This window comes from Hordeum vulgare, chromosome 7H, assembly GCF_904849725.1.
Source record: "Hordeum vulgare subsp. vulgare chromosome 7H, MorexV3_pseudomolecules_assembly, whole genome shotgun sequence".
In the NCBI taxonomy this organism is placed as follows: domain Eukaryota; kingdom Viridiplantae; phylum Streptophyta; class Magnoliopsida; order Poales; family Poaceae; genus Hordeum; species Hordeum vulgare.
The window spans coordinates 573,959,470-574,031,558 of record NC_058524.1 but is presented as its reverse complement, the minus strand read 5'-3'; the positions used below and the strand labels follow the sequence as shown (position 1 = coordinate 574,031,558).

Genomic DNA, 72,089 nt, shown 5'->3' with positions numbered 1-72,089 from the left:
CAGTCCTCTTTCTATTGATTCTCAAGTATATATACATCTGAAAGAGGTGCGAAGAAGAGGTGTTTGTTCGGAGGCATCCCTCCAGAACAGGTGCCTGTTGGCAATAGACACAAAGAGGAGACACGACTGTTCGGGTTGGACATATCCCTTGAATTAATATACTAATTAATTTCTAACACTCCCCCTTGTACAACACCACTCCTTGAATGTTTCATCGCTGAAAGCTTCTTGCATATAGATCTTCCATCTTGAGAAATCTTCCAGATAATCTTGAGAGTCTCCCCCAAAAACCCTGTGGGAAAAATATGAGGAGAATAGAGTAGATATGTTGCTAAAACTCCTTCAAACCCAGTGGGAAAAATAAGGAGAAAATGATGCAACATATGATGATCATTGTCTCTTGATAACTCATATGAGAAAACCTTTGAAGAAGGAGAAAACTCATTGATAAGTTTAGAGAACAATTAATATGTCTTGAGTACTTCCTTTAAAAACCCTGGTAGGGAAAATAGAAAGTATGACATATGATCTTTGAGAAGATATTGCCTCACTAAAAACCATTATGAGAAACTTTGAGAGAATACTCATAAGGGAAAAGAGTGCAATCGTACATGCCATTGAAAACTCCTTTAAAACCCAATGGGAAAAATACAAGAAGAAAATGATATGGCGTATAAAGACACTTGTGTTTATATTATCTCGTTAAAAACCTTTTATGAGAAACCATTATGGAAAAACTCATCAAGGGAAAAAGAGTACAATATATGCAATCTGATGATTGTTAATAGGTTATAGTCTGGGAGATTACTCCCCCTGAACTTTGCAAATATGGAGGATGTCTCATACCAATGCCATTCACATGAACATAAGATTGTGTATAATCTATTAGACTATCACAATATTTTGTTTGCAAATTATTTCCTCAACTTTCTATAATCCATGAGGATAAGTAATTTCTGAGCAATGTGATTTATGATATTGCTCTTCATATTACCTGTAGTTATTGAGTAACACAAGTGGAAGTATCTTGATAAATCAAGTTATGTGATTCTGATGAATCTCAACCACACAATTTTGAGTGTGGTTAATCATTCTGCCAAGCCATACATATTTTGCAATGCTTTAGGATAAAGCAATTATGTCAGAATGATAAGTGGAAATAGCCATTAAAATTCATTTATATGACTTCCATGTGAAGGCTATTCCAGCAAATTCAGTCATTGATATGGCGTCGTTGGGATCAAATAAAGAGCCAATATCATTACATCATATCATGCTCATATCTTCTATTTCCTGATGGAAATATCCAAGATTTACTGTAATCTTCAGATATAAGATGATAGTACTTATATCAACCATATACCTTTTGTTTGAGGTTGCACTCCGAATAAAGATAGCAAATATAGTGTCAGGCCTAACGTAGTTTGCAAGTATATGAGTGCTTTGGCATTAGTGAGATATAGAACTTCAGGTCCTAGTATCACTTCATTATCACCCCTAGGTATGAAGGGATTTGTACCTTATCAAAGGTAGTATGACCATACATGTCTTTTGTTGATATGATATATCCAAATTGAACTTCTCGTATATGTTTGGATATATGTAGACTGATATGTATTCTTGAGAGAATGCTCAAGTTGTAAACTTAAGCTAAATTTGGTTGAATCCAAATTTTCCGTCTTGAGATGATTTTATGTATGTTTAGGTCTTGTAGAGACATTGATGATGAAATCATCATATACACTCAGGTGATGTAAGGAAATAAAATTTTGGTATTCCTTTATTAACACATAAACAATCATCATCCTTTGAGTAATCCTCTGAAGAAGGAACTCGTCTAGTCAGTAGTACCATATGATTCACGACTATTTCTAGTCATAAAGTGAATTTTGAAATTTTACAAAAATATGTTGCGATTTATTTTGGATTCAGAATTGTAAGCCCTTCAGGGACTTTAATATATATTTCTGAAATGAGTGACTCATATGAGTATGTAGCCACTCCATCCATCAACTGCATGGATAATATTATTTGTACTGCCAATGGTATTTATTATCGAAACATAGTTCCACTCATACCAAGAAGGTATGTTACATCATAATTTGATGTCAGGTCTCTGCGTGAACCCTTTTGCTACAAGACTCGCTTTCTCACCACCTCATTGACTTTGTCTATGAATGAGAAGTTTTTAGTATTCCATATGGAAGATACTTATGAGGAGTAGGTATTACTGTGGTAAATACCACTCGTTTGTAGAGCGAGTGCTATTCTTCATTACTTGCTTCCTTTTATGTGAACCAATATGAGTACAAGAGGCACTCTACCATGGATTTTGGTTCAGGGCCCAAAAGGTTTTAGCAATTTTCAGAAGAAATATATGTCGACAAATGTAGACTTATGTTATATGATTCTAGAGGAATCAATGAAATTTGTGGAAATGTATTTATTCCTTTTAACTCCTTGTGATTTCCTACAACAATGGAGTCAAGGTGTTTCGATGTCCCGACACGAAAACATTTGTGCACATTTATGTCGGGCTTTGGATGATGAGCATCCAGTGAGGTGTCTTTCAACTTGATGTTGAATTACATTTACTGGTTGAGGATTTGATTTCCTCTATTTCCGCGGAAGCATATGCGAGATTATATCTCGTGTCGTCAGATTCCTCCCCCTCTTGCTCTCATTTTGGGAGAAGAGTGGTTTATCAGGTACCTCCACTCTTTCTCACACTTTACTGCAGGAATATAAAATTGAGTGACACCTTTGTCATCAGTAAATGTATGTGGCAGATTTGCAATGTGTTGCAAATATGTGATTCTAAACTTCTTGTTCATATTCTTTGAGTACGTGGATATAAGGACTGAATGTGAATAACATTCCTAATTTATTTCTTGGCATTCTTTGTGGTACTTATCTCCCCCTAATGCCAGAAATGTCCTTATTGCTGAGGGCTATGAATAATTTTGATTGACGGATAAATTGTCGTTCCTCACTTAGATCCCTAATTTTCTGTGAGAGCCCATTGATGTATGCTGGAGTGGTGATATCGGTATGTAACCGAATTATCGTAGATAGGAAATACTTTGTTGATTTTCACGTAATTATTAAAAGGGGAAAGTAGTATGCTATTTAGTTGGTATGATTTATATCATACTTACGGTGTGTAATGTCGTATTTGTCTAGCATGAGGCTAGTAAATCATGATTCTATAAGTTTGGTCATATTATTAATTTCACTATCTTTGATAAGATATTGAACTAAACCATTTTGGGTATGTACATAAAGTATTATATATAATCAGATATTTCTTGTGAAATGAGTTCAACAAAGTTGTCCATTCGAATGGATTTATCCCTTGTTTAGGATAACTTGCTCTTACTTTAAGAATTTGAGCAATTGATTTAGTTATATCATTCATGGTTTGTGTGACAGGAGACACACTAGAAATCATTTTATAAATTTTTTCATGAGTACCATAAAGTATCTATAAAATACCACATAATGGTTGAGTAATCCACATATCTTCTGAATGTGTTCAAGGAAGAATGAGTGGCTCATTTAGAATTGTAAGGTGAGAGTGCCTTAAATTAATTTCCCCTATGGCACATGTGGTGCACATAAAATCTGATGATTTGGGAAATTTTGCAACTTGTTAAGTTGTGACCAATAGAATTGTTAATAATTTTCTAAACAACCCCAAACCTGGATTGTAAGGCTTAAAACCAAATATTTTGTAAGATTTAGAAAATTATTGTGTACGCAACAAAACTGAGTATGAATTGATTCATACATGCAAAAATTATCAAATATAATGTCCAAGAAATAGGATATTGGACATTTATACTACATGTAGTAGTACGACTACAGGCAAACAATATTTTGGGAATAATCGGGATATTACATGAGGTCTCCCATATTACGGAAAAAATGAGTTATGCAAACATATCATAGGCACAAACGAATTGATCATTCTTTTATTGCACTATATTTTTGCTTCTCCTTCTGATGAAGATTCGAGAACATCATTTACCAGAATAGTTTCTGGTCGTATGTTTGCAAATTTTCAAATAACACAATGAACTTAATGCCTTTTAATAAACTCATGGTGTGGTTTGACCATATGTTTGAGTGTTTGGTAATCATAGGTACGATATTCATGTAACCGCACATTTGACAAACTTGAGAGTTGTCTTTGTAATCTTTTTAAAATGATCAATTACTAATTAAAAGGTAATAATGTCATTGGTTGTCTTTATCCTCCACTTTACTTTGAATGCCTCATTGTTCTATTTTGTGACCACTCACATGCATAGTATTCTCAATGCTTGCAAATATTTGAGGAACCCGTTGGGTGAATATGATGAGTTTAAGAAATAACATGTTTCTTTACCATGAAAATGGTAATACCATCATAAGGAGATGTAAAGTGTATCAAGGGCTTTTCAACCTGATCTGCATATGAAAATGTCAGATCATGAGATCTCAACTTCAAGTTGATTTTATAATTACCAAAATTGTAAGTTGCGATAGACTTGAGGTCTTGAAAAATTATTGGGTGATCATTCCAAGTGTGCTCAGGGCAGCATGTTTCTCTTAAGGGAAATATTCAAGGTGAATAAATATTCATCCATTATGTACATAGTTTGAGAACTAAGTGATGTTGGTGAGAGATGAAATACATATGATAATACTTAGCTATTAAGAGAATAGCCATGACACATATTCCGAAGGTGAGGTTATAGTAGCAATAATGCCTCGGGTGGATAAAACGACTGATGTCGTAAATCATCTTACAATAAATAATCTCACCTAACATGTACTTACTGTATTTGGAAATGTGAGCCATGCGTTACTTGAAAATGCTAATGCATTTATTTAATTTACTTCTAGGAGTAAGGAGCATCTATAAATAAATGATTTGTTTGAGAACAATCATGGTCAAGGTGATCCTTGGTGAACCTGGGTGTATCCTTCAATACAACACATGTGATTAAATTATTGCTAATGTTTTGGACTTCATTCTTGAGGAACTGTGTGACTTTAGAGTCACTGCCAAAACGTATAGACTTGCATGCTTAACATTGGTTAGTCACTATGAAATTATAACCACGATGTCCTGTGGACCTTGCGAAAGTGTTGAGACACTTAATTATTGTCATAAATTATGTGGTCCATCATGATGGATGGACGACACTATAATTAGAAATATTGTAGTAGGCTTCATTGCCATGTATTTTACCAATGTAATAGAAGGTAATCACAAGTAAATGCAAATATTTATGTAGTTCCCTATGACATATTCAAGCAAAAAGAGGCTTTAATAATTGATATTGGTAGATAATACCATTCAACATGCAATAATCATGCATGAATTTACTATGATAGTAAATCATTTTAGTGAACAACAACAATTGCTTCAGAGGAGCAAATTTTAGTATGGCTGATGCCATATAGCCATATGTGTAGACCTCAATTTATATAGGATAACACTTTAAAGATAATCACCAATATGGTATAGATCTCGCAGTAATAGAAAACATAGTCTGACTATTGTCAGTAGATGTTTATAATTCTATTACCTTATGTTATGCTAAATGTATGAAATCACTTTGAAGGCAATCATTTGTCAAAGTGATATGATGTAGACCTTGCAGTAATAGTGGATAATCTGTAAAATTTACAGTAGATGCCAGTATTACCTTATGATATCTTGAGGTAGTCACGCCAAATATTAATATTTTGGAAGAGCACTTTGAAGGTAATCATCTTATAAAATTGACAAGATGTGGACCTCACAGTAAGGGTGAATAATCTGCAAATGATGCAGTAGATGTCACCAATACCTTGTGATTCACAAAAAATAGGCTATATGCCATTAGTATTTGGAAGAGCACATTGATGATAGTCATCTTGCCAAAATGACAAAATGAAGATCTTACAGTAGAGATGGATAATCTGCAAAAAATGCAGTAGATGACATCAAATACTTTGTGATTCACAAATAAAATTTGGGCTAGTCATATTGAGTATGACACTTTTAATTCTTAGGATTTGCAAGGAAAAAATACGTTTTATTGCAAATTTATAGTTGTTGTCCCAAAATGCATGTCATAAAGAATATTTGCGGTAAAGACAAAGATGATGACTTGATTAGCATCTATATTCCCAAGGCTGTTTTGCATACTGAAACAAGCCTAAGGGCTTGAGTAAGAAATACTGGTCCTCTCTGATAGTAGATAAAATAGTAGGACCAAAGTGCAACTATGCCAATTGGATAAGGATTTCCAATCTCATCTCCTGCGCGTGTGTGGTGGGCTGTAGGCCATTGAGAAACCATCCCCATTGTTGCCTGCTTAGAGACGCTGATGCGCCGCACGTCGTCGCCGGGCTGTGCTCCCTTTCCTGTAAGGGGATTTTTTTTTCTATGCCGCCGTAGTTGTGAGGAGGAGGTCGCCGCGCCGAAAGGCGCTGCCGTCGTTCGGGTCGTGGCATCGAGGTGTGCGTGGTGCTGTGCGCCAGGGCAACGCCGACTGCGGCCGTTTGCTCGGACTTGAGCGCGGGGCCACCTCCATCGCGTGATGCGGCTGCTCTGCGAGGAGCCGGGCCGAGGTCCGCTCGGAGGAGCGGCGTGTGGTGGATGTGGTCTCCGCGCCCGGAGGAGTGATGCTTATGCGCGCGTCCTCGACGAGGTTGCTGCCGCTGCAGTGATGGCGAGAAATACATGATACCTTCTTCTGTTTGTATGATTTGATGATTCTTCTTGATTGATTGAGGTTTTCTCTTCCTTGGTCATGGATTTCTTTCGGTTGATGCTTCAACCATCTGTTCATCTCACCATGTTCACATATTATGTGCAGAAAAGCAGTTAATCTCCAGATCACGGGAAGAACAAAAATTAAACAAAATTAGTGTTTCGTGATCGATTTCCCGATGCGCGTTATGTGAGTTCTCTATTTTCTTTCTACTTCTCTGTTCTTCTCGTCTTGGTAGATGCAAGGAATTTTAACTCCCTGTATTATGTGTTTTCTTCTCATGGTGGCCTTGTTTCTCTTTGCATCTCGTTCCATGGTTGAAGATCGCCGGAGTTGCTTGGTGCTGTTCGTCGTCGCTTGACGCTGACGGGTAGCGTGGGAGGGTGGCCTCACCGGGCGCAACAATGGCGCCGTGGGCTGTCGGGCGCTTCGTTCTCAGGACTCCGTCCTCGTGCGAGCGTCTTCGCATCCAGATGCGGGGATCCGTTGTTTCCCCATCTTTCCTCTCGCTTTCTTTTTTGTTCTAGTGGCCAAATCGCTCTTGGCAGAGCAAGTGCATGATAACGTGTTAGAGTAAAACGAGATTGAATGGAAATGAATGGACCAGCAGTCCTCTTTCTATTGATTCTCAAGTATATATACATCTGAAAGAGGTGCGAAGAAAAGGTGTCTGTTCGGAGGCATCCCTCCAGAACAGAACAGGTGCTTGTTGGCAATAGACACAAAGAGGAGACACGACTGTTCGGGTTGGACATATCCCTTGAATTAATCTACTAATTAATTTGTAACAGGGGCGTCAGAGCGGTCGGTTGGTGGGACGAGGATCCTTGGCGGCGTGGGTTGATGGGAGCGACGCGGGGGTGGCACTAGGGTTTGTGGTGTGGCCGGCTGGGCCACTTTGGCCTAGTCGGCCAACGGGGCTTTTATTTTTTATTTTTATTTTTTTTAGAAATAGCTTTCTATTTTAATTATATAGGGATTGTAATAATCTTATAAATGCCCTGTTCACCTGATAATTCATTAGGGAGTTTTTATATCTCTCCCGACATTTTTTTATTTTAACATTATAACTTTTCTTGTTTGATTTTAATTTTAAATTTAAATTCGAACTGTCTCAAACAATCGCGAGATCAACGATAGGAAACACGACGACATGGCATCCTTTGCATAGGTTTACTGTAGTTCAATTACCGAGATTACTGTATCCTAATCCGGGGATGTCACAACTCTCCCCTACTAACAAGAATTCTCGTCCCGAGAATTAAGAGGTAGAAGGAAAGAGCTCGGGGTATTCATCACGAAGATGATCCTTCGTTCACAAGTGATTTCATCTTCTGAATGATTTGTCCACTGCACTTTAAGGAACTTGGTGACTTTGCGACGAGTCTGACGTTCAGCCTGGTCAAGAATGCGGACCGGATGTTCTTCATAAGAAAGATTTTGTTGCAGCTCAAGCATATCATGATCCACTGCTTGAATAAAATCTTTGAAGCAGCGATAGAGCTGAGACACATGGAAGACACCGTGAACCTGAGGAAGGTTCGCCGACAGTTCCAATTGATAAGCTACTTTTTCACATCTTTCAAGAATGGTGAAAGGACCAATATAGCAAGGAGCTAACTTGCCCTTGATCACAAAACGGGGTGCGCCTCTTATTGGTGTGACACGAAGGCAAGCCTTTTCGCCAGGTTGATAGACCATATCTTGATGGTGACGGTCATACTGACTCTTCTGACGAGACTGAGCAGCCTTGAGATTCTCATGAATAATGCGGACTAGATCTTCGGCATGTTGTATAATATCCGAACCGAAGAATGATCGGTCCATTGAACGGTGGCTCTGGAATTCCATACGAAGCCAAGTGTAAGGATACTTTAGAGTCAAAAAATTACAGGAGAGTCAGGTTTCAATCCTGTGGAACTTTGGGTTATGGGTCCACCATGTGGGACGAGAGTAGGTAGAGGGGTGACATCTTGTATGGTATTGGTAGCAAGACATGTCAGAGGATAACCTGTCAGTTATGTTGGCAACAATGTCGGTACCAAGTGCGGGGGATGAATAGAACTATTTTCCTGCTCGTTGTAATGAGGCGGACCAATAGGCAAGGTCCTCGTCCATCGGCGGCTACCGGAATGTTATCCACAATAGTAGCAGGGTCTTACTGACAGAGTTGTATACCGATGTATTACCTAAGCAGGGAATTAACACTGTTTAGATAAGTTATGCCACAAGAAAAGTCAAACAAACCAATAGAAAGTAAAATGTGTTCACACACACAGGTATTAAAGTAAAATGTGTTCACACACACAGGTATTAAAGTATACCATTCCCGAGGAAAATATAGAGTATGGTATACATGATAGGTCATCAAGTACATAACCTTTTAGATAAAGAGGCAAGAAGAACCATGATGTTTACCCGTACCATACGGTTTGAATAATTGATCAAGAACAATTTAGCATTGCGCTTCCAATGTTCTTGTTGAAATTTGAAGTACCACATCCGTGCTTCGAGGTAGCATCGACATGGTCATCAGATAAAGGTTGGACTTTGGGTACACAAAGAATTCATCAAAACAACTTATAAGATAAGCCATATAGTTTCCGCATGGAAGATGGCGAATCTTTCATATGGAAGAATCTACAACAATAGGTCCTTCGGCCCGGTGTGTTGGAAAGACAACACCGTACTGATTTACCTAAAGACCAAAGTTATAATTATTGGAAAATGTTCCAACCATCATATTTGCTCGAGGTTCAGATCTGATTGGTGTCGGGACACCTCAGACTCAAGATGCCTGAGAAGAAAGATGAAGATGCAAGATTCTCAGGATATGAACTACAGAAGCAATTCTTGAATCATGAGTTCGATTGTAAGACACATGAACACCATGTCAAGACATTCGTGCCCACGTGGAGTTCTTATGTCAAAATGTGACTGAGTTCTCATTTGGGGACCATCATCGAGGATAACAAAGTTCCATGTGTAAGTCTGGATTAGCTCTTATGAATGAACTTCTTTTCCCTTGATCAAATCAGTCAGTGGCTTGGCGTGCGAAGAGAAATTATATGAAATGAAGAGAAAAAAATCTTCAAAACATATAACACTTTGCACATGCGTGAATTATTTGGTATTTTCCGAGAGGGAGCGAAACAAAACTTACACATATTCACGACGGAAAGAGTGCACGTGAAGTTTGGGAAAATACACTTCCTATATCAAACATATCCTTCATGAGTTAGGCACAAAGATAGTGCTTTCAAAAGCTTCATCTCGAACCATGGAGAACTTGAGGGTGTGCCGATGGGCTCAGCAACAATCCCTCAGGATTTTGACAGGGATTAATTTCCAAAATTATAATATCATGGAGATAGCATTTGTGAAAACAAACGGTATAATGTCGTATGCTCGAGGGAGCAGCAACAATTAAACATTGGTTGAAGGGTGCACTCGGAAATACGGATTGAGTAGCACAACCAATGCTAAAATGATGAGTCAACACCCAACACACCAAGGAGGAAACAACCAGTTGTTAACCTCAAGGCGATAGGGTTGACAGAAGTATTGGAATCACACATCAAAGTTCACTTGTCGGTATACCGGTTAGAAACAACACGGGACCAAGAAATGAATGATGATGGCGAGAGGTATTACTATATCAAGAATTCTTAAGATGTGTGCAATTTTCACGACATTCTTGACATACCAGATAGTAATACTCCAAGATAGAAGATAACATAAGCTGAATTAGCAAGGAACTCAAAGGACAACACAAAACATGATCAAGTCTATGTTGGAGGGGAGGCAAAAAAGGTTGTTGATGAAAACACAAATCATCGAGGGGCAAGGATGGCATTTCTCGTCATGAATTCCATTGATACCCTGTAAGAGCTCGGGATGCTGATGATGATCACGACACATTTGTCGAGAAGCTTCACGAAGATGTAATCGTTCAGCAACGACATCAAGCAAGGAAATGATGAAGCAAGAGGTTGTCGGAATCACAGATAAGGCTGCTAGCTTTAGGATTGAGATTGCCTTTCAGGACAACCAACATGATGTGCAAAGCTCGATGCAAGCTTAACGCATAGTTGGAATTGTGTTCCAGGGATGAAGGATATAGATAGCACGGTCGAGCTCCAACATGACGATGATGATGAAGCTTAACATCGTGGAATGACATGATCAAGTACAAACTCGTAAACAAGGAAGATTACTAAAGGTTGTTGAATCACAATGTTTACTCGATTCAGTTGTCGATGTACTTGCATGTCCAACGACTCAAAACACGAGGAAACTGGAATTAGTGAAAAGTCACAGTTGATGAGGAGCCCACAAGAAGTTATATAGCTCTGTGATATTCTCGGGATACGAGGGATAATACTCGAAGGTAGATCAACATTAAGGCTTGGGCCGATGTGTTGATCTGAAGAAGACAAGTACTTTAACTCGTCTGAGAATAAAATCAAGGTAGGACAACATGGTCGGAACCACGACTGCAAAGGACAAGATCACAGATACCAGATTTAAACCACAAAATGAATGATTATCGATACGAGGAGTTTCTATGATAAGATCAACATCGTCTCCATGGGCATGAACACAAAGTTCAAGGTCGACTCCCACTTCATCAATGCATCACCTCCCATTTACTCCTCGCCTTTGATCAAGTTATAGCTTGGAAAGGTTATCTGGCAAAACACCAGAAGAGCAAGACTCGTGGAAACCCTTCGGGTCATATTGATTTAGGAAGGCATAGGTTCAACCCGTCGGTGCATATTGGGAACATATACCATACAATCCAAGAGTAATTAACACATACTTGAAGGGCATGGCTGACAAAAGCGTAGGGTACAACTTATCATAGAGAGAAGACACAATTTACCAATGGTATTATGCATCAGGGGAACAATTCCACAAGAATTTTGGATGTAAGGGATGTCGTCAGATAATAGCCCAACGAGGGATCTGGCAGTGCCACAAAGGACCTGATGTGAGTATCGATACTCAATCAGAGGGAGACAGGATGCAATGCATCAGTTTATAGAACATCTGAAAAATACTGATACTTAATTACCAAAGGAATTTATGATTTTCAGATTGGTGTATCAGATTCAGATGTTCCGAGCAAATACAAGTAAGCTGAGTCTACTTAGATGGACAATCAATCAAGGTTGATTTGTCGAGAACCAACTCTGTCTGGAAGGACGTCTGAACCAAAAAGACAATTTATGAGTATTAGCAGATGATTGTGTTTATTCACACAGAGGTTGTATCAATAAGATCAGAGGAAAATCACAAAGGATTTTAATGAATGCTGCTAAACATATGGATTTAACCATAATGCAAGCACGCGAGAAAGGTCAAAAGCAATAGGCTACCGGGAATTCCGAAAGATCGAATAGCAATTCGAAGAACTTTTGAAATCCATGACAACTGATGATGGACGAATCCCCAATAAGATAATTCATTGCATCTCGTAAAAACAAGAGCAATTGGAAAAGAAAGTATGGACGACATTTGTATGTCGTCATCCATAGGGGTTGGCAGAGGAAGGGAAATCGCAGAAGCGATGAGCACAAGTTCTCGAGAGAACATCGGAGAGTAACATCGGAGCCTTCTGATGGATCAAGCCATCGTCGGGAATTGCGGGATTCTCCGAGAGAAAGTATTTACGTGAACCTAATGTTAGAGTTAGTAAAATATTTAAATCGAAAGAGAAGAGAGAATAGAGTCCAGAGTATAGAAAAGGAGTAAAAGATACTAATACCAGCATCGGGAATTGCGGGATTCTCCGAGAGAAAGTACTCATGCGTGGGAACCTCCTAAACTACTCCTGGTCTTCAGCGGCCTCCATGAAGAAGACACCATCGGGGCAGCATGCGTCGGCAGGAAACTCCATCTCCTGGACTCCATCATCTGGTTGCAGCAATGGATCAAGGGGACAAAGGGGGAGCAAAGCAACGCTGAGTACTCATCCAAAGTACTCGCAATACTTATATCGGAACTAAGCTAAGTATGCATCAGTATCAAAGAAATGGGTTTATATGTGGACTGACTGCAGCAATGCAAGAACAGAGAGAAGGCCTAGTCCTATCGAAGACTAGCATCTTCAAGGGTCTTGCAGCAATAGACGAGAGTAGAGCAAGGTAACATAATTAATTATAGTCATATTGTTGCAGCAATTAATATGAGGTCACGCCCATAGATACTCCCTCGACTCCCTACGAGGAAGCAATCCCGGGGAAACTAATCCAGTTAAGCAACAATTGTAGTTGTATAAGATCAGGCACAACTCCAAGTCGTCCTGTAACCGTGGACACGGCTATTCAAATAGATAAGTTCTTCCCTGCAGGGGTGCACAACATATTCCCCGACGCGCTCGATAACACTGGCCGGACACACTTTTCTGGGTCCTTCCCGGCCTCGGAATATCGACATGTCGCAGCCCCACCTAAGCTCAGCAGAGAGGCCAGCCCACCGGTCTAACTCCTAAGCACAGAGGGTTCGTGGGCCCACTTGCCCTCCTCGCTCCTGCACGATGCGAGGGCGGCCGATGTCAGTCCTAGCACCCCTTCATCACAAGCGTGATGCATCTCGGGACCACTCGGGCGCGCGCCACTACATCGCTGACGTCTGAAGAGATTCGGCTGATACCGCGATGTCATGTACCCATAATTCTTCCCACGCAGACGGTTAGTGCGTAATAAGGCCTTCCGACCAACCCAGATCAAATACCCAAATCCATTATCATTTTAATTAAGGTCAACGACACAACCACGCGGGAATCCACCCGCCTAACATCTATTCACCAATGATCTCAGTAACATGGTCAAGTAACTGTGTGGTTATAACATCAGGGGGATCCGAGGCATCACCCTCTTTGGATCCCGAACGATGTAACCGTCAAGGTGGGCCTAGAGGAATCATCCTCGAGGGTCCCACACTTGAGGGGTTGCACGACAGAGGCATCGTCGGGAATGGTGAAAGAGGAATCACCCTCGATAACCATGACTGACTAGTTGTACTACAGAGATATTATCATGAGTACTTCGCGAGGTGCCACCCTCGGTACCCGATAGTAAACCTGTGGCGTCGTACAACTAAGGGGGTGTAAGTGTTGTGCCAGGTCTGGCTCGTCGATCAGGGATCAAGACTCGATAATTAAGCGGGGCAACTGAACTAAGGGGTTAGAGGGGATGACTGCTCCACCTATACTAAACAGATTAAAAGTACATTACTGAAAGTAGCAGTTCATCAAAATTAGGCTATGCATCAGATATAGGAGCAAACTACAACAGTAGCAAAATACTAAAACAAGCATGAGGGAGAAATAATAGGCGATATAGGAATGATCAAGGGAGTTTGCTTGCCTTGCTGCTCTGCGGCAAAAGGCTGGTCGTCAGGAGGGTAGGTATACCCGGCAGCAGCGTCAGTCTCGGGATCTACCGATAATAAGAGGGGGGAGAAACAATAAATAATAGCAATAGGTGCAACATTAAGCATGACACGGCAAGATGCAGGCTAGGTATGAGCTAACGCAGCAACATCCGTCATAGTCGGGTCGAAAGAATATCTGATGATATTTTCCGGGTCTCTAGCTACTACCGGTCAGACTGAAAATGATGGAAAAGTTCGATGTTTGCTATGCTAGGGACGCGTGACACACGAATGGACCGTGTATCCGGGTTCGTCTCGTTTTAGTGATCAACTTTCATGTTGAACATATTTTGATCTGACATACGGATTATTCTATATTGATTTTTAAAGTTTTATTCAATATTTACGAATTAAAAACAGATTTAATTAATTTGATTAAGTGCAATTATCACATGAGCATGATGTCAGCCTTGACTGGTCAACTGACCAATGGGTCCCGTGTGTCATAGACACAAGTTTTTAATTAGGTTTAATATTAATTAATCAGATTAATTTAGTAGGGGACCCACGTGTCATATTCTAATAAGTTAACTATTTATTTATATCAATAGATTACTAATTTATCTATTTAATTAATTAAATAATATATCTAAATATTTTATTTATTTACTTATTAATAAAAATATATTTTTATATATTTTTTATGCCTTTTTCTTTTTCTTCTACATACATGCATACATACGCAATACATACATACATACATACATACATTAATACATACATACATACATTTTTTTATTTTTATTTTCTCTCTAACCAACATCTCTGTGATAACTCTCTGTCAACACCTCTTTGCTATCTCTCTCGCCTCTCTCAACAAAGAGAAAGGAGACAACTCCAACTACACCTACACGAGCACAACGACGTCGGAACGAAGCGGTGATTGTCGGAACGGAACCGTAACCGTGAAAGGAAAAGACGGTGGGAGGAGCCCGAAAAAGGGCTCACCGGCGTTGACGGGAAGGCCCGGTGTAGCCGGAGTTCTCTGGGCGGGGCGGAGGAGACTGGTGGTTGTCGAATCCAGCGAGGAGGAGGTCGAGGTGGCGGTGCCGATGAGGTGGTGGAGATGGCGCCGGTGGTGGTGTCGCCGGAGGGCGTTGGTGATGGGGGGCGGTGACGTAGTGGCTCGGGCCGGCGTGGAGGCACAGGAGGAGGTGCCGGTGAGGCGCAGCGGCCGGTGGTGCAGTAAGGGAGGAGGGCCTGAGGAGGAGGGATGCGTGGTCAAGGGGCCCCGGTGGCGGCCGGATGGGAGGGCCGCTGGAGGGGCGCCGCGCCAGAGAGGAGAAGGGAGTCGGCAACGGCGGGGCAGTGGCCACCGGTGGCGCAAGGATAGGGCGATGGGGGCGTTCCGCCGGCGCGGGGCGAGGCCGCGGGATGCAGCGAGCCTCGGTGGTTGAGGGCGACCGAGATCTGGGGAGAGGCCGCGCTGGGAAAGAGGTGGGGCGACGAGAGATGGGGATCCAGGGGGTGATGGGGCGGTAAGTGGGGGCTCGCGCCACGAGAGCTGACAAGGCGGGAGGCTCTTCGGGAGAGCGACGTGGGGTGAGGCCGAGCGAGGGAGTTGGTGGGGAGGGGCCATCGGTACGGTCGGTTGGTGGGAGAGGGTCCCTGGCGGCGTGGGTTGATGGGAGCGGCGCGGGGGTGGCGCTAGGGTTCGTGGTGTGGCCGGCTGGGCCACTTTGGCCCAGTCGGGCCATGGGGCTTTATTATTTTTATTATTATTTTTTATTTTTGTCTAAATAGCTTTCTGTTTAAATTATACAGGGATTGTAATAATCTTATAAATGCCCTGTTCACCTGATAATTCATTAGGGAATTTTTATATCTCTCCCGACATTTTTTATTTTAACATTATAACTTTTCTCGTTTGATTTTAATTTTAAATTTAAATTCGAACTGTCTCAAACAATCGCGAGATCAACGATAGGAAACACGGCGACGTGGCATCCTTTGCATAGGTTTACTGTAGTTCAATTACCGAGATTACTGTAGCCTAATCTGGGGATGTCACAAATATGTAGGAGCAAATATGGGCATCTAGGTCCCTCTATTGGTTATTGGCCGGAGAGTGTCCCAGTCATGTCTAAATAGTTCTCGAACCCGCAGGGTCTACACACTTAAGGTTCGGTGACGATATTAGCATAATTGAGTCATTGTGTTGATGACTGAAGGTCGTTCAGAGTCCCTGTTGAGATACCAAACATGACGAGGACTCCGGAATAGTCCGGAGGTGAAGATTGATTTATAGGATGAAGGTCATCAGAGTCCGGAAGTGTTCCGAGGTGTACCGAGGGAATCACGCAGTGTCGAAAGGGGTTTCAGGAGGCCCCAACAATTGTTTGGGGGGCTCATGGGCCAAGGAGAGGGGGCACCGCAGCCCACTAGAGGGTTGGGCGTAGCCCCTCAACCCATCCCACTTCGGCCAAAGGGGAGGAGGCCACCTCCAAGCTTGGGTGGCAAGGCACCCAAGAGGAGGGCCCACCAACCCTAGCCGCCACACCCCTTGGCCACCGGCCCCTAGGAGAAACCCTAGGGCGCCCTCCCCTCTACGTCCCCCCTATATAGAGAGAGGGCATTGATACGTCTCAAACATATCTATAATTTTTGATGGTTTCATGTTGTTATCTTGTCAACTTTGGATGTTTTATATACCTTTTTATCTTTTTTCGGACTAACTTATTAATTCAGTGCCAAGTGCCAGTTCCTGTTTTTTCTGTGTTTTTGACTCTTTTCATATCTGATTTTGGAATGGAGTCCAAACGGAATAAAATCCCCGAAATAATGTTTTCCAGAACAGAAGAAGATCGGGGGACTTGAGGGCCAAGGCAGGGGGGGCATAGGGAGCCCACAAGCCCTGTTGCCGCGGCCAGGGGGTCCCGGAGCAACCAGGCTTGTGGCCTCCCTGGCGCTCCCCTGCCCTAGCTCTTTGGCCTATAAATTCCCTAAAATCGTAGAAAAAGTCAGGGCATCCACGAAAACACTTTTCCGCCGCCGCAAGCTTTCGTTTCCGCGAGATCTCATCTGGAGGCCCTTCCCGGTGCCCTGCTGGAGGGGACTTTGGAGCTGGAGGGCTTCTACATCATCATCATCGCCCCTCCAATGACTCGTGAGTAGTCCACTTCAGACCTACGGGTCCGTAGTTAGTAGCTAGATGGCTTCTTCTATCTCTTGGATCTTCAATACAAAGTTCTTCATGATCTTCATCGAGATCTATCCGATGTAATCCTCTTTGGCGGTGTGTTTGTCGAGATCCGATGAATTGTGGATTTGTGATCAGATTACCTATGATTTATATTTGAGTCTTTGCTGATTTCTTATCTGCATGATTTGATATCCTTGTAAGTCTCTCCGAGTCTTGGGTTTTGTTTGGCCAACTAGATCTATGATTCTTGCAATGCGAGAAGTGCTTGGTTTTGGGTTCATACCGTGCGGTGACCTTTCCCAGTGACAGAAGGGGCAGCAAGGCACGCATCGTGTTGTTGCCATCAAGGGTAACAAGATGGGCTTTCATCATAGATTTGAGATTGTCCATCTACATCATGTCATCTTGCTTAAGGCGTTACTCTGTTCTTATGAACTTAATACACTAGATGCATGCTCGATAGCGGTCGACGTGTGGAGTAATAGTAGTAGATGCAGAAAGTATCAGTCTACTTGTTTTGGACGGGATGCCTATAGATATAATCATTGCCTTAGATAACGTCATGACTTTGGGCGGTTCTATCAATTGCTCGACAGTAATCCGTTCACCCACCGTCTACTTGCTTTCATGAGAGAAGGCACTAGTGAACACTACGGCCCCCGGGTCTATTCACAACTATCGTCTCCACCTTTACTTTTACTTTGCTTTGTTTACTTTTTTCTTTCAGTTCTCACATTGCAAACAATCTATAAGGGATTGACAACCCCTTCATAGCGTTGGGTGCAAGCTCTTTGTGTTTGTGCAGGTACTTGTGACTTGACGCGATCCTCCTACTGGATCGATACCTTGGTTCTCAAACTGAGGGAAATACTTACCGCCGCTGTGCTACATCACCCATTCCTCTTCAAGGGAACACCAACGCAAGGCTCCAAGGCCGTGGGGAAATCCTTTGCATATTTGCTAAGGATGTCCCTATAGGCGTAGCCCGCAGCAGAAGGATTCCTGGCGTCGTTGCCAGGGAAGGTGTGTTGTCGCAGTAGGAGAAGGATTTCTGGCGCCGTTGCCGGGGAAGGTCTGTTGTCGCAGTAGGAGAAGGATTTCTGGCGCCGTTGCCGGGGAGGAGAGATCAAGTGAAGATCTATCCAAGCAGGTGTCACAAACTCATCTCTTGCATTTACCTTTTTTGCCAGTTGCCTCTCGTTTTCCTCTCCCCCACTTCACATTTGTCGTTTTCATTTGCCTTTTTGTCTTTCTGAGTGGCACACTGAAAGGTCACCTGCTAGCAAAAAGGTACACGCTATAGAAGAAATTAACTCGCTTAGTGCTAAGATGGACGAGTTGATGAGTTTGGTTGCTAGTAGAAATGCTCCTTTAGATCCTAATGACATGCCACTATCTTCGTTGATTGAGAGTAGCAACGCTAGTTTGGGCGTTAATTTTGTTGGTAGGAACAATTTTGGCAACAACAATGCTTTTAGAGGAAACTATGTTCCTAGGCCTTTTCCTAGTAACTCCTCTAACAATTATGGCAATTCCTACAACAACACTTATGGAAATCATAACAAAGCACCCTCTGATTTAGAGAGTAATATCAAAGTGTTCATCAACTCTCAAAAGATTTTCAATGCGTCCATAGAGGAAAAACTACTCAAAATAGACGATTTGACTAAGAGCGTTGATAGGATGTCTTGTGATATTGATGCTTTGAAAGTTAGATGTGCTCCTCCCAAGGTCAACTTGGATGAAACTTTAAAAGCTATGCGTGTCTCCATGAATGAGAGCAAAGAAAGAACCGCCCAAATTCACGCTAGGCATGAATGGTTTAAAAGGGTGCGTTCTAGTGATGCAAATCACGAAGATCTTAAAGTGCTTGGTGTGACTCCTCTTGAATCTTTGTTTTCGCGTGTCAAACCTATTGATGAAGGGATGGATATGAATCCACTTTGGTTGAAAAATGCCCCAATGATTCAGAGTCCACCTATCTTGATGATAAAGGTGTGGAGAGTGGAGAAGAAGAAATCAAAATATTGGGTAGTAATGAAACTCCCACTTTGGATTTCAAGGAATTCAAATAAGATAGTTGCTCCTTATTTGAATGCATTTCCTTGATGCAATCCATTGCAAACTCTCCACATGCTTATAGCCAAAGCAAAGCCATTACCGCACATATTGTAGATGCTATGATGAAATCTCTTGAAGAGAAACTCGAATTAGAAGTCTCTATACCTAGAAAACTTCATGATGAGTGGGAACCTACTATCAAAATCAAAATCAAAAACTATGAATGCAATGCTTTGTGTGATTTGGGTGCTAGTGTTTCCGCGATTCCAAAGTCTTTATGTGATATTCTTGGTTTTCATGAGATTGAAGAGTGTTCTCTTAATTTGCATCTTGCGGATTCTACTGTCAAGAAACCCATGGGAAGGATTGATTATGTTCTTATTGTTGCAAATAAGAACTATGTACCCGTGGATTTCATTGTACTTGACATAGATTGCAATCCTTCATGTCCCATTATTCTTGGTAGACCTTTCCTAAGGACTATTGGTGCTATCATCGATATGAAGGAAGGGAATATTAGATTTAAATTTCCTCTAAAGAAGGGCATGGAACATTTTCCTAGAAATAAAATACGATTGCGTTATTAATCTATGATGAGGGCTACTTATGGTTTGAGCACCAAAGATGACTATACGTGAATCCATCACCTTATGCCTAGCTAAGGGCGTTAAACAATAGCGCTTGTTGGAAGGCAACCCAAAGAATCTATACTTTTTATTTCTGTTTTTTTGTTTTCCACACCTTCATAATTCTGTTATGATTGTGCGTTTTGTCTTTCTTTTGCGTTTGTGCCAAGTAAAACCGTTATGATTAGTCTTGGGGATGATCGTTTGGTCATGCTGGAAAAGACAAAAACTTTCTGCTCACGAAAATAATTTTCATTTTCTTTCTGTAAGAGCTTTTGAGTTTATTCTTTTTGGTCCTGATTGCTATGCAAATTCTTCAGCCTGCCGTAATTTTTCAGAATTTTTGGAGTACCAGAAGTATACGAAGTATACAGATTGCTACAGACTGGTCTGCTGTTAACAGATTCTGTTTTTGTTAAGTTGGTTGCTTATTCTGATGAAACTATGGATAGTATCGGGGGGTATTAGTCATGGAAGATTGAAAATACAGTAACCGAACATCAACATAAGTAGAATTTAAGTTTTCTACAGTACCTAAGGAAGTGGTGGTTTGCTTTCTTATACTAATGTTATCACGAGTTTCTGTTTAAGTTTCGTGTTGTGAAATTTTCAAGTTTTGGGTGAAGTTCTTATGGATAAAGAGATAAAGAGTGGTAAGAGCTCAAGCTTGGGGATGCCCAAGGAACCCCAAGTTGATTAAAGTATGCCGAAAAAGCCAAATCTTGGGGATGCCCCAGGAAGGCATCCCCTCATTCGTCTTCAATCCATCGGTAACGTTACTTGAGGCTATATTTTTATTCACCACATGTTATGTGTTTTGCTTGGAGCGTCTTGTATCGTAGAAGTCTTTTATTTTTGTTGTGTCACAATCTTCCTTGCTGCACACCTAGAGAGAGAGACATGCACTCACCGTGATTTTGTCGAGCTTCACTTATATCCTTTGGTTAGACAGTTCAGCTCACATGTGCTTCACTTATATCTTCTGGGCTAGTTGATTTTGCTCTATGTGCTTCACTTATATCTTTTAGAGCACGGAAGCGCGTGGCTTGGTAGTTGATCTATGCCATGAAAGTAGTCTCAAAAGGGGTAGTTATCCAAAGGGATATGAAAACTTCTACCTTCATGTGCATTGAATAGTTAGAGATGTTTGATTCATCTCAATTAGTTTTGAGTTGTGGTTGTGGTAATATTGAAGTTATACTAGTAAGGTGTTGTGGATCTAGAAATACTGGTGTTGAAGTTAGTGATTCCCGTAGCATGCACGTATGGTGAACTGCTATGTGATGAAGTCTGAGCATGATTAGTCTATTGATTGTCATCCTTTGTGTGGCGGTCGGGATCGCGCGATGGTTTATACCTACCAACCCTTCCCCTAGGAGTATGCGTTGAATGCTTTGTTTCGATTACTACTAAAACTTTTGCAACAAGTATATGAGTTCTTCATGACTAATGTTGAGTACATGGTTTAGATGCACTTTCACCTTCCACCTTCACTATCTTCTTTAGTGTTGTGCAACTTTCGCCGGTGCATAAAACCCATCATTAGCCTCCCTCAAAACAGCTACCATACCTACCTACTATGGCTTCTTCAAAGCCATTTCGAGATATATTGCCATGCAACTACCACCATGACATGTGCCACAGCTTCTACATTGCCATTGCATGATCATAAGATAGCTAGCATGATGTTTTCATTGATGTCTATGCCATGCTAGATCATTGTCACGGTATACTACCGAAGGCATTCCATATAGATTCATCATTGCTCTAAGTTTTGAGTTGTAAGTGTGATGATCATCATTGATGGAGCATTGTCCCATGTGAGGAAGTAAAAGAGGCCAAAGATGCCCACCATATATATATATATATATATATATATATATATATATATATATATATATATATATATATATATATATAAAGAGGCCAAAGAGCCCACCAAAAAAAAAGAGAAAAAGAGAGAAGGGACAATGCTACTATCTCCTTTCCACACTTGTGCTTCATTTTAAGCACCATGATCTTCATGATTGAGAGTCTCTCGTTTTGTTACCACCCTATAGCTAGTGGGAAATTTTCATTATATAACTTGGCTTGTATATTCCAATGATAGGCTTCCTCAAAATTGCCTTAGGTCTTCGTGAGCAAGCAAGTTGGATGCACACCCACTAGTTTTCTTTAAGAGCTTTCACATACTCTTAGCTCTAGTGCATTATTTGTATGGCAATCCCTACTCATTCACGTTGATATCTATTGATGAGCATCTCCATAGCTCATTGACATGCCTAGTCATTGTGACCATCTTCTCCTTGTTTGTCTGGCAACCTCCACCACACTCCACTCCACTTATAGTGCTAAAACTATGGCTCACGCTCATGTATTGCGTGAGAGTTGAAAAGTTTTGAGAAAGTAAAGGTGTGAAAACAATTACTTGGCCAATACCGAGGTTGTGCATGATTTAAATTCGTTGTGCAAGGATGATAGACCATAGCCAGACTATATGATTTTGTAGGGATAACTTTCTTTTAGCCTTGTTATTTTGAAAGTTCATGATTACCTTGCTAGTTTGCTTGAAGTATTATTGTCTCCACATCAATAGCAAACTATTGTTTTGAATCTAATGGATCTGAACATTCACGTCACATAAGAGGAGTTACAAAGGAAATCTATGCTAGGTAGCATGAAAGCATCAAAAATTCATTCTTTATCACTTCCCTACTCGAGGACGGGCAGGAGTTAAGCTTGGGGATGGTTGATACGTCTCAAACGTATCTATAATTTTTGATGGTTTCATGCTGTTATCTTGTCACCTTTGGATGTTTTATATACCTTTTTTATCTTTTTTGGGACTAACTTATTAATTGAGTGCCAAGTGCCAGTTCCTGTTTTTTCTGTGTTTTTAACTCTTTTCAGATCTGATTTTGGAACGGAGTCCAAACGGAATAAAATCCCCGAATTAAATTTTTCCAGAACAGAAGAAGATCGGGGGATTTGAGGGCCAAGGCAGGGGGCCCACAGGGAGCCCACAAGTCGTGTTGCCGTGACCGGGGGGGGCGGGCGGCAACGAGGCTTGTGGCCTCCCTGGCGCTCCCCTGCCCTAGCTCTTTGGCTTGTAAATTCCCTAAAATTGCAGAAAAAATCAGGGCATCCACGAAAACACTTTTCCGCCGCCGCAAGCTTCCGTTTCCGCGAGATCTCATCTGGAGGCCCTTCCCGGTGCCCTGCCGGAGGGGACTTTGGTGTTGGAGGGCTTCTACATCAACATCATCGCCCCTCCAATGAATCGTGAGTAGTCCACTTCAGACCTACGGGTCCGTAGTTAGTATCTAGATGGCTTCTTCTCTCTCTTGGATCTTCAATACAAAGTTCTCCATGATCTTCATGGAGAACTATCCGATGTAATCCTCTTTGGCGGTGTGATTGTCGAGATCCGATGAATTGTGGATTTGTGATCAGATTATCTATGATTTATATTTGAGTCTTTGCTGATTTCTTATCTGCATGATTCGATATCCTTGTAAGTCTCTCCGAGTCTTGGGTTTTGTTTGGCCAACTAGATCTATGATTCTTGCAATGGGAGCAGTGCTTGGTTTTGGGTTCATACCATGCGATGACCTTTCCCAGTGACAGAAGGGGCAGCAAGGCACGCATCGTGTTGTTGCCATCAAGGGTAACAAGATGGGCTTTCATCATAGATTTGAGATTGTCCATCTACATCATGTCATCTTGCTGAAGGTGTTACTCTGTTCTTATGAACTTAATACACTAGATGCATGTTGGATAGCGCTCGACGTGTGGAGTAATAGTAGTAGATGCAGAAAGTATCGGTGTACTTGTTTTGGACGTGATGCCTATAGATATAATCATTGCCTTAGATAACGTCATGACTTTGCGCAGTTCTATCAATTACTCGACAGTAATTCATTCACCCACCGTCTACTTGCTTTCATGAGAGAAGCCACTAGTGAACACTACGGCCCCCGGGTCTATTCACAACTATCGTCTCCACCTTTACTTTTACTTTGCTTTGTTTACTTTTTGCTTTCAGTTCTCACTTTGCAAACAATCTATAAGGGATTGACAACCCCTTCATAGCGTTGGGTGCAAGCTCTTTGTGTTTGTGCAGGTACTTGTGACTTGACGCGATCCTCCTACTGGATCGATACCTTGGTTCTCAAACTGAGGGAAATACTTATCGCCGCTGTGCTACATCACCCTTTCCTCTTCAAGGGAACACCAACGCAAGGCTCCAAGGCCGCGGGGAAATGCTTTGCATATTTGCCAAGGAAGTCCCTATAGGCGTAGCCCGCAGCAGAAGGATTCCTGACGCCATTGCCAGGGAAGGTCTGTTGTCGCAGTAGCAGGCATCCACACGACAATCTTGTCGCGGCACTGCACCTCCTCTCCCTCGTAGTTCTCTCCTCCAAACACCCCACGCGAAGCCATGCTGAGTTGTCACCACCAACACCTCACCACGCCGTCGTGCTGCCGGAGGACTCGGGCTGCTACTTCACCATCACTCGTTGGGTCGAGGAGGTGAAGGTGTCACCAAGTTGTATGTGCATTTAACACGGAGGTGCCGTCCATTCGGCACTTGATCGGGAGATCGTGGGACGGTTCGTGATTGGATCACAAAGACGTACCACTACATCAACTTCGTTCTTGAACGCTTCCGCTTACCGATCTACAAGGGTATGTAGATTCAATCTCTCCTCTCGTAGATGGTCATCACCATGGATGGATCATGTTTATGCGTAGGAAATTTTTTGTTTCCCATGCAACGTTCCCCAAATGTCTTAAGATTAGGTGTTGACCGCCATGTTTAGTTGGGCAACCCAGGTGATCTTTCTTTTACATTAGTAGAAAATAGGGCTTCCGTCCGGAGCATTAGTTAGTCCTGGTCTAGTTTTGGACTGGGACTAATGTGACCACTAGTTCCGGTTCCAAAGGCTAGTCTTTAGACCCGGTTCATTTGTGACCTTTAGTCCCGGTTGGTGTTACCAACCGGGACTAAAGGTGTTGTGGCAGGGTTGCCTCAGACCTAGGCCCCTGCGATCCCCTTTAGTCCCGGTTGGTTCTACCAATCGGGACTAGATCTCCATCTCTAGTCCCGGTTTGTATCACCAACCGGGACTAAAGATAACACAATATATAGTGTTTTGTCCATCCCGAGCCCTAGAGATCTCCTTTCTCTCTTTTCTTCTTTCTCTCATCTTCTCTCTTCCTAGTTCACCTAGTCGAAGATATTGCCATTCTCGCTCCTCTATTTCTATACAATATGTTCCCCTTTGAGAGGTTCATGCGAGTCTTAAAGAAATATGTTCATAACCAGGCGAGGCAAGAAGGAAGCATCTCCAAGGGACATGAAACATAGGAGGTTATTGATTTTTGTGTTGACTTTATTCCTGACATTAAGCCGATTGGTGTTCCTTAATCGCGGCATGAGGGGAGACTAAGTGGAAAAGGCACACTAGGAAAGGTTTAGGTATTATGTAGGGACGAGCAATCTTGCGTGCAAGCACACTACCCAGTTCTATAAAATTCTACCTTGGTGGCCCCGTATATATCAATGAACACAAGAATATTCTACACTCCAAACACCCGGAGCAGTTTGATGACTGGAGTACACGTGAACACATGGGGACTTTCGGTGGTTGGCTGCAAACACATCTCATGGGTAACAATAGTGTGTCATTGACCTGTATTTGTTGGCTAGGACACCATCTTCGACTGTATTGACTTTTCAAAGGTACGAGATAAATGGGAATACATTTTACATGATCGCACAAGATAAAAGATCACCAACCAAACAAGTGGTGTCCGCTTTAATGCAGCAAACACCAATAGGGCAAAGGACACATATTATGGTTACATAGAGGATATATATATGTGTTTTGGCATTTTAGCATTTGTCGTAACGCTCTCAACTTTTTAGCACATGCTATGTTGGTGAAATGATGACACCATGACAAATTTCAACATTTCACACGTCATTTGTAGTGATTTTCAATTTCAGGGCCATTTAGCTCAAAAATCATTAAATGGATGAAAATAGCAAATGAAGTCAGAAAGGGTTGAAAATTGATGAGGTGGCTTTGAATGGTGCACATTGACCGCACAAAAAGTCTGGAGTTGAAATAAGTTTAAAAATGTAATGTCTTTGTAACACAAGAGTATTCGTGTGAAACCCTCATACTTCGAAAGAGATTATCTAGTTTGTACATGAAGTGCATCCAGTCTTTGTCAGCACATTATATGTGGGTTAAATGATGATACGATGCCATATTTCAACCTTTTCAGAGTTCAATTGTGGTGATTATTAATTGCAGGGTCATTTAGCTAAAAAAATAATCATTGAATGCATGAAAATAGCAAATGAAGTCACAAAGGGTTGAAAATTAATGAGGTGGCTTTGAATAGTGCATATTGAACGCACAGTAAGTATGGAGTTGAAATAAGCTTAAAAATGAAATGCCTTTGTAACACATGAGTATTCGTCCCAAACCCTCATACTTCGAAAGAGACTGTCCAGTTTGTCCATGAAGTGCATCAAGTTTTTGCTCTAACCCTCTCAAGTTTTCAGCACATGTTATGTGGGTGAAATGATGATACCATGCCAAACTATAACCTTTTCAGAGTTCATTTGTAGTGATTTTTAATTTCAGGGTCATTTAGCTCAAAAAAGCATTAAATGCATGAAAATAGCAAATGAAGTCACAAAGGGCTGAAAATTGATGAGGTGGCTTTGAATTGTGCATATTGAATGCACAAAAATTCTGGAGTTGAGACAAGTCTAAAAAATGAAATGCCTTTGTAACAAATTAGTATTCGTCCGAAACCCTAATACTTTGAAAGAGATTTTTCAGTTTGTGCACGATGTGCATTCAATTTTTGTCGTAACCCTCTCAAGTTTTTAGCACATGTTATGTGGGTGAAATGATGATATCATGCCAAATTTAACCTTTTCGCAATTGATCTGTATTGATTTTCAATTTCAGTCATTTAGCTAAAAAATCATTAAATGCATGAAAATAACAAATGAAGTCTGAAAGGGTTGAAAATTGATGAGGTCGCTTTGAATGGTGCATATTGAACGAACAAAAAGTTAAATAAGCTTACAAATGAAATGTCTTTGAAACACATCGGTATTCTTCCGAAACCGTGATACTTCAAAAAAGATTGTCTAGTTTGTACACGAAGTGCATCCAATTTTTGTCATAACCCTCTCAACTTTTTAACACATGCTACGGTTGTGAAATTATGATACAATGCCAAATTTCAACCTTTTGAGGGTTCATTTGTAGTGATTTATATTTTTCGGGTCATTTGGCTCAAGAAAATTCATTAAATGCGTGAAAATAACAAATGAAGTAAGAAAGTTGATGACGTGGCTTTGAAGGGTGCATATTTAACGCACAAAAAGACTGGAGTTCAAATAAGCTTAAAAATGAAATGTCTTTTGCAACATATGGGTATTTGTGCGAAACTGTGATACTTCGAAAGAGATTGTCCAGTTTGTACAGGAAGTGCATCCAGTTTTTGTAGTAACCCTCTGAACTTTTTAGCATATACTATGTGGGTGAAATGATGATACCAATGCCAAATTTTAACCTTTTCAGAGTTCATTTATAGAGATTTTCAATTTCAGGGTCATTTAGCTTTAAAAAAATCATTAAATGCATGAAAATAGCATATGAAGTCAGAAAGGAATGAAAATTATCAGGTGGCTTTGAATGGTGCATATTGAATGCCCAAAAATTCTGAATTTAAAATAAGCTTAAAAAATGAAATGTCTTTGTAACACATTAGTGTTCCTCCGAAACCCTGATACTTCGAAAGAGATTGTCCAGTTTGTACATGAAGTGCATCCAGATTTTGCCGTAATCCTCTCAACTTTTAGCATATAATATATGGGTGAAATGATGATACCATGTCAAATTTCAACCTTCTCATATTTCGTTTGTAGTGATTTTCAAATTAATAAGTGCAAAATTAATTATGCAATTTCCTGGCAAAATGATACTCCCTCCATTCTTAAATATACGTCTTTTACAGGTTTCAATAGGATACTACATACAAATGTATATATACACACTTTAAAGTATATATTCACTCATTTTAGTCCGTATGTATTTCTTTAGTGAAATGTCTAAAAAGACTTATATTTAGGAACAGAGGGAGTACTATATAGTTGATTGAAATATTCAAGATAAATCCACAGAAATTTGAATCAACTCATTTGGTTTAGTTTCAAATTGTTATGTATTTTACAATATTTAAATTCAGTTTGTGAAATCGAATCTATCAAATAATTAAAACAAAGGAAAAAGATATAAAACTGCAAGAGATAAACAGAATATGTTTTTTATTAAAACACCTATTTAAATTATCCTAAAAAATCTCAAATCGAACATACTCATAAAACAAATAAATATTAAACAACGGGAAAAAGAATCACTCAAAAATCTATTTTTAAACTAAAGTTATTCACAAAGTAGTGTTTTGCACAAATTTCAATGAACTCAAATTTAAACTATTGAAATTTGAAAACTACTAGCACTAACAGAAAGTTTATAATTTTTTGACGTAAAGAAAAAAGATTCACCCAACACCCTAAATATTTGGCTATAAGGAGAAACAAAAGTAAAAAACAAATAAAGCAAAAAAAATAAAAACAAAAATCATGAAAAAACCTTTAGTCCAACTCGGACTAAAGGAAGGCTGCAGCGGGGAGGAGGACCTTTAGTCCTGGTTTGTGGGTGAAACCGGGACTAAAGTTCCCCTCCTATTTAAATTCGTGTCCTTTCTCCCCAAATCTCCTTCGCATTCCCGCCGCTGGACGACGCCGCCAGGCTGCCTCGCGCACGCCCTCGACTTCATTGTCTAGCCGCGCTGCTGGCCCGAGCCCACGTCGGCGCCACTATGCTGCCCGTCGCCGCCGCTCCTCCACGCGCCCGCGGCCCGAGACCGAGCCTGCGCTGGCGCCACTCCTCTTCATTTCTAGCGTCTTCCTCCATCTCCGATGTCGTTGCTGCGTCTCCGGCATCCTCCCCGCCTCCCTGTGCCCCAGCGATCCCGACAGCGAGCCTCCGATCCTCGGTTCATCTTTATTTATGTGTAGTATGTGTATGTATGTGTATGTACGTGTATCAATTTTAGATGCGGACCTGTTGCATCCGCACTGATAGTGTGTCACATCCCTGACACCTTAATCAAGTTAGCATTGTGTTCATATCTTCTTTGCATTGCATCCAGGAAATTTTCAACAAGAACAAGCAAGTGGTGAAGGAACACTCAAAAACCTAGCCACTTCTCAAATTCAAAGGAATTATAAACTTGTTCAAATCAATGAACTCAAAATGGCCTTAGGAAAAGTTCAACTTTTCTGAAAAATCATGGAAACAAATAAGCAATGAAGAAAACCATTTTCATAACACTCTTGGCATTTCAAATAAATGCAAAAAGCTACTAGTTTCAAGTTTAAAATTTGAATTGAAAAACTTTAAGTTTTCAAAAATGTTGAAAACCTCAGGAATGGTTGGATATATTCCAACTAATATTCTGGTGTGTTCAAAATATTTTTATAAACTATTTTGGAGCTGATATAAAAAGCAAATCAAAATAGTTAGCAAATCAGAAAAACAAAACACAAAGAAAATAGAAAGAAGCTTACCTGTCGCCCTGAGGAGGCCCAGCCCACCAGGGGCAGGGGCGTCTTCTTCCTCTTGCCTTCTGGCAGAGGAGCGAATGCCCACGGCGGCTCCTCCACCTCCTGCTTCGCCGTGGCAAGCCCCGGTGCTCCCCAGGACAGCGCGACAGCGGGGATATCCACCCCGAGCCCGTCTCTATCCGTTCCCCTGCTCTAGTTTCCCCCTCCTCTCGGGATCTCTCCTCCTTCCTTCTGCCGCCATTGCCAAGAGCTCGAGCTCGAGCCGCCGTGCCTCTAGCCACAGGACCTTCCTCCCGAGTAGTACAGTAGCTCCGCCTCGACGAGCTAGTTCTCTCTGCAAAGGCCGAAGCCTCCCGAGCCCTGCAACGTCCCCAACGCCATCGTCTTCGACCTTCGGTCGCCGGCAAATCGACGGCGAAACGCCGGCTACAGCCCCTCCCCGAGTAGTCTGAGCCTAGCTTCACCTCCACCGTGAGCCCGCGATCGTTTCCCCTCTTCTTCCCCTCGGTTTCGTGCCCCTACCCACTGGACCATCGAACCCGTACTCCGGCAGCCGCCCCGGCTCATCGCCGGCTTGCTCCGGCCACCCATAGCCCTCCATGTGGCCAGTGCTGGATGAGGTCGAGCCTGGGGATCATCCGAGTGCTCTCGGCAACCATTTCTGAGCACCACAGTACGAGATAGCGTGTCTCCGGTGAAGTTCTGCCGCGGATCTGGTCGCCGCCGGTCAGGCTCCGGCGGGGGACGACGTGGCCGGCTTAACCCCGGTAGCTTAGCCCTAATCGCTCGCTGACAGTGGGCCCAGGGCCAAGTCAAACCCACTTAGGGGCTGGTCAGCGCGGGATTAGTTCCTGAGACGCTGACCAGTGGGTCCCCCCTGTCACGTTTGCCCTGATCAGGTCAGTTGACCTACTCACACCATGATGATGTAGTGATGACGCAATAAGTGAATTTCAGATTTAAAAGAATTCCAAAAAAATGCCAAAACTTCTAAAATTCATAGAAATTAACCTGTAACTCCAATGAAAATAATTTATATATGAAAAAGTATCAGAAAAATTCAAGGAATCCGAATATGTCATTTTCAAACATGTTTGAAAATGTTACTGAACCCAAACATGTAGATTTATGATTAAGTTAATTCTTATAAATACTTTGGAGATGGAATTTGGAAAATAATTAAATTTCACTACAAATGATATGATCAAACACTGTCCAAATCACAAACCAGCAACCTAACATGTCATTCCATGCATGATAAAAGCAAGTTGATCTGAGCATCAGGTCGAATCAATTAAAATGGTATCCGAGAATACCTCATTTGAAGTGATATTTGAATTTGATTCAAATCAACTTCAAACCTAATACATGTTAGCTATAATAGTATACGACCTTGCATCCTCATGCCATGCTCATGCATCATCTTGTTGCACATGATTGTTATTGATTGTTGTCATTTCTTTCGGTAGGCTCCGCTCCCCCGGATTCCACCGAATATCCGTCTGACGGATATTGTCACTCCTCTGAGCAACAAGGCAAGCAACCATTTTGATCATCCTGATAAATCCCATGTTCTCGCTCCTGCACTTACTTATTGCATTAGGATCAAATGTTTCAAATGCTTTTGCCACGTTAGTTGAACCCACTTCCTTTGCATGACCTATCCTTGTCACAGTAATTAGCTGAACCTTGCAACCTAGCATACCTGGTAGTTGCTTGAGCCATGATGTGTCTTATCCTGCTATGCATGCTATGCTTAGAGTTGTGTATGGTCTGTCATCTGGGAGATGAACAGAATGGTGAGAATGTGTTCGGTAAGCAAAGGTTGTGTGTTGAACCTGTTGGTAAAGGTACCGGTGAAAGGCTGTGTAGGAGTACATGGCGGGTTGTTTCATTGGAACCGTCCTTAGGAACTGAGTTCCGTGTATGTAATCCAAGACGAGATACTACCACATGCTTGGCCCTGAAATATGACCCCCCTCGACTTATTAATCGCTTAGTACTCGGTCCAGGAGTTGCAAGTAGTTTCTAGTGTTTATAGTCATGCTGGAGGCCGTGCATGGTGCTGACCTGAGAGGTGGGCTGCGATGCGGTAGGCAGTGGCACGGTGTACCAAGTGGCACCCGGATGGTGGGCTTGGGAACCCTGCGCACATCGTTTGGGGTCGTGGCGGAAACCTCGGCCGGACTTCCATGCGGGTTACCCTCAGATAGGCGATAGACCTGGACTAGGTACTGATGTGGTTAACGGTCGTGGTCGACTCCCTTGCTGGGCTTCCGCTTGAAGGTTGCCGAGGTGCATGACGTGCACATGGCGATAAGTGGCGAGAGCGCGTGTGACGAAGTACACCCCTGCAGGGTTATGATCTATTCGAATAGTCGCGTCCGCGGATATGGACTACTTGGAGACATATGTTGTTCATAGATAACTTCAATGGCTACTCATAAAATTGTCAAGATAAGCGTGAGTGTCGTGGACGGCATTTCCGTATGGAGACGGAATGATTCCACGATGGAGTATTGTTGTGGTGTTAGTGGACTCGTGTGCGAGAAATCAAGTTGTCAAAATTATTTAAAAATGCAAGTTGTCTAGCCACGAGTCAAATGCTGGCTTTCCGCATGAAACCCCACAATACCTTATTGACACATTGCATGAGTAGATAGTTATCCTAAAGTCTTGCTGAGTACCTCCGTACTCATGTTTGCTTAATAAATGTTGCAGAGGTTGCTAATGACCCTAATGGAGGGTTCTTCATAGACATCGACGACGACGAGTAGCTGGTGTCCCAGCTACGATCTGGCCCTAGGTTGGGTCTGTAGTATAGTCAGGCCATGTGCCTTCTAGTTTCACCTGTCTGTACTCAGACAGTTTTAAACACTTCCGCTGGCTTGTAACTGAATGACTGCTATTATGGGTCGTGAGACCCTTACTGTGTAATATTATGTGTGTGGCTCTTCCGGGCCTCTTAAATAAAGCTTGTATGTTTATGGTTATGTTGTGATGCCATCGATGTATCTGTACATATCGGTATGCCATGCGTACGTGTGTCGTACTTGATATGTGTGGGGTTCGATTACCTAGCCGTAAACTTTAGCAGCACTCCTTAAAGGGAAATGCCCCTTTGTGATCCAACGAGCCATGGTAGCTCGCTTCTGCTCCGGACACATTGGTTGACCGGCGTGTGTCCTTCTTAGCTGTTGTGTCTGTCCCCTTTGGGGAAATGTCACGCGATGTAATGGAGTCCTTCTAGCTTGCTACGACTCGTCTACATTCACTGGTGACCGACACCTGCTTTGCTGGGTCATGTATGCATGTCCTTGTGCGGTACTGCCACTTTGGTTTATGACTAGACATGTCGATCCGGGTTCTTTGTCATTGGAATACTAGAGACACAATTGCATACGTGAGTCAAAAGGCGCAAACGGTCCTGGGTAAGGTAAGGCTGCAGCCGTGGGGTTAACCGTGCGTGAGACCGCAAAGGGATGCGATGTGTTACAGGCTGGATTCCTATGGCTTAGGATCGGGGTCCCGACATCGTTGGTATCAGAGCTTGACTGACTGTAGGACTACTAAGCCAAACTGGTCGAAGTTGAGTCTAGAATTGCTTTAGTTATACATAAGGGAATTGTTTGTGGAAGGGAACGTAAGACTCTTGTTCTCTTCTCACGTTATTCTATTCTGGTCATCCTCGTCTTTTCTGCGGGAATTAAGGACTAGGTTACTCATCTTCTTCTAGGCTCGCGTTTCTGATCGGTAGATTATAAGACTATGGGTCGACAGTTATATTGAGTTTCTTTCATCCCTAGAAAAAAAGGAAGTAAGTTTGATGATCAGAGAATTAACTTGATAGTTGAGTGGTTACGCTGTTCCTTTTTTGGTTGTCTCAAAATTTGTTTTTGAGCATTTACAGCCGTTATGCTGCCCAATTTTGCATTCAGAGCTCTAATGCTTTTGCATTACTCTCTATTTTCAGATGTCTGGCCGTCCTTCTCGTGAGGTGGTACGTCTGACTAGGTGCATTGATGTGCCGGGTCATACGACCATGCTGGTCAGGGTGATGTCGGTGTGCGGTTACCGCTGGTACCCCGAGTACACAGTGCAGGAACAGTACCGAGACTTCAACCAGAGCCAATATATCTGCACTGTTAGGGTATTTCCAGACTACCCTGGAGCTGAGGAGCCAATCCATTGGTCCTATGGGTTTGGAGTCACTGTTGACATGGCAGTACAAGATGTTGCCTATTCAATGCTGACCATTATGAGGGCGAGACATGCACTGCTACAGAATTCAGAGTTCTGCTATGTTCCGGCCTCTCAGCCTGGTGAAGAGGGATACCTCAGCGGAATCTATTTTGATTCTTCTATGGAGGATCCACTACTGCAGTCCACTGCTGAGATGCTAGAGAACAGAGACAGGGATGCTCGTGCTCTCCGCATGGAGCTTTATGCTACCCGTGCCCGTCTGTGGACGGCTTTGACGCAAATGGCACCGGTAGTCCAGACAGGGTACGGAGATATGGAGATGTTGAACCCTGTTAGGACCCATCTTCCGGCCCATGTTGACTGGACAGCTATAGGAGGAGTCACCCCTCTTCGGGGACCCCTATTACCACCAGTTAGGGGACCAAGGCCACATCCGTGTCCTTATGGATCCCAGGGATCTCAGGCGAGAGTGTTTCCTGATCCACAGGTTGAGCTTCCAGGCCATGGAGGTAATCTCTATGAGATGTTCTATGCGGATGCCTGAGCTGTGAGTGGAAGGATAGTATGGTAGTAGCCGTACGTTCACAGTCCTGCGTGACTTGTGAAGTATGCCTGTGATGTGAAATGAATTCCGGAGGCCTAGATAAATAATGTATAGGAAGCTTGTAAGCCTCTGATGAGTAGTTTCATAATTTCAATAGTTGCTCTTCGGTTAAGGTTGTACTGAACTATGTAAGGGTGTGTATGAACCATGGTGTATATATAGCAGTTGCTTGTTACCATGTTGTTCGGATATTCATTTCCGCATTCCGTGTGTTCAGTACATTCTTAATCCATAGCTATTATTGATATGATATTGGTCTAGGCTGTGAGTTTGTTTGTCAGGATGGTGTTCACCAGGTTGAACCGTGCCCCTGCTCATGAGCAAGGCGAGGGTAGTCAAGCGTCGCAGGAAGACCTGCCTCACCCGCCCTCTCTGGCGGAAGTTATGCTTGAGGCAGAGAGAAAGAAAAGGGAGACCAACCGACTGTTAGAGCGTATTGAGCAGAATACGGCTCGTCAGCCTAGGAATGCTGCAATGTCCCTCAACGACTTTGTGAAGCTGAATCCTCCAAAGTTTCATCACTCCGTCGATCCCCTCGACGCTGATGACTGGCTGTGCAGCATCTCACGCAAGATTCGCTCTGCGAATGTTTCTGAGGCCGATAAGGTGACCTTTGCGGCGTATTTTCTGGAAGGACCCGCCAATCTGTGGTGGGAGAACTTTGAAGCTATGTGTCCTGTTGAACCAGCAGCCACATGGGCAGACTTCAGTGCAGCCTTCCGTCTGCACCATATTCCAGAGGGCCTGATGGACAGAAAGAGAGAGGAGTTCTGTGCTTTCACCCAGGGCAAGTTGACCGTGGATGCCTATAGTCGCGAGTTCGGTAACCTCGCCCGCTATGCAACCGAGGAGGTGTCTACTGACGCCAAGAAGCAAGCAAGATTCCGTAAGGGTCTGAGTCCTGAGCTTCGTCGTGATCTGCGCCTCCACGAGTGTGCAAGCTTTCAAGCCCTGGTCAACAAGGCGATCAGTGCTGAGACTGGTCATACCGACTTTGAAGCCACAAGGAAGCACTCCCATGACTTTGGCTTGTCATCTGGTTCCGCGTTTCCAAAATGCAGGCTGTGGGTTCCAAACAGTTCTCTGCTGCCAAGATACACTCCGAGGCCATCCTACGTGGCGCCTCAAATGAATCAGACCAACCCTCCAACAAAAACTTATGGTGGTCCAGCTAGCAATGTTGCACCACGTGCCAACCAAGTGATATGCTACAAGTGTGGAGAACCAGGACACTATTCCCGTGAGTGTCCTCAAAATGTGGGTGCCAAGCAACCCGGGAAGTCCGTCGGGCAAGGCAAGTCAGGCAAAGCTTACTATGTGAAGCCAACTCCTGCACGTGGCCGTGTGAACTACGTCTCAACAGAAGAAGCTGCAGAGGATCCTGATGTCATACTGGGTACGCTTCTTGTTAATCATCATCCAGCGTCTGTTCTCTTTGACACTGGGTCTTCTCATTCCTTCATTTCAGAAAGTTATGCACAGTTGCATAACATGTCTTTTTGTGATATGCCAATTCCATTGGTTGTCCAAACTCCTGGTAGTAAATGGCAAACTTCTAGGATAACCTATGATAATGAAATTCTAGTAGACAGGCTAGTTTTTCTAGCCTCATTGATAGCCTTGAAATCTTCGGATATTAATATCATCTTGGGTATGGACTGGATGTCAGCTCACTATGCCAAGATTGATACTCATTCTAGAAATGTTCAGCTTACCCATCCCTCGGGTGAGATAGTCAATGTCTCTACTCGAGTTACCAAATGCCAACTCTATTCCCAAAATGCCAACCCTCTTCCGGAACTTGAAGACATTCCGGTAGTCCGTGACTTCCCGGATGTTTTTCCAGAGGAACTGCCAGGAATTCCACATGACAGAGATGTAGAGTTCGTGATATATCTTGTTCCAGGAACTGTCCCAATAGCCAGAAGACCATATAAGATGGCACCCCTAGAGCTAGCCGAACTTAAGAAGCAACTAGATGAGGCCTTGAATAAAGGTTTCATTCGTCCTAGCTCTTCTCCTTGGGCTTGCCCCGTCCTATTCGTCAAGAAGAAAGACGGAACGGATCGGATGGTTGTAGATTACCGACCAGTTAATCTGGTCACCATAAAGAACAAGTATCCGCTCCCCAGGATCAACGATCTGTACGACCAGCTCGCTGGATCCTCAGTCTTCTCCAAAATGGATTTGAGGTTGGGATACCATCAAATCAAGATCAAGAACGGGGACATTCCAAAAACGGCCTTTGTTACTCGTTATGGCCAATACGAGTACACCGTCATGTCCTTCAGTTTAACCAATGTCCCAGCCACCTTCTCTCGTCTGATGAATTCAATCTTCATGGAGTATTTGGATAAATTCGTCGTGGTATACCTCGATGATATTCTCATCTACTCGAAGAAAGAACAAGAACATGCCGAGCATCTAAGGCTGGTATTGATGAAACTTCGAGAGCATCGCCTTTATGCCAAGTTTTCAAAATGTGAATTTTGGTTACCAGAAGTGACCTATCTAGGTCACGTAATCTCTGGTAAGGGTATTGCTGTCAATCCCGAGAGAGTTCAAGCTGTCCTTGATTGAACCCAACCTGAATCGGTTAAGCAAGTTAGGAGTTTTCTTGGTCTAGCGAGCTATTGTCGCCGCTTTGTCGAGAATTTCTCCAAGGTTGCAAAGCATCTAACTGAACTCCTCAAGAAGGATAAAAAGTTCGAGTGGACACCACAGTGTGAGCATAGTTTTCAGGAACTGAAAAGATGCCTGACTTCCGCACCTGTGTTGCTACCACCAGATTTTTCTAAGGACTTTGTTATCTATTGCGACGCCTCGCGACAAGGATTAGGTTGCATTCTCCTGCAAGATCGTCATGTGATCGCATACGCATCTCGACAGTTGCGTCCACATGAGGATAATTATCCCACACATGACCTTGAGCTTGCAGCTGTGGTCCATGCACTAAAAACCTGGCGACATTACCTTCTGGGTAATCGTTGCGAAATATTCACTGATCACCGAAGTCTGGAATATATCTTGACCCAGCCGGATTTGAATCTCAGGCAAAGACGGTGGGTTGAGTTGATCTCGGATTACGACTTAGGGATAACTTACACCCCGGGGAAGGCCAATGTTATGGCTGATGCACTAAGTCGTAAATCTTATTGTAACAATTTGATGCTACAACAAGGTCAACCACATCTCTATGAGGACTTTCGGAAGTTGAATCTTCATATTGTTCCTCAAGGATTCCTTTCTACCCTGGTGGCGAAGCCTACCCTTAAGGATCAAATTATAGCTAGCCAGAAGCGTGACAAGGGTATATCACGGATCAAGGAGAATATTTTTAGCGGAAGCGCTAAAGAATATTCCATGAATGATCAAGGTGTTGTGTTCTTCCAGAATCGTCTAGTGGTTCCTAAGAACCTACATCTAAGGCAGTTAATTCTTAAGGAGGCCCATGATTCTCCTCTCACCATTCATCCCGGTAGTACTAAGATGTATCAGGACCTACACCAGAGGTTCTGGTGGACTAGGATGAAGAGAGAAATTGCTGAGTTCGTTGCTAACTGCGACGTTTGTCGTCGAGTTAAGGCACAACATCAAAGGCCTGCCGGCACCCTTCAACCTTTAGCTATTCCTGAATGGAAATGGGATAAAGTTAGTATGGATTTCATTACCGGATTTCCCAAGACCAAGAAAGGAAATAATGCTATCTTTGTGGTCATTGACCGACTCTCCAAAGTGGCTCATTTTCTTCCCGTTCGTGAGAGTATAACAGCTAGCCAGCTAGCGGAGTTATATATCTCTCGAATAGTGTCTCTTCATGGTGTTCCCCTGGAGATTAACTCAGACCGTGGGAGTATCTTTACTTCTCGCTTCTGGGAAAGTTTTGAGAATGCCATGGGGACTCACTTATCTTTTAGCACTGCTTTCCATCCTCAATCAAGTGGTCAAGTAGAAAGAGTGAATCAAATCCTAGAAGATATGCTCCGAGCTTGTGTTATATCATTCGGTATGAATTGGGAGAAGTGCCTCCCATTCGCCGAATTCTCTTATAACAATAGTTATCAATCAAGCTTGGGCAAAGCTCCTTTTGAAGTTCTCTATGGACGAAGATGTCGAACACCTCTTAATTGGTCAGAAACCGGAGAGAGGCAACTCTTTGGCCCGGATATGATCCAGGATGCAGAGGAGCAGGTTCGTATTATTCGTGAAAAGTTGAAAACAGCCCAGTCTCGTCAAAAGAGCCAATATGACCGTCATCATAAGGCTGTGACCTTTGAAGTTGACGAGAAGGCTTACCTTCGGGTTACACCTTTGAAGGGTACCCATCGATTCGGTATCAAGGGCAAGTTGGCTCCTCGTTACATTGGTCCTTTTCGCATTCTTGCCAAACGAGGAGAAGTTGCCTACCAGTTGGAACTTTCTCCGCATCTTTCCAAGGTTCATGATGTCTTTCATGTCTCGCAACTCAGGCGTTGCTTTTCGGATCCTATCCGTGAAGTGGACCACGAAACGCTTGATCTCCAAGATAACCTTTCATACCGAGAATACCCCGTGCGTATTATTGATCAAGCTGAGCGTACCACTCGACGTCGAAACCTCTAGTTTCTTAGAGTTCAATGGTCAAATCATTCTGAAAAGGAAGCAACTTGGGAAAGAGAGGATCGTCTCCGACTTGAGTATCCTGTGTTATTCCCGACGACTTCTAAATCTCGGGACGAGATTCTTTTGAGTGGGGGTGAGTTGTCACATCCCTGACACCTTAATCAAGTTAGCATTGTGTTCATATCTTCTTTGCATTGCATCCAGGAAATTTTCAACAAGAACAAGCAAGTGGTGAAGGAACACTCAAAAACCTAGCCACTTCTCAAATTCAAAGGAATTATAAACTTGTTCAAATCAATGAACTCAAAATGGCCTCAAGAAAAGTTCAACTTTTCTGACAAATCATGGAAACAAATAAGCAATGAAGAAAACCATTTTCATAACACACTTGGCATTTCAAATAAATGCAAAAAGCTACTCGTTTCAAGTTTAAAATTTGAATTGAAAAACTTTAAGTTTTCAAAAATGTTGAAAACCTCAGGAATGGTTGGATATATTCCAACTAATATTCTGGTGTGTTCAAAATATTTTTATAAACTATTTTGGAGCTGAAATAAAAAGCAAATCAAAATAGTTAGCAAATCAGAAAAACAAAACAGAAAGAAAATAGAAAGAAGCTTACCTGTCGCCCTGAGGAGGCCCAGCCCACCAGGGGCAGGGGCGTCTTCTTCCTCCTGCCTTCTGGCAGAGGAGCGAATGCCCACGGCGGCTCCTCCACCACCTGCTTCGCCGTGGCACGCTCCGGTGCTCCCCAGGACAGCGCGACAGCGGGGATATCCACCCCGAGCCCGTCTCTATCCGTTCCCCTACTCTAGTTTCCCCCTCCTCTCGGGATCTCTCCTCCTTCCTTCTGCCGCCATTGCCAAGAGCTCGAGCTCGAGCCGCCGTGCCTCTAGCCACAGGACCTTCCTCCCGAGTAGTACAGTAGCTCCGCCTCGACGAGTTGGTTCTCTCTGCAAAGGCCGAAGCCTACCCGAGCCCTGCAACGTCCCCAACGCCATCGTCTTCAACCTTCGGTCGCCGGCAAATCGACGGTGAAACGCCGGCTACAGCCCCTCCCCGAGCAGTCTGAGCCTAGCTTCACCTCCATCGTGAGCCTGCGATCGTTTCCCCTCTTCTTCCCCTCGGATTCGTGCCCCCTACCCACTGGACCATCGAACCCGTACTCCGGCAGCCGCCCCGGCTCGTCGCCGGCTTGCTCCGGCCACCCATAGCCCTCCCTATGGCCAGTGCTCGATGAGGTCGAGCCTGGGGATCATCCGAGTGCTCTCGGCAACCATTTCCGAGCACCACAGCATGAGATAGCGTGTCTCCGGCAAAGTTCTGCCGCGGATCTGGTCGCCGCCGGTCAGGCTCCGGCGGGGGACGACGTGGTCGGCTTAACCCCAGTAGCTTAGCCCTAATCGCTCGCTGACAGTGGGCCCAGGGCCAAGTCAAACCTACTTAGGGGCTGGTCAGCGCGGGATTAGTTCCTGAGACGCTAACCAGTGGGTCCCCCTGTCACGTTTGCCCTGATCAGGTCAGTTGACCTGCTGACGCCATGATGATGTAGTGATGACGCAATAAGTGAATTTCTGATTTAAAAGAATTCCAAAAAAAATGCCAAAACTTCTAAAATTCATAGAAATTAATCTGTAACTCCAATGAAAATAATTTATATATGAAAAAGTATCAGAAAAATTCAAGGAATCCGAATATGTCATTTTCAAACATGTTTGAAAATGTTAATGAACCCGAACATGTAGATTAATGATTAAGTTAATTCTTATAAATACTTTGGAGATGGAATTTGGAAAATAATTAAATTTCACTAAAAATGATATGATCAAACACTGTCCAAATCACAAACCAGCAACCTAACATGTCATTCCATGCATGATAAAAGCAAGTTGATCTGAGCATCAGGTCGAATCAATTAAAATGGTATCCGAGAATACCTCGTTTGAAGTGATATTTGAATTTGATTCAAATCAACTTCAAACCTAATACATGTTAGCTATAATAGTATACCACCTTGGATCCTCATGCCATGCTCATGCATCATCTTGTTGCACATGATTGTTATTGATTGTTGTCATTTCTTTCGGTAGGCTCCGCTCCCCCGGATTCCACCGAATAGCCGCGTCCGCGGGTATGGACTACTTGGAGAAATATGTTGTTCATAGATAACTTCAATGGCTACTCATAAAATTCTCAAGATAAGCGTGAGTGTCGTGGACGGAATTTCCGTATGGAGACGGAATGATTCCACGATGGAGTATTGTTGTGGTGTTAGTGGACTCGTGTGCGAGAAATCAAGTTGTCAAAATTATTTAAAAATGCAAGATGTCTAGCCACGAATCAAATGCTGGCTTTCCGCATGAAACCCCACAATACCTTATTGACACATTGCATGAGTAGATAGTTATCCTAAAGTCTTGCTGAGTACCTCCGTACTCATGTTTGCTTAATAAATGTTGCAGAGGTTGCTAATGACCCTAATGGAGGGTTCTTCATAGACATCGACGACGACGAGTAGCTGGTGTCCCAGCTACGATCTGGCCCTAGGTTGGGTCTGTAGTATAGTCAGGCCATGTGCCTTCTAGTTTCACCTGTCTGTACTCAGACAGTTTTCAACACTTCCGCTGGCTTGTAACTGAATGACTTCTATTATGGGTCGTGAGACCCTTACTGTGTAATATTATGTGTGTGGCTCTTCCGGGCCTCTTAAATAAAGCTTGTATGTTTATGGTTATGTTGTGATGCCATCGATGTATCTATACATATCGGTATGCCATGCGTACGTGTGTCGTACTTGATATGTGTGGGGTTCGATTACCTAGCCGTAAACTTTAGCAGCACTCCTTACAGGGAAATGCCCCTTTGTGATCTAACGAGCCATGGTAGCTCGCTACTGCTCTGGACACATTGGTTGACCGGCGTGTGTCCTTCTTAGCTGTTGTGTCTGTCCCCTTTGGGGAAATGTCACGCGATGTAATGGAGTCCTTGTAGCTTGCTACGACTCGTCTACATTCGTTGATGACCGACACCTGCTTTGCTGGGTCATGTATGCTTGTCCTTGTGCGGTACTACCACTTTGGTTTATGACTAGACATGTCGATCCGGGTTCTTTGTCACTGGAATACTAGCGACACAATTGCATACGTGAGTCAAAAGACGCAAACGGTCCCGCCTAAGGTAAGGCTGCAGCCGTGGGGTTAACCGTGCGTGAGACCGCAAAGGGATGCGATGTGTTACACGCTGGATTCCTATGGCTTAGGATCGGGGTCCCAACATAGTGGCCCACGGGACCTCCACCAAAGAAGCTCTGGGTCGACGACGTGACCCGTATTCCTCACCAACCCACGCCCCGTGGAAGGTAGCACCTCCGAGTGCCAGCCCGGCGGAACCCAGTCCCGGACATGGCGCCTCTCAAATAGGTTGTGGTCGCCGATTCGACGACGAGGATGCGGACCGGGCATCATCGACTATATAGTAGATACTCATATTTAATAAATTTTACATTTTATAAATGCATGACAAACTTTTTTGAGCTTATTCCATGCATTTAATGATTTTTCAGCCAAATGATAGTTAAAATAACTTAAAATCTAAACATGACTAAAAGTGAGCTGATTTTTTAAGCTAAAGGACACTTCACTCGTTTGAAAAAGGATATTTCACTCATTTAAGAAAATTGATTTCATTCATAAAAATATATTTTCAAACCAATTCCACTCATTTAAAAAAATAGATTTCACTCAATAAATATCTTCTACAAAATGAATCTAAAAATGCAAAAAAAGATGAACATACATACATACATGAAGAGATGAACATACATACAAAATGCATGTAAAATTGATTTAATTCATAAACATATATTTTCAAACCGATTCCACTCATTTAGAAAAATGGATTTCACTTAATAAATATCTTCTACAAAATGCATCTAAAAGGAAAAAAAAATGAACAAAAATATATACATAAAAAGATAAACATACATACAAAATGCATCTAAAATTGATTTCATTCATAAAAAGATGAACATACATACGAAATGCATCTAAAATTGATACACATACATACACATACTACACATACAAAAGATGAACAGGGGATCGGAAGCTCACCGTCGGGATCGTCCGGGCGCAAGGAGGCGGGGAGGACGCCGGAGAAAAAGGAGTGGCGCCGAAGACACAAGACGACACCGTAGATGGAGAGGAGCAGTGCCGGCGCGGGTTCAGGCTCCGGCCGCGGGCACATGGAGGAGCGGACGTCGAGACGGCGCACATGGAGGAGAGGAGGCGGCGGGCAGCATGGCGGAGCCGGCGCGGGCTCGGGCCAGTAGAGCGTCCGGAGGACGAAGTCGAGGGCATGCGTGGGGCAGCCTGGCAGCATCGTCGAGCGACGGGAATGCGAATGTGATTTGGGAAGGAAAGGACGTCGTTTCAAATAGAACGGAACCTTTAGTCCAGGTTTCAGCCACGAACAAGGACTAAAGGTCCTTTAGTTCCAGTGCGTGGCTGCAACCGACACTAAAGGGTGGCTGTGGTGTGGAGGAGAACCTTTAGTCCCGGTTGGTTGTGACAACCGGGATTAAAGGTTTTTTAATGATTTGTCTTTTTCTTTTTCTTTTTGCTTTATTTTTTTACTTCTGTTTCTCCTTACAACCAAATATTTAGGGTTTTGGGTAATTTTTTTTATTTATGCCAAAAAATTATAAACTTTCTGTTAGTGTCAATAGTTTTCAAATTTGAATAGTTTATTGAGTTCTTTGAAATCTATGTGAAACACTAGTTTGTGAATAACTTTACTTTAAAAATACATTTTTAAGTGATTATTTTTCATGTTGTTTAATATTAGTTTGTTTTATGAGTATGTTCAGTTTGGAAATTTTTAGGATATTTTAAATAAGTGTTTTAATTAGAAAACAGATTCTGTTTTGCTCTTTTAGTTTTATACCTTTTACTTTGTTTGAATTATTTGATAGACTCAATTTTATAGACTAAAATTAATTCTTGTAAAATACATAATAATTTGAAAGTTAACCAAATGAGTTGATTCAAATTTCTATGAATTTATCTTGAAGATTTGAATCAACTATATAGTATCATTTTGATAGGAAATTGCATAATTAATTTTGCACTTATTAATTAGAAAATCACTATAATGAACTCTGGACAGTCTCTTTCGAAGTATGAGGGTTTCGGACAAATACTCATGTGATACAAATGCATTTCATTTTTTAAGCTTATTTAAACTCCAGACTTTTGTGCGTTTAATATGCACCATTCAAAGCCACCTTCTTAATTTTCAACCCTTTGTGACTTCATTTGCTATTTTCATGCATTTAATGATTATTTTGTGCTAAATGACACTGAAAGGGAAAATAACTACAAATGAACTATGAAAAGGTTAAAATTTGGCATGGTATCATCATTTCACCCACATAACATGTGCTGCAACTTTGAGAGGGTTACGGGGAAAACTGGATGAACTTCGTGTACAAACTTGACATTCTCTTTCGAAGTATGAGGGTTTTGGACGAATACTCATGTGTTACAAAGGCATTTCATTTTAAGCTTATTTCAATTCCAGACCTTATGTGCGTTCAATATGCACCATTCAAAGCCACATCACTAATTTTCAACCCTTTCTGACTTCATTTGCTATTTTCGTCTGTTTAATGATTATTTTTTGAGCTAAATGACGCTGAAATTGAAAATCACTACAAATGAGCTCTGAAAAGGTTGAAATTTGGCATGTTATCATCATTTCACCCACATATCATGTGCTAAAAATTTGAGATGGTTCCGACAAAAACTGGATGCACTTCCTGTACAAAACTAGACAATCTCTTGTTTCGAACGAATACTCGTGTGTTACAAAGGCATTTTATTTTTTAAGCTTATTTCAACTCTAGTCTTTTTAAGCGTTTAATATGCACCATTCAAAGCCACCTCATTAGTTTTCAACCCCTTTTGACTTAATTTGCCATGTTCATCTTAGGGAGGAAGGGAGGGATGGATGGAGAGAGAGAGAGAGAGGTAGAGAGATGTATTTGTAAAAAACAAGGGCAACATAGATTGATGCCATGTTTAAATAAATGTCTTTAATCATGATTATATTGCATTAAAACGTGTTGTGCTTCCATTGCAATGCATGCCCGAATTATTTTTTGCTACATGAATTTTTTGAGCTAAATGACCCTGAAATTGAAAATCACTACAAATGACTTGTGAAAACGTTCAAATTTGGCATGGTATCGTCATTTCACCAACGTAGCTTGTGCTAAAAAGTTGAGACGGTTACGACAAATGCCAAAATGCCAAAACACATATATATCTCCTCTATGTAACCATAATATATGTCTTTTGCCCTATCGGTTTTTGCTACATCAAAGCGGACACCATTGTTTTGGTTGATGGTGTTTTTATCTTGTGCGACCGTGTAAAATTTATACCCTTTTATCTCGTAGTTTGAGTCAGGTCCATTACATGATTCTCCTAATGATGTGATCCAGTTATCAAGTGACAACACTTGCACATAGACAGAAAACCTTGACTATCATTGACCAACTGGCTAGCCAACTAGAGGCTTGCTAGGGACATTGTTTTGTCTATGTATCCACACATGTATCTATGTTTTCATTCAATACAATTATAGCATGGATAATAAACGATTATCTTGTAACATAAAATACAATAATAACTATTTTATTATTGCCTCTAGGGCATATTTCCAACACTTCTCCCATTGCAAGAATTACCAATCTAGTTGGCCAAACCAAACCAATAACTCGAAGAGACTTGCTAAGATATGAAATCATGCATATAAAAATTCAGAGAAGATTCAAATAATATTCATAAATGATCTCAACATAAACCCACAATTCATCATATCTCGACAAACACACCGCAAAAGAGTATTACATCGGATAGATCTTCATGAAGATCATGAAGAACATGGTATTGAAGAACAAAGAGATAGAGAGGTGAAGCCATCTACATAGTAGCTATGGACCCATAGTTCTATGGTGAACTAATCATGCATCATCGGAGGGCAATGGAGTTGATGTAGATGCTCTCCGTGATCGATTCCCCCTTCGGCAGATTACCGGAAGAGGCTCCCAGATTGGATCTCACGGGAACACAGGCTCCCGGCGGCGGAAAAGTATTTTTTTTGTCGTTCTGGTATTGGGGGAATTTTTGGGAATTTTTAGGATGAAGATTAGGGTTAGGAGGCCTGCAGGGGCCCCACAAGCTAGGGGCACCCCCTAGGGCGCGCCCTGCACGCTTGTCGTCTCCCGGCAGGTCTCCTGCCCCCTTCTCCAAGTCTGGCAGGCTTCTTCTGGTCCAAGAAATATCATTTTGGAGATTTTATTCCGTTTAGACTCCGTTTAATATTCCTTACCCGCAATACTCAAAAATAGAAAAAACAGAAACTCGCACTAGGCTCTAGGTTAATAGGTTAGTCCCAAAAATAATATAAAATAGCCTATTAATGCATATAAAACATCCAAAACAGATACTATAATAGCATGGAACAATCAAAAATTGTTTGCAAGCTCATTATGATGTTGTATTACCAAGTGGGGCCAGAGATACCTCTCCGTCATATGGAGTGACAAATAATAGTCTCGATTCATGTCAACCCAACAGACACCCTCGGAGATACGTGTAGAGCACATTTATAGTCACCTAGTTACGTTGTGACGTTTTGTACACACAACGCATTTCGCTTGTGTCCGGGAGTTGCATTATCTCATGGTCATAGCAACGGATACTTGACTTGCAGAAAACAGTAGCAGTAAACTAACACGATCATATGCTACGTTTATAGTTTGGGTCTTTTCCATCACATCATTCTCCTAATGATTTGATCCCGTTATCAAATGACAACTCATGCCTATGGTCACGAAACCTTGACCATCTTTGATCAACGAGCTAGACCATTAGAGGCTTACTAGGGACAGTGTGTTGTCTATGTATCCACACATGCATTTGAGTTTCCAATCAATATAATTTTAGCATGGATAATAAACGATTATCTTGAAAAAGGAAATATAATAATAATTATTTTATTATTGTCTCTAGGTCATGTTTCCAACAAAGACATGCTTCGCTAGATTGTGAGCCTCGAAATTCAAGCTCTTATACTCATAAACAATAGTGTAGGAATTAAAAAAAAGTACAATGGTTTATGATTTCATGTAGTGTGGCCCCATAGTTACAGCTTTTTGCTTGAGGTCTTTTACTACAACCTTGCAGTGTGATGCAATGTGAATCTTGCTCAAGTTGAGATCTTTAGCGCACGATAGAGCCTTTCGAACTGCCACAACTTCAAGGGTGGATGGGAGTACAATGGCCAATGCTCCCTTGAAGTGACCCGCTTGGTCACGACATATGGCAACAGCAAGAGATGCTCTAAAATTCTCATCGGCGGTCCTTGGGCAAATCTTATTTGGCGCCAAACGCGTTTGTTATAGTGCAATTTTGCAAACGGGCGCCCACAACGCCGCACGTTGGGCCCAATTAGCAATCTTGTTTGTGTGTTCTCCGTGTAATACTCGCAAAAACGTAAATATTGAGTGCGTCCGGCAGGATCCGACCGCGCGACGCAGTGCTTTCGCTCAACACGCGACAACCACCACACCACCTTCACCTCCGTCGTCATCTTCTTTCCAGTTTTGTTCTTTCCTTATTGTTTCTTGTTTATTGTTTCTCGTTTCTTGTTTCGTTTGCCTTTTTTGTTTTTCTGTTCCTTTTCCTTTATATAATTCTATGAAAAAATAACTAGATTTTTATGAAGGTTTTTTTAAAATTTGCTGAACTTTTTTCAAAATCGTCGAATTCTTTTTAAAATTTGATGAACTTTTATCAAAAACTATGAACTTTTTGTCAAAAAATTTTATGAAAATTGCTGAACTTTTTTCAATTTTCTTGAACGATTTTAAATTTCGTGAACGTTTTCAAAATTTTCATGAACTTTTTTGATCCATGAACTTTTCTAAAACTAGTGGACCTTTTCAAATGCCGTGAACTTTTTCAAATCTATGATTTTTTTATCAACTTAGTCAACTTTTTTTGAAAACCGACGATTTTTTTTTGAAAATTGATGAACTTTTTAAAATTTTCTTGAACTATTTTAAATTTGGTGGTTGTTTTCAAAATTTTCATGAACTTTTTTGGTCCGTAAACTTTTTTCAAACTCGTGAACATTTCTCAAAATATAGTGGACCTTCTCAAATTATGTGAACATTTTTCAAATATATGATTTTTTTTTTCTTGAATTAGTGAACTTTTTCCAATTTTCGTGATCTTCTTATAATACCTGAACCTTTGCTTTTTGGAAAAAAAAATCATGAACTTTCTTTTTTATTTGTGAACTTCTAAATTATGGACCGGCGCGGCTGCAATTGTCCATAAACGTCTCGCGGTACTATAGATCGGTACTATAAGGTTGCTCGAGCTTTGCTACATCTACGTAAGTTTTTAACGTAAACTTACGTTTAATATGATCGGGCATGAGTTGGTTGGAAGATAAAAACAACACAGGCCTACCCGTGAAAATTAGGGGGGCGGTGATTGTTTAAGGAAGTAAGGAACGTAAGTTTACGTTAGTTACTTACGTCGATATAGCATTTTTGAAGGTTGCTCTATTGGTTAAGTTCGAGTCCATCACACGCTGAATACGCGCTCCCCGGTCCATGAGGTTTAACAAATAAAAAGCTTTCATGAGGCCAATACATGAATTAATAGAAGGCCGTGAAAGGCCCATATAGACAAATAAAAACCGAAAGCTAAACACATCCACGTTTGTATCATCGATCGAGCCGGGAACGACATGCGTACGTGTGCCTTTGCATCGACACGTCACAGCATCTTGTTAACCGTCAGATCGGCAGAACTCACGGCTGAGATTACCAGCGTGACGCGTCCAAGTTTAAATTGGAATCGAAGACCGCCTCCGGTTCCTCCTGATGCAGCACGCACCCACGCAATAAATATACGTACGTGTGGCGTCGAAGCAAAACAAGTTCCGCTCGACAATGGCTCGTGTGGCGTCGACGTGGATGCTCGCTACGCTCCTCGCCGCGTTGCTTCTCCTTCTCGCGACCCCAGCTGGTTCCGCCGCTGCGCCCGCGGAAGGCGGCAGCACGGGCACCGTCATCGGCATCGACCTCGGCACCACCTACTCCTGCGTCGGCGTCTACCGGAACGGCCGTGTCGAGATCATCGCCAATGACCAAGGCAACCGGATCACCCCCTCCTGGGTCGCCTTCACCGACGGCGGCGAGCGGCTCATCGGCGAGGCCGCCAAGAACCAGGCGGCCGCCAACCCGGAGCGCACCATCTACGACGCCAAGCGCCTCATCGGCCGCGACTTCGCCGACGCCGTCGTGCAGCGGGACATCAAGCTGCTGCCCTACTCCGTCGTCGACCGCAACGGCAAGCCGCACATCCAGGTGCAGGTCAAGGACGGCGACGTGCGGGTCTTCAGCCCAGAGGAGGTCAGCGCCATGGTGCTTACCAGGATGAAGGAGACCGCCGAGGCCTACCTCGGCGAGAAGGTCACGCACGCCGTCGTCACCGTGCCGGCCTACTTCAACGACGCGCAGCGACAGGCCACCAAGGACGCCGGCGTCATCGCCGGCCTCAACGTCATCCGAATCGTCAACGAGCCCACCGCCGCCGCCATCGCCTACGGCATCGACGAGAAGGGGCCCGAGAAGAACGTCCTGGTCTTCGACCTCGGCGGCGGCACCTTTGATGTCAGCGTGCTCTCCATCGACAATGGCGTCTTCGAGGTCCTGGCCACAAACGGCGACACGCACCTCGGCGGTGAGGATTTCGACCAGCGCCTCATGGACTACTTCATCAAGCTCATTAAGCGGAAGCATGCCCGGGACATCACCGGTGACCTGCGCGCCCTGGGCAAGCTGCGGCGCGAGTGCGAGCGCGCCAAGCGTGCGCTCAGCAACCAGCACCAGGTGCGCGTCGAGATCGAATCCCTCTTCGACGGCGTCGACTTGTCGGAGCCGCTCACCAGGGCACGGTTCGAGGAGCTCAACAACGACCTTTTCCGCAAGACGATGGTGCCCGTGAAGAAGGCCATGGCTGACGCCGGGCTCAACAAGGCTGACATCGACGAGATCGTGCTCGTCGGTGGCAGCACCAGGATTCCCAAGGTGCAGCAGCTCCTCAAGGACTACTTCAACGGCAAGGAACCCAACAAGGGGGTAAACCCCGACGAGGCCGTCGCGTACGGCGCCGCCGTGCAGGCCAGCATCGTGAGCGGGCACGTCGACGAGAACACCAAAACCATGATCCTGATCGACGTCGCGCCGCTTACACTAGGCATGGAGACGGTCGGCGGCGTCATGACGAAGCTGATCCCGAGGAACACGGTGGTGCCGACGAAGAAGACACAGGTGTTCACCACGTACCAGGACAAGCAGACCACCGTGTCCATCAAGGTCTACGAGGGCGAGAGGAGCATGACCAAGGACAACAGGCTCCTCGGCAAGTTTGATCTCTCTGGGATCCCGCCGGCTCCGAGGGGCACGCCCCAAATCGAGGTGACCTTCGAGGTGGACGTCAATGGCATCCTGCACGTGAAGGCGGCGGACAAGGGAACCGGCAAGTCGGAGAAGATCACCATCACCAACGAGGGCCGTCGGCATAGCCAGGAGGACATCGACCGGATGGTGCGCGAGGCAGAGGAGTTCGCCGAGGCGGATCTCAAGGTCAAGGAAAGGGTCGACGCCAGGAACAAGCTAGAGTCTTACGTGTATGGCATCAAGGACACCGTCGACGGCAAGATGGCCGACGCCATGGACAAGGATGAGAAGAACAAGGTCGAGGATGCAATGAGGGAGGTGAACGAGTGGCTCGACGACAACGCAGAGGCGGCAGACAAGGAGGACTATGACGAGAAGCTCCGGGAGCTGGAAGACGTGTGCAACCCCATCATTACGGCGGTGTACCAGAGGTCCGGAGGTGCACCGGATGACCACACCGCTGAGGAGGACTACGATCATGATGAACTCTAGGCAGATGCATGCAGCTTGTTTGATCTTTAGTATCACTATTTTTTTTTTTCTAGAACTACTTGTACATATGCACGTTCCTGTAATAATAGGTCTTTTTTTTAGTGTTATGTAATAATAGGTCTTGATATTGGTTTATGTAACCTATTAATCTGTGGTTAAACATAACATTTAATTTTATGAGAATTAGAATCCATGTACTATATGTAAACCACAGTGTAATGTGGGAGTAGATGTTCGAGCCAACGTGGCTGCTTGTGCGACCGATGATTTGCACATGCTAGCCGATCATGTTGTCCCACCATCACAAACTCTACTTCAAAAAGGAAAAACTCTACTGATTCTCTAGACATGCTAGCCGATCATATTGTTCCCCCATCACAAACTGGAACTATCTCTCCTGCAAAAAAAAAACTGCAACTGTCTCATCTGCTTCGGCGATTGTTTTTTTCTAAAGAAATGGGAGTTTTATTTCTAGGTTTACAGTCAAGAGGCCATAAATTCTTGATACAAGGTGGAGCCGAGGTCAACCACACAACAGTTGTACTCTAGGTATGGCTATAATTGACCAGTCGATCTGCAACTCTATTTTGAGTATGAAGAATTTTCTGAGGATAAAACTCCCTACTACTCATTAACCCTTGATTTCACAAACTAAATGACCATACACAGAGCGCTCCAGGCCCTTGTCCGACAAGCAAGAAAGCGCTTCCGCTGAGTCCGACTGAATAGCAACCGGAACTGTGGAATGTTGAATAGCCAAAGCCATCCCTTACATGATTGCATGAATTTCTGCTTCCAAGGAGTAATTGCAGTGGAAGATCACCCGGTAAGCAGAAAAGATGATGTGACATGCACTGTCGCGTAAGACCATCCCAGCAACCGCTGAGCCATCAGAGATACTGAATGACCCGTCCACTGAGAGAGCTACATGGCCTTTTTTTAGAAAAGGAGGATGACCTCCGGCCTCGGCCTCTGCATCTGGAAGATGCATGCAGCCATTTTATTAATTATTCACAAAGATTTTACAAAGCAATACATCAATATATCTGAAGCCGCCCTCTTGACAATATTTGTCGTTACTCCTATCCAATGATGAAGGGGTGCAGAAAGTGTGAGCCACATACCCAGACCTTTCACCTAGCCTAACATCTAAAGCCGGAGGCCCCGACCGAGCCACATACCGGGTTAGGGGCACAAACCGGTCCAACGCACCCTCATAGGTCGTCGCCGCCGCTTACCATCAATCCATCTTCAGAAGAGTTACTGACGCATCGACCTTGCAAGGCCTGCCGTCGAGCCCCCACCGCGCCAGACAACGCCTCCTCCCTACGTGCGCTCATCATCACGCATCTGTCGCCGAGGCTTTGCTGCGCCTCGCCGCCGAGACTCCACGACGTCGATGTGTCACAAGGAACGCCGCTCCACCGTAGATGCCGACCAATGATCCCTCGAGCCCGTGTGTACCTCCATGAATGACGCCCCCAAGAGGGAAACGACACCAGTGCGTCGCCGTCATCCGATCTACTGATCTAGGGTTTCCCCCGGAGGTAGCAAAGAGTGGCCCTGAACTTCTCCTCGGCGATACCTTCAGGAAGGGAACGACTTAGACAACGCCGCCATCGCCGACTTTGGCAGTAGCCGAAAGCAAGCTTTTACCCAGATTTGTTCGAAGAACCCATCTCTCCTGCACGGACCACCACATCCTGCGACGTCCCCGGGAGCGGGATCCCAAGATCCCCCGCCACCGGCAACGCCACAAGGACCCACCACCTGACCGTCATCCCTGACGAAGGGGATGGCGCCACCACCTTGTTCAGATCCAGCATCATCCGAGGAGGAGAACCGATCTGGCGTTGTGAACCCCAGATCCGCCGGCAGCCCCCACAGCGCCGCTAGGATCCCATCGGACCGCCGCCCGAGCGCGCCAACTCCGGCTCCATGTCGTACGCCCAGGGACGCCATCGCATCTCAGCCAGAGGATCCCCTCGTGAAGAAGGGAGGAAGGCCCGCCGTCCGCCGGGCGAGCTTCGCTCGCCGGCCTCCTCCGACGACGGCGGGGAAGCAGGGGAGGAGAGAGGCCGAGGATGGCGGCGGCTGGGCGCCCGAGTCGCCCCTGGAGGCGACGCGAGCGGTCGGGAATTCTGTTTTCCAGAGCTACATGGCCTGACATAGGCTTCGGCAATGGCGATGCAGGAGGCGTCTGCTTCTCAGTCCTGGAAGGAACAGCCAAAGATGGCATCTTTCCTTTGATAATCTCCCCAGTTGAGAAACGATCAACCAACTTAACTGATTTATAATAGCTGTCCAAAAAATCGGCAGTGACCTTGAGTGGAGGGACATCCTTACCGTGAGTTTGGTCATTCCGCAACTGCCAAATGCGGCATGTAAGCATGATGATCATGTCTCGTATATTATCAGAGCATCTAGATAGCAAATGTAGCAGCCATTCCTTTCCATTATCAATCAACAATTCGTCACCTGGGAGGGGCCATCTTGTACGCATGGCCAGCCATAAATTCCTGGCATGGGAACAAGAAATTAAAGCATGGAAGGAACCTTCCTCCTCAACGCCACATAAAGGGCACGTCGATTTTGTCGCAAGATGTCTGAAAACTTTGCACTTTTCTGTAGGTAGGGAACCTGTGGCGACTTTCCAAGCAGAGATTTTCATCCGTTGAGGAACTGAGGAGTTCCATATGCAATTCCAAATCGAGCGGCAACCATTCGGAACAGAGCTAGAAGAACCTCCAGCGAAGGAAACATTATGATCACATGTAGCCACTTTATACGCACTTTTGACGGTGAACACACCACTTTTCTCAGGAGCCCATGAAACAAAGTCCATACGCTGCCTTGGGGGGAGGTTCGTATTTTCAGTATATGTTCAACGTCCAGAGCCCATAAGTGATCCTGAAGTCGATCCCACCTCCATGCACCGTTTGCATCCAAAAAATCTGAAACCCTATTGAACCGACAGTTGCGCTTTGGGGTAATAGGTCGGCAAGAATAGGGGCGTGGAATCCGAGGATCTCTCGAGGTACGGATGAGAGACCCATTCCCCACGCGCCAAATTATGCCCTTGGGTGATTGTTCATACGCAAACCACTCAACAACAATGCAAGTTCTCTTGCACACACACATTTAGCAGAAATGAATACAGAACTATTCAAAATATTTGTTGTCAAAATTGTATTTTGCCTTTTTTTTTTTGCATACCAAACCAATTCCTTTAAGTCAAAAACATTGCAAAAGAAAGGTTGTCACACCCTCGAGCTCTTTTAATGGCATCAAATTTCTTTGTCAGCATGTGTGTGTCTCAATCATCCCTGTGTAACTTTGTGCAAGGCCTTGGTTGATAAAATAATCGGCATTTTCAGTTCGATGAATGTACAACGACAAATAATTAATATGCAAGGTTCGCATAGCCTTTAACATTATACCTTCGGATAGCATCAACACATTGTTTGGAACGTGGCTAGATGGAGTGGACACGAATATTACGAGACACATCTGTATAGGAGCTTGTGCACTTCTTTGGGCTATATGAAACTGTAGGAATGATGTGGTTTTTAATAGACGTATCAATATATATATATTTGTAGGTACTACACAGAGCTACGATATTGATCCGTACATGGTCATTACTCACTCCTGTGACAATCAGGGAGCCTTTGGTTACTGGGTCTACCCGATGGGAGATGGTAGCGCGCTATATCTACAAGCGTTTTGGATGTCAGTCCAGTAATATGATAGATGGTTAGGCATCTAGCCCTATTTTATCGGTTGTGACGCCTTTCATTTTACTTTTGATTATTCTATGTTTTGTCAAAGACTATGTGGAACCGCGGATTGTTTGATACTTTTTATAAACAAAGGAGCCGTATGCATCGGGCTGATGCAGAGGCCGAAGGTATTTCTCTGTTTTTTTTAAATGCAAGGGAGAGTAACGAGGATTTTTATGGGAATTGATGCAAGTTTCTTGTGAAGTTCATGAAGTAAGAGGAAGCAGAAAACAGTGTGCCTCACATGGATGTTGGCTGGTATTAGCCGAAGACGCCTCACGACACCGTGAGGAGAACTGCACTGCATGAGACACAAGTTGAAATATTTTATGCTACTCTTTTGTCTCCAGTACACATCGTTGATTGATTGCACTAATATTGTTCCAAGCAAGTAAAAAAAAAAAGCCACTGCTAGTATGATATGCTACTCTTTTGTCTCGTTCTTTTAATTTCATTGACGCATACACTCTTGTGGGGTTCATTTATATATACAGGTCGCTTGTCCTAGATGGAAGGGGTTAAAAACTGCTAGTGGAAGCCAAGCATTTTGTAGCATTTAGAGCAACTCTAGTAGACCCCGCATTTCGTCCCGGTCCACAAAATAACTGCTACAGTACGAGTCGGGACGGAAAAATCTGTCCGATCAGACCCCGCATTCCACGGGGCACGGCAAAACTTCACCCCCAACCTTTAGTTTCACAGGCTGGGAGGCCGACCCGAGCTCAACCCCTATCCGCAGCGAGATTTGGCGGAAGGGATATTTCAGCGCAGCCTTTCCCGCTGCCCCCACCCGTCGCCACCATTGCCTCGCCATCGCACGCTCCGGTGCATCCTCCACGGCCGTCCCTCGCCGCCATGGACGCCTCCTTGCTGCCCCCGTCACCTTCGAGGTCGCGCAGGCTCCTTCCCTTCGGGCGGATCTCGTCGCCGCCATGTTGGCCCCGCCGTCGCTCAAGCTAGCGTCGCACCTGCCCGGAAGCGGCAGGGCAACGTGGTCGTGCAGGGCAGAAATCCGGCAGCCCCCGCCGCGAAGGTTTGCGCTCCGGGCGCCAACGCTGCTGCGCGATCTCGGCTGGCGGCGGAGAAGGTCACCAAGGCCGCGGGCGGCAAGAGGAAGAGGATTCCGGCTACAAACAAGCCGCCTCCTTCATCCTCTCACTCCATCCCGGAAAGAGATGCCCCGACGATGCCGCTCAACGGTGCCGCTCCCCTCGCAAGCGAGGTGTTCGACGAAATGGACGGAAGGTATGCGTCTTCGGTCATGGCCATTTCCTTTCATTTTCGCCATTTGTTGCGATAGCTCGTGACTTGTTAATCGTTCAATATAGCAGTGGTTCAAACAATCCAACTTCGGAGTTCGTGAACTTGTTGGACACCAATGTCGTTGACATTGATCAAGCCCCGTTCGCTGCATTCGACTACAATGAAACTGAGGGCGGCGTGGATGATCATGGTTGTGAGGATGATTTTACGGAGATCGAAGCGGAAGCGTATGAGCAATCGCAATCAAAATCTGGGAAAAGCCAAAGATCAAAGAACTACACGATCTTGGAAGATCAAGCTTTTATCGAAGCATGGAGTGCGGTGTCTTTTGATGCATGCACGGGTACTTCTCAAACCGCCAAGAGATATTGGGAAAGGATCGAAGATCAATACTTCCGCATTATGGCAAAGTACCCTAATAGGACTCCAGGCACATTTCGGCCGCTTCAAGGGCGTTGGGAAAATATGAAGCCTATGTGCAGCCGTTGGGCAGCTTGCTTGGAGCAAGTACGCAATGCACCTCCAAGTGGGACCGTGGAATCCGACTATGTTAGTTTGTTTTGCCTTTGTTCAAGTTGTGCATAATCATATTTGCATCATGAGAATTGATTACATCACTTTGTTCACATTGTGTAGGACAAGATTGCCCAACATAAATACAAAGACATGGAAGCTTCAGAAGGCAAATTATTTAAACTAGAGCATTGTTGGAAGTTGCTCCAAAAGTGCGAGAAGTGAAAGTTGATCGACAAAGAATCCCCAACGAAGAGAGGCTCGCTTCCAAACATGGATGATGATGGCCCAAGAAATTTGAACAAGCCCGATGGCGACAACAAGACTAAGGAGAAGATGAAGAGAGAGCAAGAAGCATCGAGTTGGAGGGAGAAGATTGATGCCATGGTGCAATTAAATGAGTTGATGTTGTTAAAGTCATTGGAGATCAAAAAAGAGTTGGCCGAGAAGAAGGCAAAAGAGAAGCAAGAAAAGTGGCAATTGCTCAAAGAAGAGGGGCTCCGCAAAGCTGCCATTAAGGAGAGAAGAGCACGCGCCGCTGAAAACAAATCCATGTCCTTGTTGCTCACCAAAGAGAACAAGATCATGTCAATGAACCGCGATGACATGGACGACCTCACCAAAACATGATATGATATGGCAAGGAGAGAGATCTTGAAGAGGAGAATGGTCGCGTCGGCCGACCTGTGTTACAGTTTCGGAGATGTTTTCTCTGCTCCATATGGTGGCAATGTCGATGACTTCGGTGCGGGAGTTGGGACAAGCGCCGGAGGTGGATTCAGTGGTGCCGATGAACTTCAAGATGGAATCGATGGTGCGGAGTGAAGATCGGCCAAGATGATGCAAGGCCCTCTTTTGCGTTTGTCGTACTGAACTTAGCTTTTATTTACGCATAAAACTATGTTATGTTTGTTTGAGTTTGAACTTTTTTGTGGGAACTTATGTCAAATGCGAGAATTGAGCGTTTTCTGTTTTCAGGTCGACACGACGGTGTCCGAACAGACCCCGCAAAAGCCGACCTGTATAAGTGCATATTTGACGAATATACTTTTATACGGATCTGTTTGGAGGGTCTGCATCTGCGGCCGTCCGAGCCAGCCCGTAAAAGTGGTTTCTCCCGAACTGTAAACGCGTTTTGCGGACCGGCCGGATGCGGGGTCTACTAGAGTTGCTCTTAGCCTTCGGTAATGTGTAGTGGTAGCGAACATCCTTAGAAAAAAATATCAGCAGTGTGAGTAACAATAATTTATAATAAGATGAAAGGAAGAAATAATGTAATACTCACCCCTTCCCGAAATATAAGACGCAAATGACTTTGCACTTTTTTTTTTGGACGACTTTGACCACTAATATAGACCCACGTACTTGGATTAAGGATATACAAGTGGAATATCGTATTTGTCTTGCCAAGCAATTTTAACTCATATGACTGTACAATAATTTCATAGACATAATACACACGGAAATTATAGTCAAAGATATGCAGCAAAGGCGAGAAATGTCAATCAGCGTCTTAGGCTGTCCGTAATGGGAGTATCATAGTTAGTATCATGCATGTCAACTAAGCAATTTCGATGAGGTAGCATAGAATTAAATGAAGAAAGAGAGGGTTGAGTATCATATTATGATACTGTATCATATTAAATGATGTGCTACTATGTGTCTTGCATGATAATAAATGAACTATCCTATGATACTAACATATGATAATATGCATTACGAATGTGGTATCATACACTAGTATCATATGCATGATACTAGTATATGATACTACCCATTACAACCAGCCTTATATTTTGAAAAGGAGGGAGAATAATTATAAGCCATTTTTATTGGTTTTATAAAAGTTCAAGATGTCATATAAATAAATGAAAATTTCAATTCATTAATTCCAAGATTGTTCACTTGGTGAGGCACTCTTGCCATAGTTGCTCCCTCTCACTTGTAGTATTGGGAAACTCAAAACAAACAGATTTTTATAGTACTACTTATGCAGAAGGAATTGATGCATGTTCTTGACTTGTTGCGATGGTGCATACTTGAAATGGGAGGTAGAGGAAAACTAAGTTGGTATCAACATGTTTTATTAGCCGATGATGATGTTGTATTAGAGAAAGGGATTATCTCAAGCGTGATTGGTTACTTTCTGTGGACACGTCTGATTGCTTTCTTGGGCGTTTAAGGAAGGAATAAAATTTGCCACGCCCAGTTGTAGATTCTAGAACCCTGCCCAAGATACACCATGATGGTGGATACTATTTTGAGATCCCTGCAGGAGGGCAGAGAGGTGAAGATCTCGTATGTGAAGCATGATCAAAATGTTGCGAGTCATTTTTTAATCAATTTTGATAGATGTGAGAATCGCACTGCTTTATGGATTCGATCGGGTCCGGGTGTTGTTCCATAACTTTGTAAGGCAGACTGTACATTGATTGAGTACTAAAAACACCTTATTTCCCTGGAAAAAAAGAGATGCTAGAACCCACCATTTTGTATTGGCTCGTCCATCGGTTTTGCCCTTCTCTAGCTAATGAAAATGTAAATAGTGTTTCTAGTCGTCCGTGAGTGATGTCATGGAAACCCCTTATGTTTTCCTGAAATGATCTCGCAGTCCGGATTTGAAAGAGGAAGCGAATCGTTTTTGTAATTTTTGCAGAAACCCCCTTCAGTTTTTATGAAATTAACCCGCGGTCAAGACTTAAGTGAAAAAACAAATCGTTTTTTGTATGTTTCCAGAAAAACCATACAGTTTTTATTAACTAATCCACAGTTTAATTATAAACGACAAATATTTTTTTAAATCATATCTTTTAAACCGTAACTTCAATTGTAAATCATTATATATGAAATTTGAATAGAAACATGTGTAGAATCTGAATATAATGTTAGCTTACCTATTTAAATTTTCTAAATTCTATTTATAATATAATTTTAATCAATAATTATGCGTACAATCTAAATATGATGTTATTTTACCTATTTAACATTTTTTAAATTATATTTATGTTGTAATTTTAATCAATAGCGCACAATCCATTTTTCGTACCGAGGCTGATCCGTATTGTTAATTAATCTGCAGTTTAATTATAAGTGACAAATACTTTTGAAAATGGAATCTTGTAAACCGTAACACCATTTTTAAATTATTATATATGAAATTTGATTCAAAAAATGTGTAGAATCTCAATATAATATTAGTTTACCTATTTAATTTTTAAAATTATATTTATAATGATAATGGTGATGTGTACAATCTAAATATGATATTATTTTATCTATTTAGGCCATGTTTGGAAACACAATAGATTATGATAATCTCGATTATGAAGATAGATTATATATTCAAGTTTATAAAGTAATCTAGATGTGCATGTTTGAAGGCTAGGTTATATAAATTGTAATCTAGGTTTTTTACATTACATAATAACTTGTCTGTAGTAATTACCTCCAACTTTATAAGGATAATGAGTCATTAGCAATTCATAATCTGGTTTTATCTGGGGTAAAGTAGATTGTGAGTTTTTAATAATCTGTCCATCTAGTTTTTATAATCTATAACATAAATTTATTCTATTTGAAGACAATATAGATTATAAAAACTGAATTATCATAATTTGAGTGGTTCCAAAAAAGGCCTTAACAATTTTAAAATTTTATTTATGATGTAATTTAAATCAACATCACACAATCCATATTTTCGTATCGAGGCCGATCCGTGTTGCAAATGAATACCTTATCATAATAAGATTGAAGACAAAAGAAGTCATCAATAATCGCACATGCATGTCTCAAGAAAACATCGCGTGGAAATAGAAAAGTTGATGTTCATCTTAGAGAGGGAGGGATGGATGGAGAGAGAGAGGTAGAGAGATGTATTTGCAAAAAAAAAGGGCAACATAGATTGATGCCATGTTTAAATAAATGTCTCTAATCATGATTATTGGATTAAAACGTGTTGTATGGTTTGCTTTCATTGCAATGCATGCCAGACGATAGCTTGTTTAGAATGTTATTTTATAAAACACAAAAGGTAACAAAGCATAAGGGGCAACCAAAAGATTGATTTATGGCTGTCATTTGCCAAGATCTGCGCAGGCCTGCCTCGTGTTAATTAGGTGACAATCACCTGTCATTTCCACGAGCTAAGAGACAAATAAAAACTGTGGGGTGGCAGATCTCACCGGCTAGCTTGCTCGTCGTCTTCTGCAAGTGCACCAAGTTGTAGATCTCTGCTTCAAGGAAAAAAGGTGTGGCTGAACCTGAGGCCGGCGAGGAAACAAGACGGCGCCATGACGCACGATGCAGCCGCCGAAGCCACCACCACGAAGCTGCTCGCCGTGGTCGAGAAGCCACGGCGGAACATCTACGCCTTTGCCTGCGTCACGCTCGCCTCCATGACCACCATCCTTACGGGCTACAGTACGTCAGATACTCAGCCTCTGCGGTGCATCCTACATCGTCGCCATCGTCCATGGCTCGTATTTGTACGTGACCAATGCATGCTCTGGCGCGTGAGGTGATCGTGTGCGTCCCCTGCAGATCTCGCCTTGATGAGCGGCGCGGAGCTCCTCATCCGGGAGGACCTGGGCCTCACCGACGCGCAGGTGGAGGTGCTCGCGGGGTCCATGAACGTGTTCATGCTCGCGTCCATCCTCATCTCCGGCTGGACGGCCGACGTCCTCGGCCGCCGCGCCACGCTTGTGATCGGCAACGCCTTCCTCACGGCCGGCGCGCTCGCCATGTCCCTCGGCGGCAGCTACGCGGCGCTCCTGGCTGCACGCTTCGTCACCAGCATCGGCATGGGGCTCGCCCTCGTCGTCGCGCCGGTCTACAACGCCGAGATCTCGCCGCCGTCCACGCGTGGCGTGCTCTCGTCGCTGCTCGACGTACGTATGTGCTGCCAGCGTTTCGTGGACAGGATTCGATTTCACAGGGGAAGGAGCTTAAACTGTTCTTCATATTGTCCTTTGGGCAGATTTTTATCAACGTCGGCATCCTTCTCGGCTACACGTCCAACTACGCCTTTGCCGACCTGCCGGTGCACGTCGCCTGGCGCATCATGTATGCCATCGGGGTGCTTCCGCCCGTGCTCCTAGCCGTGGGGGTGCTCGCCATGCCGGAGTCGCCTCGATGGCTCGCCATGCGCGGACGCCACGCCGACGCGCGCGCGGTGCTCTTGCGCACCTCCGACACTGCCGCGGAGGCCGACCTCCGCCTAGAGGACATCAATCGGGCCCTTGATGCGCCGCAGGCTGCTGGCTCCGTGTGGCAGGAGCTGATCGTCCGGCCGTCGGCGACAGTCAGGCGAATCCTCATATGCGTCGTCGGGCTGCACTTCTTCCAGGAGGCGTCCGGCATCGACGCCGTCATTCTGTACAGCCCGCTGGTGTTTAAGAAGGCCGGCATGTCCGCGAATAGCACCGTACTAGGCGCCACCGTAGCCGTCGGGATCGTGAAGACGTGCTTCATCTTCGTGGCCATGCTCCTGGTCGACCGCGTCGGCCGGCGCCCGCTCCTGCTGGCCAGCGCCGGCGGCGTGGCCGTGTCGTTCACCGCTCTGGCCCTCACGCTGTGCGTTCGTGAAACGTCGCGGGCGAGCGCGGCCGCGTGCGTGGCGTCCGTGATGGCGTTCGTGGCGGCGTTCTCGATCGGGTTCGGGCCGCTCGCGTCCACGTACGCCGCGGAGATCATGCCGCTGCGGCTACGCGCTCAGGGCGCGGGCCTCGGCATGGCGGTGAACCGGCTGACGTGCGGGGCGGTGAGCATGTCGTTCATATCCCTCGCCGGATGGATAACGATGCCCGGGTGCTTCTTCCTTTATGCCGGCGTGGCGGCGATGGCATGCGTGTTCGTGCACCTGCGGTTGCCGGAGACAAGGGGCCGGAGCTTGGAGGATATGGAGGCCCTCTTCGCCAAATGACAGACGTGCCCAATCCCTCTATTGTACTCCCTCCGTTCCTAAATATAAGTCTTTTTTAGAGGTTTCATTAGTGAACTACGTACGAATGTATATAGACATATATTAGAGTGTAGATTCAATCATTTTGCTCCGTATGTAAACCTTTAGTAAAATCGTTTAAAAGATTTATATTTAGAAACGGAAGGAGTATTCGAGAGTAAAAATATATTGGGGCGGACAATATACTAGGACCCCTCACAGAAAAGAAAAACTCAGCATCAATCGATTTTTAAGTTTTTCTGTTTTTCCTGTCTTCTTCATCCGACACCTCCCATACACGGACCATCGTCCGGACGCCCGCCAACCACCCCTCCCTTCCCTTGACACTGCCTGCTCACATTCCTCCAAAGCCCCCCCCCCCCCCTCCTCCCCGCCCCGGCACCTTCGGTTCTTCTCGGACCACGAAACCTCACGCCTTCGACTTCCTTTCATTGACAATGTCATTGTCTGACATCCCTACTCTACGTCGTTCTCGTTGAGACTCGAGACCTTGCTGGTGGTTGTGCCATCGTCTTTTTTCTCGTAGTTCTGCTATACACCAATCGACGGATCGGATTCAAATTTCAGGCATCTTGTTCCTTGTAGCAGAAACTATCCCATTAGGGTTCAAGTCTTAAACTTGCCACGGATGCTTGTATTTTTAAAATTTATTTTAGTCTTTTCAGTGATGTTCATTCATTGGAATGAAATGTTTTCATCCATTATGAGGATTATATAATGATTTCATTAATCTCAAGATATCGTATCGATTCAGTTTCTTGAAGGTGTTTCTAAGAATAAGGTAAGTGCATGTGTATGTGAGCATATGCGAATTATACCACGTTAAAAACATGAAAAATATTTCTACAATATGAAGAAGGCAAATCCAAATTCAAATAGGTCCTGCCCGTGGCCCTGCCTCGCATGTTGGCTTTGCCTACAACTAGCACTCATTTTCTGTCGAGATTGCATGAAATAATCGAGTGACCAGTAATAGGGCCAGATCCCTTATATATATACCCCACTTAAACATCCGGACATGCAATCCGATCATTGATCGGTCATAAAGTATTAACTCAACCGAGCCTTTTAAATCAGCCTTAAACGGTTCGGGCTGACCGGCATCCCTCATATCCATTTTAAATATGAGGAGGATACGGAGAACTCCAGGCGCGTCCGGGCACGCCCTCCTAGCCCACACTGTCACACATCGATCTCACATGTATTCGTCCTCATCTGTTCACTTAATCAAATTCTAGCCACTTCACTATCCTCCCCTCCACTTCCATCCGCCATCCTAACTCATGTTCGACAATCTTCGACCTTCTTCGACATGGAGGGCAGTGAATCCGATTTCGATCATTCTAGATCCATGGACTGGGTGTCGTCCCCTTCGGATTGGAGGAGGCATTGGCGCTTCGCATCACAATCCGTCGCTCTCGCGAGGACAAGCCCGGACGACGTCACAATCTCTCTGTCACGACTCGGTATCGTCCGCTCAACGGGAGCTCGATTCCTCTAGAATCATCGAGGTCTCGTTGGGTGAGAAATCTCTCCTTCCCCATCACCATCCGACAGACTTCGAGTCCCACCGGGAACGGGATGCCCGTCGTGGAAAGGAGAGGATAAGGTTCGTGAGGCCTATCTCGCGAAGGAAATGGCCGAGGTAGAGGCGACTGATTCAGTAGCGCGGGCGATCACACATGAGGAAGCCATCCGCGCCCACATTTTAAAGAAACGACAACAAAGAAACACGCACCCTTGCCCGCGAGCAGAATTGAATAAGAAGGATGGCAAGGGCTCTAGAAAAGGCAAGGACAAGCGTGGCTAATGTCCACCATAGCTAAACATGTCAAATTTTGTTAGTCCGATGACATGTTAATAGTGATGAAGTAGTCGAACTATGTGTATAATGCATCAATGTAGTAGTTGCATAGTTTGTATGGATTTAAGATATGAGATTTGAGATTTCCGACTGTAGAATGCATTATTTAAGATGTGACCTGTTAGTGTCCACGGATGCACCTGAACGCGTCCGTGGATGTTTGAGGGGCCAAATTTATAAATTGTGGCTATAAATCTGTGCTCGCCTCCCACGTACAGCACTGCAACATCTTTTTTGGGGTTTCTTGGGTACCAAACGCCGGGGTTCTTGGCGTCTGGTCCGACGAGACGTCAGGGTCCCTGGCGTCTGGTCCTTTGTCACGTCACAGACTTAGCGGGTTAGCCGGTCATGCAAGCCCGTACCAGACGCCAGGGACCTTGGTGTTTTCCATGCAAATCAAACATCAGGGATGTTGGCGTCCCAAAAAGAGGTTAGATTGTTTTTTTTTCTTTGATAACGAGGTCAATTTTGGATTTTCTTAGTCTCATAGGTCAAAACATAAAAATTGTCCGCAGTGCCGCCTTTACCGATTTTACCCCTGAAGCAGCCGATGCAATACACGTGCAGGCGCCGTATAGCTTAGTACTGCCCACCTTAAGGAACAATATATATTAAGCGAAACGTTTTCCGCCAGCGCGCCGGCCGAAATGTTCGACCGGTCGCGTGGCTATCATTCGATCCTTGTCTAGCTCACAGCATCTTCCTTTTCAGTTTTTTTTGCCTTACCTTCTTCTTCCTCCCTCTCCCCCTTTCCCCCTGCAACCTCAGGCGTCGTCGGCGAGCGCCGCAACTTCTCCACCGGCAGCCGCCGTGCCTAACGGCGGTGCCCGAGGATGACCACACGCGAGATGCTGCAAGCTGGGGCGACGGTTGAAACTTTTTCCATATACGGTTGAAGCTTTTCCTGTCAACGTTTGCAACTTTTCCCTCGTTGAAGTATTTGGTTGAAGCTTTTTTCTTAACGGTTGAAGCTTTTCTATATACGGTTGAAACCTTTTGCTTTCACGGTTGAAGCTTTTTTGTAAACGTTTGAAACCTTTTCCGTTTTTGAGTAGCACTTTGTTAAAGCTCTCTCTATCGTTTGGTTGAAACTTTTTTATCTAAGGTTGAAGCGTTTGGTGTCAGCGGATGTATCTTTCCCTGATTCGCAGTGTCAGTTGAAGCTTTTTCCATTTATGGTTAAAGCTTTTTCATCTGGGGGTTGAAGCTTTTTTTCCAGCGTTTGCAACACAGGGGGTGAGGTGCGACCGACGAGGTGAAGACCGACGGGCATGAGCAGCGGCGAGTGCACCGGCGAGCGGCGGAGGCAGCGAATGGTCGGGGCGAGCTGAGTCCCGAAGCGCGGGGCAGCCGGGGCGGCGAGCGGTATGGACGAGCTGAGTCGCGGAGCTGCATCCATGGTGCTTCGACGGGCGGCCGAGGCGGCAAGCGGTCGGGGACGAACTGCATCCATGAAGCTCCAACCGGCGACTAGGGCGGCGGGGGGCGAGCTGAGTGCTGGAGCGCGGGATGGCCCCGACGGGACGGTCGGCGCGGCGAGCGTTCGGGGATTCGAGAACAAGGTAAAAAAACAGCAGAAGAACTTTGATCTAACGGTGTCGCATAGCAAATCGGCGGGTGGGCGAAAACATTCGGCCGACGCACCGGAGCCCAGTGTTGCCCATATATTAATCTCAGCTGTTTGAATCATAAAAATTAACTTTCCATATTCACTAAAGTATACCGTAAATAAAAAACTCTCCTTTTTTAAACCTAAACCGAACACAGTCTATACTTTTACAGATGGACCAAGACGCAGGCACGCTTCGTCACCGGCGTTGGCATGGCGTTCGTCCTCGTTGTCGCGCCGGTCTACAACACCGAGATCCGACGTCGACCGCCGTCCACGCGTGGCGTGCCGTCGTCGCTGCTCCACGTATACATCCGCGTGGCCCGTTTTGACTTTCGTGGACAGGATTCAATTGGACTTGTGGTGACCTTAAATCATTTCTTTGATATAATGCTTTAGCCGAATATTCATCGACGACGTCGGCATCCTTCTCGGCTACCACGTCCAAGTACGCCTTGGCCGGCCGGTTTGCCGGTGAACCTCGGCTGGCAGGTCATGTACGTCGTCACCCGTTTTTCTTCTTCTTCTTCTTCTTTTTTCCTTTCCCAACTATTAGTTGCCTATAACTGTTTCACTTCATCAATGGAAATCAGCAACCTGCCGCTTTTTCGTCAGAAAAAGAGTGAAGAAGCAAAGTCTATTGAAAAATATGTTGTTGGGCTTTGCCACCAGCTGCATTCACTTTGTTCAGAGATTGCCGGACATAATTGAGAGACTAGTATGATTATGTCATTCGAAAACCTAAGCACACCGAAAATCCTAAGCCTATGAACAGGGGTTACACAAGTGATCACGGACTAAGTGTCCCGCTAAACATACTCCTGACCATGAACCAGAGAAAAATAAGAAAAGCTAAGCAAAAAATATCTACGCTAGCTTCCGGGGGCTACTGTATCTGCATGCTGAGCTCCTTGCGGAAGTTGCCGATGAACCTCTCCGTGTTGGCAAACAGCTCCTCCCGACTCATCGTCACGTCGCCGTCCATGCCGACGTCACAATCCTCCTCCTCCTCCTCCTCTTGCCGTACCTTTTCCTCTCCGCCGGCTTGTTGGCTGCCGTTCAGCGCGCTGAGGAAGAAGATGCTCGCCGTCGACGGGCACTTCTTCAGCACCTTCAGCACCACCTCCTTGGTCTTGATCTTCAGCTCGATTATATTACTCGCCACAACCACAAAGGCAGGCACGACGCCATGATCATCATGCGCAGCCGCCGCCGCCCGGTCGTCGGGACGGACTGATAATCCAGCTCCAGCCGTCTGGAACGATGAGGCCTCGACGACCTGACCGGTACTCGAAGACCCGTGCCGGTCTTCGTCGTCGACTACGATGGAAGCGGTGCCGTCGCCGCCGCCGACGAAGGCCTGGATGCCGAGCGCGAGGACGATGCCGTTGAAGAGGAGGTAGCCGTAGGCGACCCTGAGGAAGACGGGCAGCAGCAGCGCGAGGAGGAGGAGGACGAGGAGGGAGCCCAGCTTGGCCGCCTGGGAGAGCAGTGCTGCCGGCGGGAGCGTGAGCTTGAGCCCCATTAATGGACGAGCTTAATTTGCCGACTTGCCGATATAGCTATAGCTAGCTAGATAGTTGTTCAGGTGCACTGCCTCTATTGTCTGGACTCTGGAGCAAGGAGATAATATCGGTCTAGCACTCTCTGCCCCAGTATATATAGACAAAAAACAGATATTTTTCTGGCGATAATTAATATAAAAAATCAGATATTTTCTTGCTGGCTAAGAAAAAGAAACATATCTGTCACTGCACTGACGTAGTAGAGGAATTAGGAATTTGTAGTGGGTATACCTACCGGTTGCTAGCTCCACACTAGTAGACCAAATTAATTAGCGGGAAAAGACAAAGCGTTGGCGAAACATCACATTAAGCTTAGCTAGCTTGCTGATCTTAGTATCAGTGCGTGCCTACGTATGGCCTACTGATCGGATACTTAGGGCGGTCCGAGAAGGGATTCCTGCTCGAATTCGTGCATGTTCTACACGTACGCACGGCAGGAATAAGATGCACCGAATGAATCAGCGCGTTGGACGGTGCAACGAATACGTATAGTCGCCATCACCCGTAGATGGGCGTGTCTGTCGAAATCATGACGCGCCGGCTGCGGACGAGTCCATATTGGCCCTGTCGGCCAAGGTTTGTGGGAATAGATAAATGCACAAACACACGGCTGGATGAACAGTAACTCAAACCAAATGGTAAAGTATTTGCAAAAATTCTGATTTTTTTATCTATGTTTGAATTAGTCGCAAGTATGCTTGACAATGTTCATGAAAAACAGAGCATTAGTGTTTGGTCGGTGAAAAAAAACAATTTTAAGGTAACAATGGAGTTTTTATTTTGCACGTGTCAAAATATTTGACTTTTTTACCTAAAACATTGCAGGTAGCATTTGGTTGTGACTATGAATACATAAAAAATTGTTTAAATTTTTATTCATTTCAAAAATCATTTTCTGCATTGAGCCAAATTGGATTTCCTACTCGAAAACAGTTATATGGTACCACTGCTTCAATGGATGATATAAAATAGGGCACCTAAAACATCCCAACTAAAACGTGATAATTGCATACTTCAATTTAAACTTCCAAACACATAAAGGTTTAAACATCCAAACTTAAACTTGATCATTGCATACTTTGATTCAAACATTCAAAGTTTAAACATGTAAACTTAAACATAGTATGATTGACTCCTACACACACACTATAAACACTACACATAACTATTCGTCATCCTCATCACTAGAGCGCAGAAGGTCGACCAAATCAATGTCTTCATTCATGTTGTGCTCCTTGATCGCCCTTGAGGTGCCGCCCTCGTCCTCCTCCTCCTTCACCTTTTTGCGCTGTGCAAAGAATCTCGCACTTCCCTTGCAAGGAAACACCAATGCATAGTCCGCTCGGTGGCGGTGGCTGATGGATCCAAAGGCGGGGATGTACAACTATGGCGGCAGTGGCCGGATTTGGTAGCGGCGGCCGTGCGGGAGAGAACGGAGCTGCGTGGGCGGTTACGGTGGTGGAGCTGGCCGGAGGGGGGCAAAGGGATACCGTGCGCGTTTCAAGGGTCAGCATTGAAGATGCCCCAAGGATACATCCAACTACATTATTACATATTTATATGAAACACCGTACAAGCCAAAGTCCTTCTAAGCCATACGCATGCTATCAAGGGATCCACACACAACAATGTCTACGCAAGTGTGAGATGTTTTTTGAACGAGATAAAAGAAATTGCACGGGATGATTCACTAACATAAGTGAAGTTGAAGCGGACTGTTTTTTTTCTTCATGTGGGAAGAAAGAAAGGAAAAAACAAATACTTACTTGACAGCAGAGGTGTGTACAATGTGAAAACAAATGAAAAGGGCAGTACATAATTCAGATGTCGGCGTCTCCAGAGAGTAACCAATCCCTTTCATGAGATCAATGACAAACAGATGCATTTCAAAAAATAATTACAAACAGATGTATGTGAAATCTTTTACCGTAGAGAAAACCATTGACCATAATCACAACCTCGTTGAAGCTCAAATAAATGAGAAACCTATTAGGTTGATACTTATATTTCCTTTTACGGGATAATTTTAGTCGATGCTATATTTGTGAAATCTAAGGTGGAGATCCCTACAAAAAAAAATTGATTTTTTATACATTATGTCGCTTGATTGAAACTTGGTTAAGTCTCGCTCGACTGATGATCTAGCCACACCCTTCCTTTTATTAACCACTATAGGCTATGATTTTCCAGTTCTTGAATCTTGGCAACCCTATTTAAAGTAAACTATTTTCTTAAACAAGGGCCATACATTCTAACGTGCCAATGTTCTGACAAAAAATAAAAGCAAATGAAGGAATATGCTTAAGCAGATTTCCATGTACTCACGGCATTCACGGGTATTACCGACTGCACATCAAGCATCCAATCATCCCAATTGACATCCACCAATTCGATCCCGAATTCCTTGTATCATCAGATAGGAAGTAGGGAACGGTACGTGTGACATAGGAGAAGAGAAGAACAGGAACAAGAAGAAACAGAAAAATAGAAGAAAAAGAAGAAGAAGAAACTGAAATCTTTTTGAATCTATCTGATATCTGTGGGATAAAGAAAATTGTTACCCCCTGCCCTGAATTTTAGGGTGGGACTCTCCTTCCCCCTATTTTCGATCACGTAAAGACACGTAAGCATGTAGATTTTGCCATGTATTCCACCTATTATTCCCTAGGTGTAGCATTGTCCAGCCCGAATCTATCCTTCTGTCCTCAAGTGGCGGTGCTAGGAGATGGTGTCCAGTAGTGTTGTGTAGGAGTGCAGGGGGCAGGGTATGAGCACACTACAAGTACAACGTATGAGACCTGTAGGCCCCAACCAGTGAAACCCGCTTGGGGAGTCTCCAAGGGTGATGCCTATTTCTTCTCCATATGTCCGTGCAAATAGTCCAGACATATCGGCACACAAAAATGCACGCCGAATCTTTCGAAGTTGACTCTCAAAGTTTTATCAAATGCCTGGACTGTCCAATTCCTAAAATCAGATCAGATGCGAGGAAGAAACGAGTTCATCTGGACATGTTTGATATGTCGGCTTGGCAATCAGGTCAATCCCAAACCCAATAAAAGTTTCCCTTTAGTTCTCCCTCTCCAAATTCTTTCCTCTCCTCGCCGCTTCACCCCCAAAGTACCAGTCAAACAGCTACATACTCACAACTCACGGTTTGTCTACCTGCGTCTCCCGCCCTAATTGCAACCCAAAATCCTTCATTTTTGTGACTATACTTTCTTTCTGGTAACAAACTAAGTTTCCTGCTGGCTCCTACTCCCAAGCATTCCTGTGTCTCAACACGTCAAATCTTGCATGAATTTTCACGGATATCTTACCCATGCTTGCACAAGCACAACTACCAAGTAGAAGACTTTCTTTTTCTTGTGGACTCTGTAGGACACACAAAACTACCAAGTAGAAGACTTTCTTTTTCTTATGGACTCTGTAGGACTAGAAGTGTCGATTATTTATCAGCTGGGGGATGAGGGAGAGGGTGCATAAGTGCATTCACCCAACTCAATAACTGTCATACAAATGCAATAAGAGAGCTGGAAAAATCAATACTAATTCACTATACTCCCTCCGTTTCAGTTTATAAGTCCGGCACGTGTACCTAGGTCGTCAATTTAACCATTTAATAAGAGACATATACTACAAAAAATATATCATTAGAAACTTTAGATGTTCTATTTTCTAATGATATAATTTTTATGTTAAACAATATATTTTATATAAGTCAAATTGACGATCTAGGTACACGTGCATGTCTTATAAACTGTGACGGAGGAAGTACTATAGATGTTGGTTGACAGATGAATTGAAAGCGGCATGGACTTGTATTAACTAGACTCTCCTAAATTTAAAAGCAGTACTAACCGCGGGAATTGCTTTTGGAGCTCGGCCTTCATGGTGGCCTTTAAATTTGAAATCCTAAATTTATAAAATTTCATATTTTTATATTTCATAAAATTCTGAAAACAAATACAGGGATAAGTAAGGACATAACACACATGTGTGTAAAATTTCAGAAAAAAATACGTTGAAATGAGGCCTGTACAAAAAGGACGAATCTTAGACTTTTTAACACATGATACTATTCATTGTCTAAGTCCATGAATTTGTGTTTTTTATGCAGATTGTATTTCAAGATATTTCATTCTAAAAATTTACACACATACACATAACATCATTCTTTACTTGTATATTTTTTCATATTTTTTTAAAACCAAGAAGTTTGAAATTTGACATTTTTAAAAATTTCAAACTTCATAGAGCTCGGCCTCCAAACATCCGTTCTGTACTAACCGCATCAGCCATTTTGATTTTTCAGTTTTTGTGAGTATGCAGATTGATAGATCCACTGGATCGCATGGATAGGGGATTCACGGTAGTAAGAGGAGGAGGTGGGTTATACC

The 72,089-nt window shown here is 43.8% G+C and overlaps 3 protein-coding genes and 1 pseudogene across 3 annotated transcripts; 3 read left to right on the top strand and 1 right to left on the bottom strand.

Annotated features, from left to right (window-relative positions):
* The first annotated feature begins 6,087 nt into the window (after positions 1-6,087).
* Positions 6,088-6,827, top strand: LOC123408617 (annotated as a pseudogene).
* A 42,294-nt stretch (positions 6,828-49,121) lies between these two features.
* On the top strand, positions 49,122-51,285 carry LOC123411283 (heat shock 70 kDa protein BIP5-like). The gene has a single exon (XM_045104214.1). The coding sequence runs from the start codon at positions 49,131-49,133 to the stop codon at positions 51,132-51,134; it is 2,004 nt and encodes a 667-aa protein (XP_044960149.1). The 5' UTR covers positions 49,122-49,130; the 3' UTR covers positions 51,135-51,285.
* Positions 51,286-60,865: 9,580 nt separating this feature from the next.
* Positions 60,866-62,781, top strand: LOC123411094 (polyol transporter 5-like). The gene is made up of 3 exons (XM_045104020.1): positions 60,866-61,111; positions 61,232-61,578; positions 61,668-62,781. Exons 1-3 carry the CDS (start codon positions 60,982-60,984, stop codon positions 62,610-62,612), a joined length of 1,422 nt encoding a protein of 473 aa, XP_044959955.1. The 5' UTR covers positions 60,866-60,981; the 3' UTR covers positions 62,613-62,781.
* A 3,966-nt stretch (positions 62,782-66,747) lies between these two features.
* LOC123409972 lies at positions 66,748-67,752 on the bottom strand. The gene has a single exon (XM_045102842.1). The coding sequence runs from the start codon at positions 67,647-67,649 to the stop codon at positions 67,011-67,013; it is 639 nt and encodes a 212-aa protein (XP_044958777.1). The 5' UTR covers positions 67,650-67,752; the 3' UTR covers positions 66,748-67,010.
* Positions 67,753-72,089: the final 4,337 nt, after the last annotated feature.

Bases quoted from the DNA above. Each gene is read 5' to 3' on its own strand.
- LOC123411283 (XM_045104214.1), top strand. From the start codon at position 49,131: ATGGCTCGTGTGGCGTCGACGTGGATGCTCGCTACGCTCCTCGCCGCG.
- LOC123411094 (XM_045104020.1), top strand. From the start codon at position 60,982: ATGACGCACGATGCAGCCGCCGAAGCCACCACCACGAAGCTGCTCGCC. The intron at 61,112-61,231 runs GTACGTCAGATA...CGTCCCCTGCAG, and splicing joins CACCATCCTTACGGGCTACA to ATCTCGCCTTGATGAGCGGC. The intron at 61,579-61,667 runs GTACGTATGTGC...TCCTTTGGGCAG, and splicing joins TGCTCTCGTCGCTGCTCGAC to ATTTTTATCAACGTCGGCAT.
- LOC123409972 (XM_045102842.1), bottom strand. From the start codon at position 67,649: ATGGGGCTCAAGCTCACGCTCCCGCCGGCAGCACTGCTCTCCCAGGCG.